The sequence below is a fragment of the Oncorhynchus gorbuscha genome, linkage group LG14, assembly GCF_021184085.1.
Source record: "Oncorhynchus gorbuscha isolate QuinsamMale2020 ecotype Even-year linkage group LG14, OgorEven_v1.0, whole genome shotgun sequence".
In the NCBI taxonomy this organism is placed as follows: Eukaryota; Metazoa; Chordata; class Actinopteri; order Salmoniformes; family Salmonidae; genus Oncorhynchus; species Oncorhynchus gorbuscha.
In genome coordinates this window covers 67,116,462-67,188,550 of record NC_060186.1, presented here as the reverse complement: position 1 = coordinate 67,188,550, position 72,089 = coordinate 67,116,462, and the positions used below count along the sequence as shown (strand labels likewise).

General features: G+C 43.6%; 1 protein-coding gene across 1 annotated transcript; it reads right to left on the bottom strand.

Moving 5' to 3' along the window:
* Positions 1-15,647: 15,647 nt before the first annotated feature.
* Positions 15,648-57,765, bottom strand: LOC123995316 (synaptosomal-associated protein 25-A-like). The gene is made up of 8 exons (XM_046298844.1): positions 57,609-57,765; positions 38,404-38,547; positions 33,827-33,868; positions 30,691-30,739; positions 27,067-27,184; positions 22,567-22,686; positions 17,758-17,902; positions 15,648-17,195 (listed from the first exon to the last, which is right to left on the bottom strand). The coding sequence occupies exons 2-8, from the start codon at positions 38,473-38,475 to the stop codon at positions 17,127-17,129; spliced, it is 615 nt and encodes a 204-aa protein (XP_046154800.1). The 5' UTR covers positions 38,476-38,547; positions 57,609-57,765; the 3' UTR covers positions 15,648-17,126.
* Positions 57,766-72,089: the final 14,324 nt, after the last annotated feature.

Below are 72,089 nucleotides of genomic sequence, written 5' to 3'. Positions count from 1 at the left end.
TGTTGTATTGTGTGGTGGCTTTGCTGGCCCCACCAAGATTTATATGCTAAAATCACCACTGTCTTGGATGACTGTCTTTCATATTCTATTCACCCAGTTCAATGTAACATTGATAGGTTTAGGCTACTACATGATTTGATACCAATCATGAGGTTGCTGCAACCTAGCCTATGAACTAAAGTTTACAACGTAGGTGCACACAGGCCGAGATAAGTTTTTTAGGTGAGAGACAGTGATACGTTCAATACCGCCTTCCACACTCTTGCCTGCATCTAGCGGATTTAGGGTGTAATAATTAGTCCAACAGTTGCAAACAAGAGTTTCTATTGGACAAATTCAGGTATGTTTGTCTTTGTTTTGTTCCATTTTAAAAGTTTTTCAACAGAATTGGCGGAATGAATACACTCCTGATCCCACAGAAACACAGTTGACTGTCATAATAGCCATAAACAAACAGCGTACAGTCATTAAACCGTTCAGCAGTTACCCACCGACGGGCCCCAGTGGCAATAAATTAGTAAACTCAAAGGCTTACCTAGTCATAGCCAGCTAGCTACAATAGCATTCCTCTGTTTGAGCCAGGTGTTTGAGTAGGCTAAACTAGCTAGCTACATTTGCTAGCTAAGCAAGTGAACGTGAATAGAAATGACTAAATATAGCTCTCTCTCTCTTGCTTTGTAACATTGTTCGTCTGTTGTATGAAGAGAGTCAGACCGAAATGCAGCGTGTAGGTTACTCATGACTTTAATGAAAATAATCGCGGTACATGAAAACACTGTATATGAAAACAACAAACGAAACGTGAAACCTATTACAGCCTATCTGGTGACTACAACACTAAGACAAGAACAAACACCCACAAATTACAACACGAAAGTCAGGCTGTATAAATACGGTTCTCAATCAGAGACAACGACAAGCACCTGACTCTGATTGAGAATCGCCCCAGGCAGCCAAGCCTAACTAGACACACCCCTAATCATACACAATCCCAATTACTACAAACCCCAATACGAAACACAACATATAAACCCATGTCACACCCTGGCTACCCAAACATATACCAAAAACACAAAATATAATGACCAAGGCGTGACATGCTTCCCCTTCATTTTTGAAGAAATATATTTGTTGAAAACTGTTTAACAATTGTCTTTCTCTCTCTTTGAGTCAACTACTCACTACATGTTATGCACTGCAGTGCTAACGAGCTGTAGCTTATGCTTTCAGTACTAGATGAATTCTTTGATCTTTTGATTGGGTAGTCAACATGTATGCTCATGCTGCAAAAGCTCTGATAGGTTGAGGACGTCCTCAAGAAGTTGTCATAATTACTGTGTAAGTCTATGAAAGGGGGTGGCAACCATGTGCCTCCTAGGTTTTGTATTGAAGTCAATGTACCCAGAGGAGGACCGAAGCTAGCTGTCCTCCGGCTACACCATGGTTCTACCCTTCAGGTTACTGTAGGCCTTCATTGCAAAACAGTGTCTTTTAATCAATTATTTGTTGACCTGAATATATTTATAGTTTTCTCTAAAAATGATAATGTTTTAAATGTCTCACTATTTTTATTTTTATTTACTGAGGAGGATGGTCCTCCCCTTCCTCCTCTGAGGAGCCTCCACTGATAGAATGTAATATGTTTATGTTACTAAAAAGTAGCACAAATATAAATGAATGGAAAGTTACAGTTATTGATCAGTATCGCTGTACCTCTCCTCCCCTGCTCCTCTCTCCTCCTCCTCCCCTGCTCCTCTCTCCTCCTCCTCCCCTGCTCCTCTCTCCTCCTCCTCCCCTGCTCCTCTCTACTCCTCCCCTGCTCCTCTCCCTTCCTCCTCTCTCCTCCTCTTCCCCTCCTCTCCCCTCTCCCCCTCTCCTTCTCTCCTCCCCCTGCTCCTCTCCTCCTTCCCTCTCCTCCTCCACTCTCTTCCTCCCCTCTCCTCTCCTCCTCCCCTTCTCCCCCACCTCTTCCCCTCCCCTCTCCTCCTCTCCTCCAGTCCCCCTCCTCTCCTCTCCCCCTCCTCTCCCCTCTTCCCCATCCCTTCTCTTCCTGTCTTCCTCTCCTCTTCTCTCACTAGATGTACTTCTGTTATGAATAATGGAGAAGCTACAGTACAGTGTATAGTGATTGCGTCGTATTGCAGCAGCACTTGTTTTCCCCAATGTTTCCTTTATCCTGATTTATCTCACTGGAAGCTCCAGAATAGATGCAGCATCATGCGCTCTGTCTCTGTAGCAGCTTGGTCTGATTCAACGGTTTGGCAGAAATATGCAGACTGCCCTCTAAGAACTGACGTTTTCTCATAAGAGATATTACACTTTTGTGTGGCATAAGACAACTCAAAATGATCGACAAGGTTGTTCTTGTGAAGAAGACAGGAATATACAGTAATTGTGTAATACATTATAAGGCACATTTATATTTTGGAATACGTTTATTTAGACAGTCACGGTAAATAATGTTGTTTTTCTTCCTTGGGATATCATACATGTAAATATAATGTTTTCTTCCTTGGGATAAATATAATGTTTTCTTCCTTGGGATATCATACATGTTATAAATATAATGTTTTCTTCCTTGGGATATCATACATGTTATAAATATAATGTTTTCTTCCTTGGGATATCATACATGTTATAAATATAATGTTTTCTTCCTGGATGCTGACTCCTGGGCTGTGTCCCAAATTATACCCTATATAGGCCCTGGTACAACGTGGTGCACTACATAGGTAATAGGGTGCAGTTTGGAACACAACCCAATTGTTACCTTTAATGAAGGTAACAATAGCTCATATTAAAAATGATTGAAGTACATGCATAACTCCATAAAGCTGGATGGTATAGTACAAGATATGTATATTGTATATTAATATCAGTCAAGTTATACAGTGCCTTCATACCATTGACTTAATACACATTTTGCTGTGTTACAGTCGGAATTCAAAATGGATTAAATATATTTCTTTTCTCACACCTCCACACACAATACCCCATAATGACAAAGTGAAAACATATTTGTAGAAATTTTAGCAAATGTATTGAACAGGAAATGCAGAAATATCTAATTTACACAAGTATTCACACCCCTTTTGAAGAAGCACGTTTGGCGGCGATTACAGTTGTGTTATATTTCAGTCTCCTGTGATGTATAGAAAGTGTAATACTGAGACGCAAGCTCAACATTGTATACGTTTCAGGTGGTACAGGTGTCTTCTTTTTTTATGCCCATAACCATGTGTGTGAGGTGTATACTTTTATTTCAAAGATTTATTTAAGACTACCAAGAAACACTCTGTGACCCTGATTTAGCCCACTGCAGGAAAAGGTCAAGTTAGATTGTGAGCCTCAATGGGATTCAAGTCTGAGCTTTGGCCGGACTACATTTACATTACATTTAAGTCATTTAGCAGACGCTCTTATCCAGAGCGACTTATAAATTGGTGCATTCACCTTATGACATCCAGTGGAACAGTCACTTTACAATAGTGCATCTAAATCTTAAAGGGGGGTGAGAGGGATTACTTATCCTATCCTAGGTATTCCTTAAAGAGGTGGGGTTTCAGGTGTCTCCGGAAGGTGGTGATTGACTCCGCTGTCCTGGCGTCGTGAGGGAGTTTGTTCCACCATTGGGGGCCAGCGCAGCGAACAGTTTTGACTGGGCTGAGCGGGAGCTGTACTTCCTCAGTGGTAGGGAGGCGAGCAGGCCAGAGGTGGATGAACGCAGTGCCCTTGTTTGGGTGTAGGGCCTGATCAGAGCCTGGAGGTACTGAGGTGCCGTTCCCCTCACAGCTCCGTAGGCAAGCACCATGGTCTTGTAGCGGATGCGAGCTTCAACTGGAAGCCAGTGGAGAGAACGGAGGAGCGGGGTGACGTGAGAGAACTTGGGAAGGTTGAACACCAGACGGGCTGCGGCGTTCTGGATGAGTTGAAGGGGTTTAATGGCACAGGTAGGGAGCCCAGCCAACAGCGAGTTGCAGTAATCCAGACGGGAGATGACAAGTGCCTGGATTAGGACCTGCGCCGCTTCCTGTGTGAGGCAGGGTCGTACTCTGCGGATGTTGTAGAGCATGAACCTACAGGAACGGGCCACCGCCTTGATGTTGGTTGAGAACGACAGGGTGTTGTCCAGGATCACGCCAAGGTTCTTGGCGCTCTGGGAGGAGGACACAATGGAGTTGTCAACCGTGATGGCGAGATCATGGAACGGGCAGTCCTTCCCGGGAGGAAGAGCAGCTCCGTCTTGCCGAGGTTCAGCTTGAGGTGGTGATCCGTCATCCACACTGATATGTCTGCCAGACATGCAGAGATGCGATTCGCCACCTGGTCGTCAGAAGGGGGAAAGGAGAAGATTAATTGTGTGTCGTCTGCATAGCAATGATAGGAGAGACCATGTGAGGTTATGACAGAGCCAAGTGACTTGGTGTATAGCGAGAATAGGAGAGGGCCAAGAACAGAGCCCTGGGGACACCAGTGGTGAGAGCGCGTGGTGAGGAGACAGATTCTCGCCATGCCACCTGGTAGGAGCGGCCTGTCAGGTAGGACGCAATCCAAGCGTGGGCCGCGCCGGAAATGCCCAACTCGGAGAGGGTGGAGAGGAGGATCTGATGGTTCACAGTATCGAAGGCAGCCGATAGATCTAGAAGGACGAGAGCAGAGGAGAGAGAGTTAGCTTTAGCAGTGCGGAGCGCCTCCGTGATACAGAGGAGAGCAGTCTCAGTTGAATGACTAGTCTTGAAACCTGACTGATTTGGATCAAGAAGGTCATTCAGAGAGAGATAGCGGGAGAGCTGGCCAAGGACGGCACGTTCAAGAGTTTTGGAGAGAAAAGAAAGAAGGGATACTGGTCTGTAATTGTTGACATCGGAGGGATCGAGTGTAGGTTTTTTCAGAAGGGGTGCAACTCTCGCTCTCTTGAAGACGGAAGGGACGTAGCCAGCGGTCAGGGATGAGTTGATGAGCGAGGTGAGGTAAGGGAGAAGGTCTCCGGAAATGGTCTGGAGAAGAGAGGAGGGGATAGGGTCAAGCGGGCAGGTTGTTGGGCGGCCGGCCGTCACAAGACGCGAGATTTCATCTGGAGAGAGAGGGGAGAAAGAGGTCAGAGCACAGGGTAGGGCAGTGTGAGCAGAACCAGCGGTGTCGTTTGACTTAGCAAACGAGGATCGGATGTCGTCGACCTTCTTTTCAAAATGGTTGACGAAGTCATCTGCAGAGAGGGAGGAGGGGGAGGGGGAGGAGGATTCAGGAGGGAGGAGAAGGTGGCAAAGAGCTTCCTAGGGTTAGAGGCAGATGCTTGGAATTTAGCGTGGTAGAAAGTGGCTTTAGCAGCAGAGACAGAGGAGGAAAATGTAGAGAGGAGGGAGTGAAAGGATGCCAGGTCCGCAGGGAGGCGAGTTTTCCTCCATTTCCGCCGGCTGCCCGGAGCCCTGTTCTGTGAGCTCGCAATGAGTCATCGAGCCACGGAGCGGGAGGGGGGACCGAGCCGGCCTGGAGGATAGGGGACATAGAGAGTCAAAGGATACAGAGAGGGAGGAGAGGAGGGTTGAGGAGGCAGAATCAGGAGATAGGTTGGAGAAGGTTTGAGCGGAGGGAAGAGATGATAGGATGGAAGAGGGAGAGAGTAGCGGGGGAGAGAGAGCGAAGGTTGGGACGGCGCGATACCATCCGAGTAGGGGCAGTGTGGGAGGTGTTGGATGAGAGCGAGAGGGAAAAGGATACAAGGTAGTGGTCGGAGACTTGGAGGGGAGTTGCAATGAGGTTAGTGGAAGAACAGCATCTAGTAAAGATGAGGTCGAGCGTATTGCCTGCCTTGTGAGTAGGGGGGAAGGTGAGAGGGTGAGGTCAAAAGAGGAGAGGAGTGGAAAGAAGGAGGCAGAGAGGAATGAGTCAAAGGTAGACGTGGGGAGGTTAAAGTCGCCCAGAACTGTGAGAGGTGAGCCGTCCTCAGGAAAGGAGCTTATCAAGGCATCAAGCTCATTGATGAACTCTCCGAGGGAACCTGGAGGGCGATAAATGATAAGGATGTTAAGCTTGAAAGGGCTGGTAACTGTGACAGCATGGAATTCAAAGGAGGCGATAGACAGATGGGTAAGGGAGAAAGAGAGAATGACCACTTGGGAGAGATGAGGATCCCGGTGCCACCACCCCGCTGACCAGAAGCTCTCGGGTGTGCGAGAACACGTGGGCGGACGAAGAGAGAGCAGTAGGAGTAGCAGTGTTGTCTGTGGTGATCCATGTTTCCGTCAGTGCCAAGAAGTCGAGGACTGGAGGGAGGCATAGGCTGAGATGAACTCTGCCTTGTTGACCGCAGATTGGCAGTTCCAGAGGCTACCGGAGACCTGGAACTCCACGTGGGTCGTGCGCGCTGGGACCACCAGAGTAGGGTGGCCGCGGCCACGCGGTGTGGAGCGTTTGTATGGTCTGTGCAGAGAGGAGAGAACAGGGATAAACAGACACATAGTTGACAGGCTACAGAAGAGGCTACGCTAATGCAAAGGAGATTGGAATGACAAGTGGACTACACGTCTCGAATGTTCAGAAAGTTAAGCTACGTAGCAAGAATCTTATTGACTAAAATGATTAAAATGATACAGTACTGCTGAAGTAGGCTAGCTGGCAGTGGCTGCGTTGTTGACTTTGTAGGCTAGCTGGCAGTGGGTGCGTTGTTGACACTACACTAATCAAGTCGTTCCGTTGAGTGTAATAGTTTCTGCAGTGTTGCTATTCGGGGGCTAGCTGGCTAGCTAGCAGTGTTGTTTACGTTACGTTGCGTTAAAAGAACGACAATGGCTGGCTAGCTAACCTAGAAAATCGCTCTAGACTACACAATTATCTTTGATACAAAGACGGCTATGTAGCTAGCTATGTAGCTAGCTACGATCAAACAAATCAAACCGTTGTACTGTAATGAAATGAAGTGAAAATGTGATACTACCTGTGAATGCGACCGGGTTGTTGAGTTCTATTCAGAAGACGTTGGCTAGCTGTTGGCTAGCTAGCAGAGTCTCCTACGTTAAGGACGACAAATAGCTGGCTAGCTAACCTCGGTAAATTAAGATAATCACTCTAAGACTACACACTCTAAACCTAAACAACACAATTATCTTGGATACGAAGATACGAAGACAGCAAAGACAGCTATGTAGCTAGCTAACACTACACTAATTAAGTCGTTCAGTTGAGTGTAATAGTTTTCCCAGTGCAGCTAATCAGTGGACGTTAGCTAGCTGGCTAGCTGGCTAGTGAAGACTACGTTAGGACGGCGAAATACGATAATTACGCAAATATCTTTGATACAAAGACGGCTATGTAGCTAGCTGAGAAGAAATTGCTAAGATTAGACAAATCAAACCGTTGTGCTATAATGAAATATAATGAAATGTAATTAAAAAGTTATACTACCCGCGGGAGCGAAGTGCCGATGCGACCACTCGCTCCAACCCGAGTGGTCGCATCGACTACTCAACGACGTTCACATTCTTGTTCCTAAGCCATTCCAACACTGTTTTGGCTCTATGCTTGGGGTCATTGTCCTGTTGGAACGTAAATCTTCGCCCCCAGTCTAAGGTCGTTTTCACTCTGAAGCAGGTTCTCATCAAGGATTTGCCTGTATTTGGCTCCATTCATTGTTCCCTCTAGCATTACCAAATCAAATCAAATGTATTTATATAGCCCTTCTTATATCAGCTGATATCTCAAAGTGCTGTACAGAAACCCCGCCTAAAACCCCAAACAGCAAGCAATGCAGGTGTAGAAGCACGGTGGCTAGGAAAAACTCCCTAGAAAGGCCAAAACCTCGGAAGAAACCTAGAGAGGAACCAGGCTATGAGGGGTGGCCAGTCCTCTTCTGGCTGTGCCTGGTGGAGATTATAACAGAACATGGCCAAGATGTTCAAATGTTCATAAATGACCAACAGGGTCAAATAATAATAATCACAGTAGTTGTTGAGGGTGCAGCAAGTCAGCACCTCAGGAGTAAATGTCAGTTGGCTTTTCATAGCCGTATCTCTTCCGCTCCTGCTGTCTCTAGAGAGTTGAAAACAGCAGGTCTGGGACAGGTAGCACGTCTGGTGAACAGGTCAGGGTTCCATAGCCGATCATTCAGAGTATCTCTACCGCTCCTGCTGTCTCTAGAGAGTTGAAAACAGCAGGTCTGGGACAGGTAGCACGTCTGGTGAACAGGTCAGGGTTCCATAGCCGATCATTCAGAGTATCTCTACCGCTCCTGCTGTCTCTAGAGAGTTGAAAACAGCAGGTCTGGGACAGGTAGCACGTCTGGTGAACAGGTCAGGGTTCCATAGCCGATCATTCAGAGTATCTCTACCGCTCCTGCTGTCTCTAGAGAGTTGAAAACAGCAGGTCTGGGACAGGTAGCACGTCCGGTGAACAGGTCAGGGTTCCATAGCCGCAGGCAGAACAGTTGAAATGCATGGTCAGTCTACCAGGTCCTTTCTGCCAAGTTGCTCAGTTTCCTCAGACAGTGAGTGGTGCAGTGGTCAAAGGCACTGCATCTCAGAGACATCACTACAGTGACTACACTTTAATCCAGGCTGTATCACATCCAGCTGTGATTGGGAGCCCCATAGGGCGGCGCACAATTGGCCCAGCGCCATCTGGGTTTGGCCGGGGTAGGCCATAATTGTAAATAAGAATTTGTTCTTAAACTGACTTGCCTAGTTAAATAAAGGTTACATTTAAAAAAATGACATTTGGCAGAGTCTGGGTAGTTCCATATTACTTTTACATTTCCCAATGATGGAGACGACTTTGCTCTTGGAAATGTTAAACACTAGAATCTCCCCAGATATATGCCTCATTACTATTCTAGTTTACTGGCAGTTCCTTGCACTTCATGGTATAGTTCCTGCTCTGATATGAACTGTCAACTGTCAAATATATATATTTCACCTTTATTCAACCAGGTAGGCCAGTTCAGAACAAGTTGTCATTTACAACTGCGACCTGGCCAAGTTAAAGCAACGCAGTGCGACACAAACAACAACAAAGAGTTACACGTGGGATACACAAACGTACAGATGTATACAGAATGGTATATAGATAGATGTGTTTCTTTCTAAATCATGTCCAAACATTAGAGTTGGTCACAGGTGGAATCCAATCAAGTTGTAGTGACATCAAGGATGATCAAAGGAAATTGGATGCTCCTGAGCTCAGTTTGGAGAGTCATATCAAAGAGGTGTGAATACTTATATCGGCAATCAAAAGTTTTGACACACCTACTCATTCAAGGGTTTTTCTTTATTTGGACTATTTTCTACATTGTTCAAAGTAGTCACCCTTTGCCTTGATGACAGCTTTGCACACTCTTGGCATTCTCTCAACCAGCTTCATGAGGTAGTCACCTGGAATGCATTTCAGTTAACAGGTGTACCTTGTTAAAAGTTCATTTGTTTATTTGTTCCCCCCCTACTTTGTGCAATTTCCACCTGAAGACATACCCAAATCTAACCGCCTGTAGCTAAGGCATATATGCATATTCTTGGTACCATTTGAAAGAACACTGAAATTTGTGTAAATGTGAATTGAATGTAGGAGAATAACACACAATAGATCTAGTTTAGATAAAACAATGATAAAAACATTTGTTTTTTATTTTTATTTTTGTATCATCTTTAAAATGAACAAGATAAAACAAACATTCAGATCGGATGATGGGGACAATTTCAGTGAAAAATATAAGAGGGTATCAGGGTTTTCCTGTGGTGAAGTAGAGGACCAAAACGCAGCGTGGTTATATTGACTCATGTTTAATAAAAACAGATAAACATGAACACTACAAAACAATAAACGTGGAAAACCAAAAACAGCCCTATCTGGTGCAAAACACAGAGACAGGAACAATCACCCACAAAACCCAACACAAAACAGGCTACCTAAATATGGTTCCCAATCAGAGACAATGACTAACACCTGCCTCTGATTGAGAACCATATCAGGCCAAACATAGAAATAGACAAACCAGACACACAACATAGAATGCCCACCCAGCTCACGTCCTGACCAACACTAAAACAAGGAAAACACATACGAACGATGGACAGAACGTGACAGAGGGCAACAGTACTTTTGCAAAGTTTCAGCATGATAACTTCCAAAATGAGTGTGCTACATGACATTTATCATGAAGTCACCCATGTGTCCCACACAAGTAGCCCAAATGTACCCAAATCAAATCAAATCATCAAATCAAATCAAATTTTATTTGTCACATACACATGGTTAGCAGATGTTAATGCAAGTGTAGCGAAATGCTTGTGCTTCTAGTTCCGACAATGCAGTGATAACCAACAAGTAATCTAACTAACAATTCCAAAAAAAAACTACTGTCTTATACACAGTGTAAGGGGATAAGGAACATGTACATAAGGATATATGAATGAGTGATGGTACAGAGCAGCATACAGTAGATGGTATCGAGTACAGTATATACATATGAGATGAGTGTGTAGACAAAGTAAACAAAGTGGCATAGTTAAAGTGGCTAGTGATACATGTGTTACATAAGGATGCAGTCGATGTTGTAGAGTACAGTATATACATATGCATATGAGATGAATAATGTAGGGTAAGTAACATTATATAAGGTAGCATTGTTTAAAGTGGCTAGTGATATATATATATATATATATATATATATATATATTTACATCATTTCCATCAATTCCCATTATTAAAATGGCTGGAGTTGGGTCAGTGTCAATGACAGTGTGTTGGCAGCAGCCACTCAATGTTAGTGGTGGCTATTTAACAGTCTGATGGCCTTGAGATAGAAGCTGTTTTTCAGTCTCTCGGTCCCAGCTTTGATGCACCTGTACTGACCTCGCCTTCTGGATGATAGCGGGGTGAACAGGCAGTGGTTCGGGTGGTTGATGTCCTTGATGATCTTTATGGCCTTTCTGTAACAACGGGTGGTGTAGGTGTCCTGGAGGGCAGGTAGTTTGCCCCCGGTGATGCGTTGTGCAGTCCTCACTACCCTCTGGAGAGCCTTACGGTTGAGGGCGGAGCAGTTGCCGTACCAGGCGGTGATACAGCCCGCCAGGATGCTCTCGATTGTGCATCTGTAGAAGTTTGTGAGTGCTTTTGGTGACAAGCCGAATTTTTCAGCCTCCTGAGGTTGAATAGGCGCTGCTGCGCCTTCTTCACGACGCTGTCAGTGTGAGTGGACCAATTCAGATTGTCTGTGATGTGTATGCCGAGGAACTTAAAACTAGCTACCCTCTCCACTACTGTTCCATCGATGTGGATAGGGGGGTGTTCCCTCTGCTGTTTCCTGAAGTCCACAATCATCTCCTTAGTTTTGTTGACGTTGAGTGTGAGGTTATTTTCCTGACACCACACTCCAAGGGCCCTCACCTCCTCCCTGTAGGCCGTCTCGTCGTTGTTGGTAATCAAGCCTACCACTGTTGTGTCGTCCGCAAACTTGATGATTGAGTTGGAGGCGTGCGTGGCCACGCAGTCGTGGGTGAACAGGGAGTACAGGAGAGGGCTCAGAACGCACCCTTGTGGGGCCCCCGTGTTGAGGATCAGCGGGGAGGAGATGTTGTTGCCTACCCTCACCACCTGGGGGCGGCCCGTCAGGAAGTCCAGTACCCAGTTGCACAGGGCGGGGTCGAGACCCAGGGTCTCGAGCTTGATGACGAGCTTGGAGGGTACTATGGTGTTGAATGCCGAGCTGTAGTCGATGAACAGCATTCTCACATAGGTATTCCTCTTGTCCAGGTGGGTTAGGGCAGTGTGCAGTGTGGTTGAGATTGCATCGTCTGTGGACCTATTTGGGCGGTAAGCAAGTGGTGGCCAAATTGGTGAAGGTATACATTTTGAAACAAATAACTATATACAACATACCAAAATGGTATTCTAACCTCCACCCCAAAAAAATGGAGAAAAAAATAAGAATTATTGATTAAAAAATATATGAAAAAAAAGATATACATTTACAAAATAACATGGGTAACTATTTACACACTTTCAATATTTGGAAGACCCTCAGTCCTCTATCAAATCAAATCAATTTATATAGCCCCAGCCTAAAACCCCAAACAGCAAGCAATGCAGGTGTAGAAGCACGATGGCTAGGAATAACTCCCTAGAAAGGCAAAAACCTAGGAAGAAACCAGGCTATGAGGGGTGGCCAGTCCTCTTCTGGCTGTGCCGGGTGGAGATCACAGTGTTTGTAGAGGGTGCAACAGGACAGCACCTCAAGAGTAAAAATGAACAGTTTAGGGTTCCATAGCCGAAGGCAGAACAGTTGAAACTGGAGCAGCGGCACGGCCAGGTGGACTGGGGACAGCAAGGAGTCATCATGCCAGGTAGTCCTGACGCATGGTCCTAGGGCTCAGGTCCTCCGAGAGAGAGAGAAAGAGAGAATTAGAGAGAGCATACTTAAATTCACACAGGACACCGGATAAGACTCCCATTCGGAGTCAGTGTCACTGTGAAAGAAAATGTTCAGTTAGAATAGTTTCACATATGAGCCCTGTATCAACAGGTATAATAAACAGATATATAGAGAGTACAGGGAACATAAGGTTGAATATATTATTATAGACCTGCTCGATCTACTGTCTCATTTATATTATGACAGACCAGCTAGATCTACTGTCTATTTTATATTATAACATTTCAGCTAGATCCACTGTCTCTATTATATTACAACAGGCCAGCTGTATTTACTGTCTCCATTTCACTTTGGCCATTGATGTGGTCCTTCCCTCCCCTCAACAGCCTCAAATAGGCTATTTCATGTGGGTAGGGGTGGGGCAGCAGACACACGCATCTTACATTTCATGACATTACATGTTTATATATTGCTTTTAATTAAAAAATAAAATCACAAATAATATTTTATATCATTAATTTCAAACAAGGGCATTAGCATGATAAGAACTAACCAGTCCAAAACGATGTCCTCTCCCGTTCAAAAAATATTCCCCCATAATCGCTAAATGAAGCGTCCTACAACAATCTCTGTCTCACCTTCCCAATAAATTTATTCTAAAATTGTGCGTTCATCTGTATATCTAGACTTAGATTTAGCTTTCCCTGACTTACTCGTCATAATGATTGATATATAAACAGCTGAATCTGCAGTGCGTAATAACACTGCAGTGCGTAATATGCGTAGCTTCTTCCGGTATGAAACTTCAATAGCGAATGACTCACTTTACGCTGAAGCTTCCTACATGGGTTGGTCTTGCAACACATAAACATGGCGTATTGCCGTTTAGCTCAGCTCATTGGCTATCTACCCAGCTAGATTTCAAGACGATCAGAACTTTTAAAGTTTCTTCAAGTGCAGTCGCAAAAACCATCAAGCTATATGATGAAACTGGCTCTCATGAGGACCCCACAGGAAAGGAAGAAATGCATTCCAGGTGACTACCTCATGAAGCTGGTTGAGAAAATGCCAAGAGTGTACAAAGCTATCATGAAGGCCAAGGGTGGCTAATCTCAAATATAAAATATATTTAGATTTGTTTAGCACTTTTTTTGTTTACGACATGATTCCATGTATTTCATAGTTTTGATGTCTTCACTCTTATTCTACATTGTAGAAAATAATACAAATAAAGAAAAACCTTGGAATGAGTAGCTGTGCCCATACTTTTGACTGGTACTGTACGTAAATGAGGTATTTCTGTATTTAATTTTCAATACATTTGCTAAAATGTCAAAAAACCTGTTTTCACTTTGCCATTATGGGGTATTGTGTGTCGATGGGTGAGAACAATATTCAGGCTGAAACAACAAAATGTCTAGGGGTCTGGATAGAGTACTGTCTGAAAGCACTGTTACTCTATACGGGGGTAATGTTCAGATTACACATAGCGTTCAATATACCTTAAATGCTCATACACATTTAGATGTATATTATGTTGCTGTTATACTGTATGTCAGTGTGGGTGAAACGATATTGATGTCTTTGTCCTGGTGAGTCTGACTAACAGACACATACAGTTGCAGTCAGAAGTTTACATACACTCAGGTTGGAGTCATTAAAACTCGTTTTTCAACCAAGTCGGTTAGGACATCTACTCTGTGCACAACACAAGTCATTTTTCCAACAATTGTTTACTGTACCACAATTCCAGTGGGTCAGAAGTCTACATACACTAAGTTGACTGTGCCTTTGAACAGCTTGGAAAACTCCAGAAAAGGATGTCATGGCTTTAGAAGCTTCTGATAGGCGAATTGACATCATTTGAGTCAATTGGAGGTGTATCTGTGGATGTATTTCAAGGCCTACCTTCAAACACAGTTCCTCTTTGCTTGACATCATGGCAAAATCTAAAGAAATCAGTCAAGACCACAAATCTGGTTCATCCTTGGGAGCAATTTCCAAACACCTGAAGGTACCACGTTCATCTGTACAAACAATAGTACCCAAGTATAAACACCATGGAACCACGCAGCTGTCATACCTCTCAGGAAGGAGACACGTTCTGTTTCCTAGAGATGAACGTACTTTGGTGCGAAAAGTGCAAATCAATCCCAGAACAACAGCAAAGGACCTTGTGAAGATGCTGGAGGAAACAGGTACACAAGTATCTATATCCACAGTAAAACTAGTCCTATATCAACATAACCTGAAAGGCTGCTCAGCAAGGAGGAAGCCACTGCTCCAAAACCGTCATATAAAAGCCAGACTACGGTTTGCAACTGCACGTGGGGACAAAGATCATACTTTTAGGATAAATGTCCTCTGGTCTGATGAAACAAAAATAGAACTGTTTGACCATTGTTATGTTTGGAGGAAAAAGGGGGAGGCTTGCAAGCCGAAGAACAACATCCCAACCTTGATGCACGGGGGTGGCAGCATCATGTTGTGGGAGTGCTTTGCTGCAGGAGGGACTGGTGCACTTCACAAAATAGATGGCATCATGAGGAAGGAAAATTATGTGGATATATTGAAACAACATCTCAAGACATCAGTCATGAAGTTAAAGCTTGATCGCAAATGGGTCTTCCAAATGGACAATGACGCCAAGCATACTTACAAAGTTGTGACAAAATGGCCCATGGACAACAAAGTCAAGGTATTGGAGTGGCCATCACAAAGACCTGACCTCAATCCTATAGAAAAGGTCTGGGCAGTACAGAAAATGCATGTGCGAGCAAGGAGGCCTACAAACCTGACTCAGTTACACCAGCTCTGTCAGGAGGAATGGGCCAAAATTCACCAAACTTATTGTGGGAGGCTTGTGGAAGGCTATCCAAAATATTTGGCCCAAGATAATGGCTTGTGTACGAAGGGCTATATATATACAGCTGATGTACGAAGGGCTATATAAATAAATTTGATTTGATTTGATTTGATAAACAATTTAAAGGCAATGCTACCATATACTTATTGAGTGTATGTAAACTTCTGACCCACTGTGAATGTGATGAAAGAAATTAAAGCTGAAAAAAATCCTTCTCTCTACAATTATTCTGACATTTCACATTATTAAAATAAAGTGGTGATCCTAACTAACCTAAGACAGGGATTTTTTACTATGGTTGAATGTCAGGAATCGTGAAAAACTGAGTTTAAATGTATTCCGACTTCAACTGTATTAGCAACTGTTTTTCTACAGAGACAAACCATTGATTGACAAGAGAAATAAAGACCAATTAACACAGAGCACAGAGAATAGGGTTTATTACTTTTAATCAATTCAGCTAGCTACAAAATGTTCCACGACTTCACAAACGGACAGGATACAGAGGGAGTTTGAATATCACATGCGTTTTGAGGACATCAATCTCACAGTTGAATCTATTGTGTCATTCAGAGAAGGTGTTTCTTCATCATATTATTCTAACTACTCAACATCTTGGTGATTTGGTGTGCATAGCTCTAAAAGTACAGAAGCAAACAAAACTTTTGTATGTCATTTTTTGTTTCAAAACAATATTATTATTATGATATTCATTTTATTAAGTTATCATTATTATTTTACCAATAACAAACCACACGGGGAGATTAAACTAACAGGATACAGTCTTCTTATAAAAGTAAGGTCTCTCAGAAATACGCGTCTTTGCTTTACATTGCAAACAATGTGTAATTTGTTCATTTTTTCAGAGCATCCAAAATCTATGATACAACACACAACCAGTACCTCACCCTTCAGCACGTATTCCATATCTTCACTGAACTGCATATTCATTTAGAAAAAAACACATCATTTTTTGCGGTTACAGCCATATCCTCATTCTTCCATCATCATCTCTTCACGTTAAGATCATTTTGCATTATTTTACAACGATGGTCACAGTCTGTAAATATATTTTGACAGGAATAGTGGCACTATTGCAAACTTGCAGGAGAGTATGGAACGTTCAACTGTGTCCTAATACTGAGCATGCTTTTGTCAACTCTGCTACTGCCATGTTATTGTTTTTATATATTTTTAAGACAGGTTTTATGTATATGACTCTAAAATCTACCATTTGTCATGCAGAACGCACAATTCACATCACTTGGAATGCAATGTCTATTACAGCAAATCTAGTTGCACATTGTCTAAACAGTAACTCATGATAATTGCGGTGAGGGAAAGGAACCAAAGACAGTGATTGTACGTAAGTGCTTTTTGAATTTACTATCGTTTGTTATCATCTTATTTTTTTCCTCTTCTTCATTCGTCATGACAACATCAAAATAAGGAGCATGACAGCAGCTGATGGAATGACACAGTTTTACTAAGACAATACTGATATACTGAAAAGGAAAAACAGCTTGTATAGCATTCCTATTATACTTGTCATCCAGCAGTGTACCTTTATACATATATATGATATATATATAATATATACATCATATATATATATATATATATATATTTGATAAAGAGAATAAAAACTTCACAAGTGAGCTAGAGCCATCGAGTCAGCACTATATACAACCTTTGGAAAGAATGATACGGAGTATAAGAAATACTTTTGTTTACGAGGACAATCATTGAAAAAGCGAGACAGACAATACACATAACAACATTTACAATGGGGGGAGGTGATATGTGCATGTGTGCAAACCTAGAAGGTAAATACCATGATAAAAGCATGTTTGCGCCTTGTGACAAACTGCGCTTGTGGGAGAAGCAACGTGCTCCGGGAGCTTAGCCACTGCCCAGCATCTTTGTGGCCCGCTGGTTGGCTTCATCAATCCTGGTCTTGTTGGAATCAGCCTGTACAAAGAAAGGGAGACAAAAGAGAGAGCGAGAGAAAGAGGAACATTAGTTATTTGTGGTTCTGTTTTGCAGATAATAACATTTTGACATGTGAGGCTTATGACTATTGTTTGTCATGTGAAGTAAAAAATATTCGGACAACTCTAAATAATAGCAGATAGACAATAGAGGACCAATAGAGGACCAATAGAGGATCAAAAGTGGACCAATAGAGGGTCAATAGAGGACCAATAGAGGATCAATAGAGGATCAATAGAGGTCCAATGGAGGACCAATAAAGGATCAATGGAGGACCAATAGAGGATCAATAGAGGATCAATAGATGACCAATAGAGGATCAATAGAGGTCCAATGGAGGACCAATAGAGGATCAATAGAGGATCAATGGAGGACCAATAGAGGATCAATAGAGGATCAATAGAGGACCAATAGAGGATCAATAGAGGTCCAATGGAGGACCAATAGAGGATCAATAGAGGACCAATAGAGGATCAATAGAGGACCAATAGAGGATCAAAAGAGGACCAATAGAGGAGCAGCAGAGGACCACCAGCAGTACCTTCTCCATGATCCTGTCGATCTGGCGATTCTGGGTGTCGATCTCGTTGCCCATATCCAGGGCCATGTGACGCAGGTTACCGATGATGCCTCCCACCTGCTCCAGGTTCTCATCCATCTCATTTTCCCTGGCATCATCTGTTACCCTGTGGAAGAAACACACACCTGGTCAAGGAACTGAATTGAAACTCATACACACACACATGCACACACACACACATGCACACACAAGCACACGCACACGCACACACACATATTGGTTTAACAATAGAGTTCATAAAGGTAGTGTCCCATCCTGTCCTGTACATAATTCACCTTTGATTTCTCCTGCTCCTGAGAACCTGAGAACCCCAGCCTCCTGCCCAAACAGCTGGCTAACAACACCCTGTTTACCCTCAACAAAATGTTCTCCACTACCCCCGTCATACCAGCAGATGGTAACTACTGCTCACAACCCCTATCGTCCTTACACACACCTTTAAAGCTTCATATGGAAATCGTTCATGACCTCCACCTCTATCTGTTTACCCCCCCTCTCCCTATCGCCATACCTGTAGACATTCTTTCTCTCATCACACTGCCCTTTCCCTACAGCTCCCCAACTCTATATATCAGCATATCCCTGGTCCCTACAGCACCCCAACTCTATATATCAGGATATCCCTGGTCCCTACAGCTCCCCAACTCTATATATCAGGATATCCCTGGACCCTACAGCACCCCAACTCTATATATCAGGATATCCCTGGTCCCTACAGCTCCCCAACTCTATATATCAGGATATCCCTGGTCCCTACAGCTCCCCAACTCTATATATCAGGATATCCCTGGTCCCTACAGCTCCTCAACTCTATATCAGGATATCCCTGGTCCCTACAGCTCCTCAACTCTATATCAGGATATCCCTGGTCCCTACAGCTCCTCAACTCTATATCAGGATATCCCTGGTCCCTACAGCTCCCCAACTCTATATCAGGATATCCCTGGTCCCTACAGCTCCCCAACTCTATATATCAGGATATCCCTGGTCCCTACAGCTCCTCAACTCTATATCAGGATATCCCTGGTCCCTACAGCTCCCCAACTCTATATATCAGGATATCCCTGGTCCCTACAGCTCCTCAACTCTATATCAGGATATCCCTGGTCCCTACAGCTCCTCAACTCTATATCAGGATATCCCTGGTCCCTACAGCTCCCCAACTCTATATATCAGGATATCCCTGGTCCCTACAGCTCCCCAACTCTATATAACAGGATATCCCTGGTCCCTACAGCTCCCACAACGCTATATAACAGGATATCACTGGTCCCTACAGCTCCTCAACTCTATATAACAGGATATCCCTGGACCCTACAGCTCCCCAACTCTATATAACAGGATATCACTGGTCCCTACAGCTCCTCAACTCTATATCAGGATATCCCTGGTCCCTACAGCTCCCCAACTCTATATAACAGGATATCCCTGGTCCCTACAGCTCCCACAACGCTATATAACAGGATATCACTGGTCCCTACAGCTCCTCAACTCTATATAACAGGATATCCCTGGTCCCTACAGCTCCCCAACTCTATATAACAGGATATCCCTGGTCCCTACAGCTCCCACAACGCTATATAACAGGAGATCACTGGTCCCTACAGCTCCTCAACTCTATATAGCAGGATATCCCTGGACCCTACAGCTCCCCAACTCTATATATCAGGATATCCCTGGTCCCTACAGCTCCCACAACGCTATATAACAAGATATCACTGGTCCCTACAGCTCCTCAACTCTATATAACAGGATATCCCTGGACCCTACAGCTCCCCAACTCTATATATCAGGATATCCCTGGTCCCTACAGCTCCCCAACTCTATATATCAGGATATCCCTGGTCGCTACAGCTCCCCAACTCTATATATCAGGATATCACTGGTCCCTACAGCTCCCCAACTCTATATATCAGGATATCCCTGGACCCTACAGCACCCCAACTCTATATATCAGGATATCCCTGGTCCCTACAGCTCCCCAACTCTATATATTAGGATATCCCTGGTCCCTACAGCACCCCAACTCTATATATCAGGATATCACTGGTCCCTACAGCTCTTCAACTCTATATCAGGATATCCCTGGTCCCTACAGCTCCCCAACTCTATATATCAGGATATCACTGGTCCCTACAGCTCCCACAATTATAAATAACTGTCACGCCTTGGTCATTGTATTTTGTGTTTTTGTTATATGTTTGGTTAGGCCAGGGTGTGACATGGGTTTATATGTTGTTTTTCGTATTGGGGTTTGTAGTATTTGGGATCACGGCTGATTAGGGGTGTTGTATGGGCTTGGCTGCCTGAGGCGATTCTCAATCAGAGTCAGGTGATTCTCATTGTCTCTGATTGGGAACCGTATTTAGGCAGCCTGAGTTTCGCTTTGTATTTCGTGGGTGATTGTTCCTGTCTTTGTGTAGTTTCACCAGATAGGCTGTAATAGGTTTCCCGTTCCGTTTGTTGTTTTTGTATTTAGTTATTTCATGTATCGTTTCGTTTTCGTTCATTAAAGATCATGAGTAACAAACACGCTGCATTTCGGTCCGACTCTCCTTCAACAGACGAACGGCGTTACAATAACAGGATATCACTGGTCCCTACAGCACCTCAACTCTATATCAGGATATCCCTGGTCCCTACAGCTCCTCAACTCTATATCAGGATATCCCTGGTCCCTACAGCTCCTCAACTCTATATCAGGATATCCCTGGTCCCTACAGCTCCCCAACTCTATATATCAGGATATCCCTGGTCCCTACAGCTCCTCAACTCTATATCAGGATATCCCTGGTCCCTACAGCTCCTCAACTCTATATCAGGATATCCCTGGTCCCTACAGCTCCTCAACTCTATATCAGGATATCCTGGTCCCTACAGCTCCTCAACTCTATATCAGGATATCCCTGGTCCCTACAGCTCCCCAACTCTATATATCAGGATATCCCTGGTCCCTACAGCTCCCCAACTCTATATAACAGGATATCCCTGGTCCCTACAGCTCCCACAACGCTATATAACAGGATATCACTGGTCCCTACAGCTCCTCAACTCTATATCAGGATATCCCTGGTCCCTACAGCTCCTCAACTCTATATCAGGATATCCCTGGTCCCTACAGCTCCCAACTCTATAAATCAGGATATCCCTGGTCCCTACAGCTCCCCAACTCTATATAACAGGATATCCTGGTCCCTACAGCTCCCACTCTCAATTATCCCTGGTCCCTAAATAACAGGATATCACTGGTCCCTACAGCTCCCACAACTCTATATAACAGGATATCCCTGGTCCCTGGACCCTAGCTCCCCAACTCTATATCAGGATATCCTGGTCCCTGCTCCCACAACTCTATATAACAGGATATCCCTGGTCCCTACAGCTCCTCAACTCTATATCAGGATATCCCTGGTCCCTACAGCTCCCCAACTCTATATAACAGGATATCCCTGGTCCCTACAGCTCCCACAACGCTATATAACAGGATATCACTGGTCCCTACAGCTCCTCAACTCTATATAACAGGATATCCCTGGACCCTACAGCTCCCCAACTCTATATAACAGGATATCACTGGTCCCTACAGCTCCCACAATTATAAATAACAGGATATCACTGGTCCCTACAGCTCCCCAACTCTATATAACAGGATATCACTGGTCCCTACAGCTCCCACAATTATAAATAACAGGATATCACTGGTCCCTACAGCTCCCACAACTCTATATAACAGGATATCACTGGTCCCTACAGCTCCCACAATTATAAATAACAGGATATCACTGGACCCTACAGCTCCCCAACTCTATATAACAGGATATCACTGGTCCCTACAGCTCCCACAATTATAAATAACAGGATATCCCTGGACCCTACAGCTCCCCAACTCTATATAACAGGATATCCCTGGTCCCTACAGCTCCCACAACGCTATATAACAGGATATCACTGGTCCCTACAGCTCCTCAACTCTATATAACAGGATATCACTGGTCCCTACAGCTCCCACAATTATAAATAACAGGATATCACTGGACCCTACAGCTCCCCAACTCTATATAACAGGATATCACTGGTCCCTATAGCTCCTCAACTCTATATAACAGGATATCACTGGTCCCTACAGCTCCTCAACGCTATATAACAGGATATCACTGGACCCTACAGCTCCCCAACTCTATATAACAGGATATCACTGGTCCCTACAGCTCCTCAACTCTATATAACAGGATATCCCTGGACCCTACAGCTCCCCAACTCTATATAACAGGATATCACTGGTCCCTACAGCTCCCACAATTATAAATAACAGGATATCACTGGTCCCTACAGCTCCCACAACTCTATATAACAGGATATCACTGGTCCCTACAGCTCCCACAATTATAAATAACAGGATATCACTGGACCCTACAGCTCCCCAACTCTATATAACAGGATATCACTGGTCCCTACAGCTCCCACAATTATAAATAACAGGATATCCCTGGACCCTACAGCTCCCCAACTCTATATAACAGGATATCACTGGTCCCTACAGCTCCCACAACTCTATATAACAGGATATCACTGGTCCCTACAGCTCCCACAATTATAAATAACAGGATATCACTGGTCCCTACAGCTCCCACAACTCTATATAACAGGATATCACTGGTCCATACAGCTCCCACAATTATAAATAACAGGATATCCCTGGTCCCTACATCAACAACCCACCGGTTCCTCCACGCCCCCCCCCCCCCCACCACCCCCCAACCCCTCCCACACCTGCGGATGAATCCTCCACTGATGGCCATCTGTTCGCGTTCGTCCACCACGCGGGCAGGCTGGCTGGCCACCACTCCATCCTGGTTGTTCCCCCAAGCCTTGCTGCCTCCACTCTTCATCCTGCGGTGGACCGAGGAAGAGGAGGGTGAGGCTTAACCACTGCTAGGTATCATCTATCAGGTGTAACTGTAGCATCATGCATCGATCCGTCACATAGAAATATGAGAAACAGGTCGAAAGACTAGAGACTAACCAAGCAAAGCAGAGAGAGCAGGCATGGGTTTGGTCATTCCATCATTCTCTAATTTTATCATCATTAGTGTGACGCGATGTTATATCTCCTAGGTATATAACATACTGTACTGTATATTAAGAAATGTTTAGTATGCTGAGACACATGCCTTTTCCCAGCTGAAAGATGTGACATTAGTATTTTCATGCATTTTGTAAACAACAGTTAGGATTACTCACTTTGTGCCACCCTCCCCCACCCGCCCCAAAGCATTCCTTCATATTGAAATGTCGTCGTCCCCCCCGCCGCCCCCCTCACAATGGTATATCCCAGGTTGCATCTGAAATGGCACCCTATCCCCTACAAACATCCAGCCCTGGGAATAGGGTGCCATCTGAGACACAGCCTCAGTGTGACTCTACGTGACACAGAACAGAGACACAAGGCTTTGGCAGACAGACAACACTGAGAAACAGGACTGCCACATCGTTGGGGACAGGTGTGAAGAACTGCAAAAGAAAACAAACTGGAGGAACGTAACAGAATGTAACACTGTAGAGTATGCTTCTTTTTCAACATCAAGTGTCTTGTTCAGGTTGTAAATCTATCTAGTAAGGAAGGAAACCACATAGACTTAAGGTTGATCAGTAAAAGTTATCCGGCTCAGTCAGAAGATGAGATCTTTGACAAAACGTAGGCTTCCTCGATTTCGGTTTCGCGACTAGGTACCAGTACCACCTGTATATAGACTCGTTATTGTTATTTTATTGTTACTCTTTAAAAAATTAAAATGTAATTTTTCTTAATTAAAACTGCTTTGTTGGTTAAGGGCTTGTAAGTAAGCATTTGACGGTAAGGTCTACTACACCTGTTGTATTCAGCGCATGTGACAAATACAATTGGATTTGATTTGATTTTGATTCAGGGAATAAATATGATTTATGTAATACCTTTTAGCACCTCGAGTGTGAGAAATGCGCTTTATAAATATATAAATTCATTATTATTCATTATTATATAGCAGTAGCTCTAACAAATACTGCGAGGTAAACAAGATGAACTGTATCTAGATTCTCTATGTACTCTGTCTGACAGAGATCTAACCATGACAACTGTCTAAGGAGGCACTGGGTGAGTCTTTGCTTCAGGCTCCGCTTAATGAGTTTATTAGTACACTGCAGTTGTTAAGATCGTAACAATAATCACAAAATATCTGTCTGTGTGAAATGTATGATATACTGTATCTAGTAGGCCATTATTTAAAATGTTCTCTGCATCATAACATTCAACATGGAGCATGAGAGAACCCTGAGCTATCGTTTTATATTTACCTGTGTTTTTCTTTTTATTTCTTTCCCTAAAACCATGTCTGTCTGTCCTCATTCTGAAACCAAATAGCTTAATTGATTTAATGCCTTTCTGTAACCTTTCAGAGTGGGGACGGTAGATATTTCCTTTCTGTAACCTTTCAGAGTGGGGACGGTAGATATTTCCTTTCTGTAACCTTTCAGAGTGGGGACGGTAGATATTTCCTTTCTGTAACATTTCAGAGTGGGGACGGTAGATATTTCCTTTCTGTAACCTTTCAGAGTGGGGACGGTAGATATTTCCTTTCTGTAACCTTTCAGAGTGGGGACGGTAGATATTTCCTTTCTGTAACCTTTCAGAGTGGGGACGGTAGATATTTCCTTTCTGTAACCTTTCAGAGTGGGGACGGTAGATATTTCCTTTCTGTAACCTTTCAGAGTGGGGACGGTAGATATTTCCTTTCTGTAACCTTTCAGAGTGGGGACGGTAGATATTTCCTTTCTGTAACCTTTCAGAGTGGGGACGGTAGATATTTCCTTTCTGTAACCTTTCAGAGTGGGGACGGTAGATATTTCCTTTCTGTAACCTTTCAGAGTGGGGACGGTAGATATTTCCTTTCTGTAACCTTTCAGAGTGGGGACGGTAGATATTTCCTTTCTGTAACATTTCTTGTTTTATCAGAGGATAGAAAAGATGGCTGATTATTAGCCCTCCCACTGAGCTAGTATTTATAGAAATGGACTGGGGCGACGGTTCTCTTGGCTCTCTGACAGCGCTGACAGACCACTGTGGTTAAACACACACAGTCAGACATACTGCCTGTTTAACTCTCCTCCTCTCCTCCTACATTCACCCGTCTCAATGATGTTATACAATTTGTGTTGTATAGGCTACAGTTCGGTTATCGCATCCTTTCCATGTGCCATGTGTAACTTTCTCGCTATATCTTTCTTTATTTCTCCTTTTATCAGCTAAAAATATGTTTTGGGTGATAAACTCCCGAGTCCCTGACGGGAGTGGACCTGTTTGGGTGACACATACTGTATAACCTCCATAAACTTTAACAGTATAACTGGACCTATTTGGATATTATGTCAATCAGACATGCAGACAGACCCTCATCAGGGTGAACGCTTTTGATCGACAGGCTGATAAAATATTAAATCCCAATAGTACTACTAGTGAAGAAGCTTCATTCCATTTGATTGGATCAATTCCATTCGATTGGACCAAATCAATTTGATTGGATCAATTCCATTTGATTGGAATAAGAAGAAAGACACCTACAATAGAGGTTAAATCCAGTGGGTTGAGATGTTTTTCTCCAGTTTAAATCTAGAGAACTAGAATGTAGCCCTGGGTTTCAGTCAACCTAATATACTAATTGTTCTAGTGGCTTCCATAATAGTGGTAAATTAATCTGAGGCCCCGGACTACAATTATATGACAAATAACAGGAGTTCATCATGAACATCATCAGCATCAGTATTTCATCATGTGTACCATTACTCTCAGTGCATTACCAGCATGCATGGCATTCAAGGGTCATGCTCTTCCTGTCATTCCAGTCAGTAGTCATTATTGGGTGAGAGAGAGAGAGAGAGAGAGAGAGAGAGAGAGAGAGAGAGAGAGAGAGAGAGTGAGAGAGAGAGTGAGAGAGAGTGAGAGAGAGAGAGAGAGAGAGAGAGAGTGAGAGAGAGAGAGAGAGAGAGAGAGAGAGAGAGAGAGAGAGAGAGAGAGAGAGAGAGAGAGAGAGAGAGAGAGAGAGAGAGAGAGAGAGAGAGAGAGAGAGAGAGAGAGAGAGAGAGAGAGAGAGAGAGAGAGAGTGAGAGAGAATGGCTCACGCATGCCATGCTGCTACTGATCTACTCTACAGATGTCAGCTTGTTTGGTTGTCTGATGGTGTGTATTTACATGCAGATGAGGAAAATGTTAAGCAGTCTTGGAATCTTACAGTGGCTATGATAGTAATAGTAACTATAGTGGCTATGATAGTAATAGTAACTATAGTGGCTATGATAGTAGTAGTGGCTATAGTGGCTTTGATAGTAGTACTGGCTATAGTGGCTTTGATAGTCTGGCAAGTGGAGAATGGTGTTGTTCTATGGACTCTTATGTAAGTGTGCAAACGAGAAGTTTGCTTGGACGAGAAGGGTACTTGGAGAATGGTGCTTGGAGAAGGGCACTGCTAATGAGTTTTGACCTGGTCTGAGTGGAGGAGAGTTTGGTTTGCGGATGGATAGAAGCTTTGGTGGTTGGATGTGTTCAGGGGTCATAGAATGTCCTGTCTAGCATTACTAGTTAGGGACAGGAAGTGTTTGGACATTTTGTGGGCAGTAGTCAGCATGGCTATTATGCTGCTGAGGGGACCTCGGATACTCTCTACACACTGTATAGGCTAACAGTGCATTGTTGTTAACAACCTCCATGCACTGTTCTGACACCCTGGTTCAGCGTTGGCTGTGACAGATGGGCCTGTGGGGAGCTCCTGAGCCGAGCCTGCGGATGGTGCAAAGGATTCTGGGATATGTCTGGAGGCCTGCCCGGAGGATCACTAGAGCGAGACCCATGAGGACCTGAGGCTCCTGTCAGTCACTGTGTGTGTGTGTGTGTGTGTGTGTGTGTGTGTGTGTGTGTGTGTGTGTGTGTGTGTGTGTGTGTGTGTGTGTGTGTGTGTGTGTGTGTGTGTGTGTGTGTGTGTGTGTGTGTGTGTGTGTACAGCATGTGTGCGAGACAACATGTCTTGTGTGGAAGTGTGTGTGTGTGTGCCTGTCTTATGCCGTCATGGCATCCTTGGTTCAGGCTAAGTTATTGAGCGTGGAGGTAAGAGGTCAGAGGTTAGAGGTTAGAGGGGAGGAGTCAGTCTGGTTAGAGCTGGAGAAGACTAGCGCACTACTGACCACTATGACGCCACTTGTACCCTGGTTTTAATGGCAGGCAGGCAGGCAGGCAGCACCTACTTGTTACAAGGACAGGAGCAAAGACCACAGAATGCTCCTAGATCGTTCAAATTCTTTTCTGCATCCTTCATGTCCTTATTGATTTGGTCCATTCCCTCCTCGATGCGCTCCATTTGCTCTGATTAAACACAAGTAATTTATCCCCCACAGAACGAAGCACGTGAGAAGAAAAGGAAACAAAAGAAAGAAAGGAGGAGAGAAGACAAAGAGAAGACAACAGATTCAGACAGTCACTGTGACGAAAGGAAAAGAACTGGACGCCACCACATAGTGAAGAACCTTTGGGCTCGTTGGGTCAGTACCTACTTGTTACAGGGACATATGAAAAGGCCACAGCATTTCCCTAAATCTTTTAAACTTTTCTCGGCCTCCTTCATGTCTTGGTTAATATGGTTCATGCCATCTTCAACACGATCCAGTTGTTCTGGTCAGGACAAAGGGATGACAGCAGTGGAATGAATTTTATTGACTATGACAGAAATATATGAGTACTGGGGACTGATTAAAGTCATGACTGAGACATTCAGTTTCCATAAATCATTTTTATATACTAATTTCTTTTTACAGAAGCCTTTTAAGTGTTGGAAATTATGTTAAATAAATATTAATGGTTTCAATTGAAAATCTGAAGATATAACCCTTCACAACGTTCGCCATGGTTGTAGCTTCATGGAAACTTAGGGCCAATGTGAAATCCTACCGATTCTACCCTAAAGTATCCTTCCCCTAGGAAATTCTGTTTGCCGTTCATGGGCAGTGGGGTCTGGACCTGGTGAAGGTAGCTGGTGGGTCCTATTGATGTGGTGTGGTGTGGGGAAGGGTTGGGTTGGGTTGGGTTGGGTTGTGGTAAATTCCATTGTCAATTCAGCAGAAAGTTCAGAATAAATGGAAAATTGACAACATTGTCTATGAGGATTTTTTTACTCATTCATTTAATTTCAGTTTTATTTAAATCAAATTGTCTTTAAATGAATGCATTTAATTCCCTGCAGTAAATTAATTGAAAATGGAGTTGACCACAGTCCTGGTGTGGGAGGTGTGCCCCCCAGGTAGGTGGGTGGATGAACAACTCCGGGGGCATGGTTAAGGAGCCTGCGTAGGAATTACGTGCAGTATGTGTTATAGTGAGATGAGGTTGTTAGGTAGAGTAGAGTACGTCAGGAATACAGTCAAGGCTAAGCCCATTGACACTGTCCACCTTTGTAAAATCCCTGGCATGCTTTTGTACTGTAGCAACAACTTAGTCATGTGACCTTTACTTAAACAGAGGAGAAGAAGAACGTAAAATGGAAATAATACATTTATTTGCTAGTGGAACATTACCCAACCCTATATTTTCCATCCAGCTTTCTTTGTTATTTCATTTTGTGATTCATTCAAACCTTGTGCACTGCATCAGCCTCAGGCTTCTCCAATACGACACCATCAATAAGCAGAGGTCAGAGGGCAGCTAGCCAGGCTTACAGACACCTCAGCAACTAGCAAGCTGTCCAAATGGGCTTTGTGGAGGCAACCCTGGAGCAGGCTGACGTTTATTGTCATGAGTCTTGTCCTTGAGGCAGAACTACGCGATTTCCGCTAGATGTGCAAGCTGCAAAGTCAAAATATTCTATATTATAAAAATGCATGATTTTTTTGTGCTTTTTGGACTTAATTTAAAGTTAGGGTTAGGCATTATGGTTAGCAGTGGGGTTAAGGTTAGGGTGATGTTTATGTTCCAGCTAGTGACTACTCTGCAGAGCTGCCTCCAGAACAAGATTCATGATTTAAAAACGCTTCCCTGTAACCCTGGACGGATGGATTGCAGAAGGGGAGAGATGAGTGGATAGAGGGATGACAAAGATATAGAGGGATGATAGAGATACAGAGTGATGACAGAGATACAGAGTGATGACAGAGATATAGCGGGATGACAGAGATGTAGAGGGATGATAAAGATATGGAGGGATGATAAAGATATGGAGGGATGATAAAGATATGGAGGGATGATAAAGATATGGAGGGATGATAAAGATATGGAGGGATGATAAAGATATGGAGGGATGATAAAGATATGGAGGGATGATAAAGATATGGAGGGATGATAAAGATATGGAGGGATGATAAAGATATGGAGGGATGATAAGGAATGAGCAGATTACAGTGAGTCTGTAATCAAGGTCCTCAGTCGTGGGCTTTCCCCATTAGGATCTGATCACAGCAGTCGAACTGGCCAATCAGAAGGCTAGATTGAGGCTAATGCCTTCCGGCAGGACAATTATGTCCTCTGGTCAATCCAAGCACAACAAACCAGTGGTAATGCCAATAACCCACTACGCACACACTGGTTGAATCTACGTTGTTTCCACCTCATTTCGATGAAATGATGTTTAACGAACGTGGAATAGATGTTGATTTGATGTCTGTGCCCAGTGGGAAGTTTCAACTGAACCAGGGTTTAGGCCATGTTATTAGTTTCTCTATATAACATTTGTTATTGGTCACTATCAGGTGTAAATCATGTCTGCATTCTTCGTCTGCTTTATAGAGTAACAAGACTTTAAGGAATATGGCTAACACAGTAGTCCTTTAGAGGAGTACAGTGTGTTAAACATGTTGACTTGTACTGTTTGTTTGTGTGGCTCATGACGTGCTATAATCCAGTGCATTCACAAACTGCATTTAACCAGGGATGATACAAAAGTGTGTTCAATTGTTAGTGTGTAAATCCGTGGAAGAATGAGAATGAATTTTGTGGTTAAATGGATCCTTGGTTTACCTCCCCAACTCTGAGACAGAACCGGTTTTATCACTGCACCTTTGACACGTTGGCCTACTGTTCGGTTGGTGGCCTTTTAGGGATAAACCCCCATGACTGGAACAATTCACCCAAATTATGGATAAGTGGGCTTCTCTAATTCAACTTTTGGCACAGAAGTATAATGGAGACTTAAATATAGTAAATAAAGGGTGGTTGTGCAGTGTTTGGCCTGAGAATGTTTTGAGGTATACTTGTTGTCTTTGGGGTACGAAAGCAGAGAAAAGCTGTTAGCGAAGCGAATGAAAAACTGTTAGCAAAACCAAAGAATATCAGTTAGTGAAACCAAGGTAATGAAGTTAGCAAACCAAAGAAAACATGTTAGCACACCAAGAAAAAGCAGTTAGCAAACAAAACCAAAAGTTAGAAAATGGAAAAAAAAGAGTTGTTAGTTTCTTCATCAGGTTTCAAAGGAATTGTTGACCTGCAGTGGAATTCCTAATAAAGCATGCATTAGGGCAGAAATTAAAATAGAGGAAATCACTGTTTCAAAGGGGTAGTTGGAGAAAACCTTAGTTATGAACTGGCATGCAATGGATATGAGCAAGTACACAGCAAACAATTCAAACATCAAGAATATCTACATTTGTTAGTTTACATTTAACGTGTAAAAGAAAAGCACATGAGGTTTTTTGTAACTTCATCCATATATCTGTCTATTTCAATGTACAAAGCACTTGAAAATAACTCAAGTTGAAATATACGGCAGGATCTGTCGTTCTAGCTAACTACTTCAAAACATGCACTGTTATGTTATTCATCGCTTAACATCAGATACAAGGCTGGGAACGTCGTCCCATTGGGTTTCCCTTCTCCAAGACACTTACCTCCTTGCTCATCCAGCATAACCAAGGTCCTGATACCAGCATCTTTACTCTAATCCCCAATAACCACAGCGAAGAGAGGTGAAGAAGGAAGGGATGAATGGAAGGAAATAAAGAGAAAGAGAGAGGTCAGATCACAAAGGTGGGTTCGGACACCTTACAGAATACAGATTAGAGTGCAAGGCAACATGATTGGAAAACAGGAGGTGACCATCAGAATAAAACCCACCTCAAGCCTTAGGCAAAGTTAGACCAAGGCCTTGCCATTTGCTCAACTTAAAATCTCTCAAGAAACAGTAACATTGTCCGAATCGTGACAGCCTGAGAATATTAGCATATTCTAAGCGTTTCTGGTGTGATTTTAAACTGGATTGGCCAACCTGTGTGTCTTTGACTTTACTGTAATTGTTAGCGCTTTGGGTTTTAATGTTGTTGGTGTTTATGTTTAAAAATGTAGATATTGAGGGAAAGTGGGGTCACCTGTTACCCTCCTGTGAGAGGAAGTGGGGTAGTATTGATCAGGTTCAGAGGTTATAAGCCAGGGAACATTAACCCTTTGTTTGGTATGACACATTGTAAACATCTGACATACAAAGACCATTGACAAAAAAATCCTAAATGAAAAGTTTGGCATCAGATTGAAAGCTGATAATTAATGCCAAAATCAGACTTTACGCCTATTTACGATTTACCATCTTCTTTCTTACAGCAGCCTGTACACTGCTATTCTATATCTGTGCCACATCATTTCACCAATCCCAGCAGTGGATTACAGTGCACTTGGAGACCTTGGGGTTCTGAAACTACATGAATAGCCAGCCCAAACCAGTCGCCGCAGGGTCGGTAGAAAACTACATGAATAGCCAGCCCAAACTACTCTCCGCAGGGTCGGTAGAAAACTACATGAATAGCCAGCCCAAACCAGTCTCCGCAGGGTCGGTAGAAAACTACATGAATAGCCAGCCCAAACTACTCTCCGCAGGGTCAGTAGAAAACTACATGAATAGCCAGCCCAAACCAGTCGCCGCAGGGTCGGTAGAAAACTACATGAATAGCCAGCCCAAACCACTCTCCGCAGGGTCGGTAGAAAACTACATGAATAGCCAGCCCAAACCAGTCTCCGCAGGGTCGGTAGAAAACTACATGAATAGCCAGCCCAAAACACTCTCCGCAGGGTCGGTAGAAAACTACATGAATAGCCAGCCCGAACCAGACTCCGCAGGGTCGGTAGAAAACTACATGAATAGCCAGCCCAAACCAGTCTCCGCAGGGTCGGTAGAAAACTACATGAATAGCCAGCCCAAACTACTCTCCGCAGGGTCGGTAGAAAACTACATGAATAGCCAGCCCAAACTACTTTCCACAGGGTCGGTAGAAAACTACATGAATAGCCAGCCCAAACCACTCTCCACAGGGTTGGTAGAAAACTACATGAATAGCCAGCCCAAAACACTCTCCGCAGGGTCGGTTTTCAGGGATACAGTATTTTCAACCTAACTTCCGTTTCCCCTGAAAAACGGGTGTGGAACTCTGTTCAGGCATAATTTTTACACCTGCTATGTTAGGTTAGCCAACACTATCCATATTAGTAATCGATTGGCTTTAGATACAGATACAGTATGGACCTCTGACTAGTGTGCAATGTGGCTAACACAACATAACCCTCCTGATATCATGGAGACTTTTACAGTTCCTGGCTGAATAATAAACATGGAAGCTGGTGTGGAGCATAGGCAGCATAAAAAGACACCCTGCCTCCCCTGCCTCTCATTCCTGCCTCCTCAGCAGTTTACGAGGAAGAGAGCATCAAAGTTTGGGGCAAGGGGGAGCAATAAGCCACAACTGCAGTGTATAAATTATTCTGTAATTTAGCATTCCACTTCCCAGAGAAATCCCAAGTTAGTTAATATGACTCCCAGGGGAGTCTTCTTGGCACAATTGAATACGATCCCCATAGTGCACTGCACTGAACCCCTCAGCTTGGCTCAGCTTGGCTCGATACTATCACCTTATGCAAACCGTATGGATGGAGATGGATAGCCCTGGATTCTATCATTATGTATTTGGAAATGCAGATCCATTTTTGTTTGTATGAAAAACATAATTTGCTCACCTAAATATTATGACGACAGAGAGAGAGATAATCACTTTAATAAAATAGAATCTGTGTTCTTGACCTGTGGGGTGATACACTCTTATCGCTAATCATCTGATTGTTCGTCGCAGTCTAACTGTCCCTCTCTTTGTCTCTTGCTCCCTCTCTCCATTATCCTCCATTTTCTCTTTTGTCAGACAGTCCCTCCCTCTATCTTCACCTACACTTGTCTGTTTGTCATGTCCGAGGTGCTGTTATCCTTCTCTCTCTCCCCTCTCCCCTCTCTCTCTTGTTCTCTCTCTCCCTCCCTCTATCTCTCCCTCTCTCCCCTCTCCATCTCTCCCCCTCTGTCCATATCTCCCTCCCCCTCTCTCCCTCGCCCCCTCCAGTGATGACAGGGAGGTGCTGTGCTGTGCTATTCGGTGAGATATATGAACTGATGATCAATATGACCTTGAGATATGCAGCACAAGGCTGTCATCAGAGACCTGTTATCTCTCTGTTCTCTGTTCTCTCCCTCCCTATGCCTCTCTCTCTCTTCTGATCTCTCTCTCTCAGTCTCTCTTCTGATCTCTCTCTCTCAGTCTCTCTTCTGATCTCTCTCTCTCTCTCTCTCTCTCTCTCTCTCTCTCTCTCTCTCTCTCTCTCTCTCTCTCTCTCTCTCTCTCTCTCTCTCTCTCTCTCTCTCTTCTGTTCTCTCTCTTCTGATCTCTCTCCCTCTCTCTCTCTTTCTCTCTCTCTCTCTCTCTCCTGATCTCTCTCTCATCTCCCCTCTTCTTACCAAGATAACATTTCAAAACTCTCAATAGTGTTATTTTAACATTGTAATAGTGGGACTCATATGTGCACTGTAAAAGTGATACATTTAACACTCTCCGAGTTAAATGTGCTCCAGTGAAATTGCTGTGCCAGGCAGATCCTGGTTCTGTACATGTAAGAACACACAGTGCATGTCTTACCCATGTCAATATCGTGCACGGCTAGGCATTGTGATCTGACTTGGCGTTGTGAACACTGTAAGTATGAATGGTGTCTTTCTCTTACCTCTTCCACCAGCTGTAGCATACGACGAGTGCTCTCCAGTGACTGTGGACAGAAAGGAGAAGAAACATGAGAACTGGAAAGCATCAGAAGACATGACAGATATGAGTGGAGGTTGAGATGCAGGTCTACTCTAGATATCACCATATGGTCTACTCTAGATATCACCACATGGTCTACTCTAGATATCACCATATGGTCTACTCTAGATATCACCATATGGTCTACTCTAGATATCACCACATGGTCTACTCTAGATATCACCACATGGTCTACTCTAGATATCACCATATGGTCTACTCTAGATATCACCACATGGTCTACTCTAGATATCACCATATGGTCTACTCTAGATATCACCACATGGTCTACTCTAGATATCACCACATGGTCTACTCTAGATATCACCACATGGTCTACTCTAGATATCACCACATGGTCTATGATATCACCATATGGTCTACTCTAGATATCACCACATGGTCTACTCTAGATATCACCATATGGTCTACTCTAGATATCACCACATGGTCTACTCTAGATATCACCACATGGTCTACTCTAGATATCACCATATGGTCTACTCCAGATATCACCACATGGTCTACTCTAGATATCACCACATGGTCTAGTCTAGATATCACCATATGGTCTACTCTAGATATCACCATATGGTCTACTCCAGATATCACCACATGGTCTACTCTAGATATCACCACATGGTCTACTCACCATATGGTCTATATCACCACATGGTCTACTCTAGATATCACCACATGGTCTACTCTAGATATCACCATATGGTCTACTCTAGATATCACCACATGGTCTACTCTAGATATCACCATATGGTCTACTCCAGATATCACCATATGGTCTACTCTAGATATCACCATATGGTCTACTCTAGATATCACCACATGGTCTACTCTAGATATCACCATATGGTCTACTCCAGATATCACCATATGGTCTACTCTAGATATCACCATATGGTCTACTCCAGATATCACCACATGGTCTACTCTAGATATCCCCATATGGTCTACTCCAGATATCACCATATGGTCTACTCTAGATATCACCATATGGTCTACTCTAGATATCACCATATGGTCTACTCTAGATATCACCATATGGTCTACTCTAGATATCACCATATGGTCTACTCTAGATATCACCACATGGTCTACTCTAGATATCACCATATAGTCTACTCTAGATATCACCATATGGTCTACTCTAGATATCACCACATGGTCTACTCTAGATATCACCATATGGTCTACTCCAGATATCACCATATGGTCTACTCTAGATATCACCACATGGTCTACTCTAGATATCACCATATGGTCTACTCTAGATATCACCACATGGTCTACTCTAGATATCACCATATGGTCTACTCCAGATATCACCATATGGTCTACTCTAGATATCACCATATGGTCTACTCTAGATATCACCACATGGTCTACTCCAGATATCACCATATGGTCTACTCCAGATATCACCATATGGTCTACTCTAGATATCACCACATGGTCTACTCTAGATATCACCATATGGTCTACTCCAGATATCACCATATGGTCTACTCTAGATATCACCACATGGTCTACTCTAGATATCACCATATGGTCTACTCTAGATATCACCACATGGTCTACTCTAGATATCACCATATGGTCTACTCCAGATATCACCATATGGTCTACTCTAGATATCACCATATGGTCTACTCTAGATATCACCACATGGTCTACTCCAGATATCACCATATGGTCTACTCCAGATATCACCATATGGTCTACTCTAGATATCCCCATATGGTCTACTCCAGATATCACCACATGGTCTACTCCAGATATCACCATATGGTCTACTCTAGATATCCCCATATGGTCTACTCCAGATATCACCACATGGTCTACTCTAGATATCACCACATGGTCTACTCTAGATATCACCATATGGTCTACTCCAGATATCACCATATGGTCTACTCTAGATATCACCATATGGTCTACTCTAGATATCACCATATGATCTACTCTAGATATCACCATATGGTCTACTCTAGATATCACCATATGGTCTACTCCAGATATCACCATATGGTCTACTCTAGATATCACCATATGGTCTACTCTAGATATCACCATATGGTCTACTCTAGATATCACCACATGGTCTACTCCAGATATCACCATATGGTCTACTCCAGATATCACCATATGGTCTACTCCAGATATCACCATATGGTCTACTCCAGATATCACCATATGGTCTACTCCAGATATCACCATATGGTCTACTCTAGATATCACCATATGGTCTACTCTAGATATCACCACATGGTCTACTCCAGATATCACCATATGGTCTACTCCAGATATCACCATATGGTCTACTCTAGATATCCCCATATGGTCTACTCCAGATATCACCACATGGTCTACTCCAGATATCACCATATGGTCTACTCTAGATATCCCCATATGGTCTACTCCAGATATCACCACATGGTCTACTCTAGATATCACCACATGGTCTACTCTAGATATCACCATATGGTCTACTCCAGATATCACCATATGGTCTACTCTAGATATCACCATATGGTCTACTCTAGATATCACCATATGATCTACTCTAGATATCACCATATGGTCTACTCTAGATATCACCATATGGTCTACTCCAGATATCACCATATGGTCTACTCTAGAAGCACCACGTTTGTTTGTGAAATAATTAAGATACTTAAGTACTTGAGGTACTTAACTGTTACCCATAAATGATTGATATTGAGATATTGCATTGGACCTTTAAGGTTAAAATAAAAATATAATGTTGTGTATCAGTAGGTTGAATTGTTACAATGACCATCATGGAAATGACAGAACTCTGATGTAGCTACAGTGAGTCAGTTATAAGATTTGTTTCTTTAGAGGCACAAAAAAAAACACAAAATCACAATTATGCACAATCATGACAATACTGTGCAAACAATATATTTAAAAGGTTTGGAAGCATTACTGAACTTGTATTTTAAATACATTTGTATTTAAATCAGATTAAAACAGTGCTTATATTTATCAGTATCATTCAAACTGTTGTAAACCATGTTGTAAAATAACTGCATATACTCTACACTGAATGCTTGGGATCAATTTCCCAACCCCCTTTTCAACCTCTTCTACTGTTGGCCAGCTAGCAAGCTAGCGAGCGATAGCGGCATGCTCCAATTTTCTCTCTAAATAGAGATGATTAGGCATGTGGCTGTGAGGCTCTGGCTGTACTGGGGTTGCAGGGTTTCTGTGGGAGCTGTGATATCTTATCCCTTTTGCATGGCTTCAGCTCGGATCCGTTCTGTGAGGCAGCTCACTGCACTGCTGAGCCCCCGGGGATGGGGGAGGGGGTGGGGAGAGGGAGGAGACACAGCCCGGGCTCACAGGCTGAGCCTCAACGCTGTAACGTTTACAGTCAGCCTCTCGTCTACAGTCAGCTTCTCCCCCACTCCCCCACACCCATCAGAAACCAAATGACCACCACTATACTCTGAATCTCAGAGATACAGCTTCAAGATGGCCGTTGTGTAAGAAACATCTCAAGGTGAGATGTTGTTTAGCATTAGCGACGTGATTGGACACAGAGAGAGAGGAAACTGTGATTGGAACCACCATTTTATGTCCTGGTTGTGTGTGTGTGTGTGTGTGTGTGTGTGTGTGTGTGTGTGTGTGTGTGTGTGTGTGTGTGTGTGTGTGTGTGTGTGTGTGTGTGTGTGTGTGTGTGTGTGTGTGTGTGTGTGTGTGTGTGTGTGTGTGTGTTTTTAATATTCTGCTCAGCTGTGAAAGTGTGAGTCATCGGAGAGGCAGGAGAAATGTGGGCTAGGCTGCTGCAGGCTAGTACGGAGGCTGCTGGCAACACACACACACACACACACACACACACACACACACACACACACACACACACACACACACACACACACACACACACACACACACACACACACACACACACACACACACACACACACACACACACACACACACACACACACACACACACACACACGTACAAACTAACACACACACACGTACAAACTAACACACACACATTTCACCGTTACATAAAACTGGATGCAGTTGGACCGTCCCTCCACCTGACACACAGACCCTGGCATCGAGCAGCGAATGAGGCCAACAGCACATTACCCTTCTCTATAGGAGCTGGCTGCTCTCAGGATGAGGTCATCTAGCGGGCCATCTTATGGTAATGTGTGACACTGTAACGTGTACAGTCATTTGAGGTGGAAGATGTATTTAACTGGATCTGTGGATTTTATGTCAAGTGGAGAGTGAGGAATGAGTTTATCATCAATTCTACAGTTAAAGCATACACCTTTTTTTCCAAGCTCATCTTTTCACATTTGTTTTACGTGTAGTGGTTGCATATGCCTATTTCTGAATGATTTTCTGTGTACTCCCTGAAGGCTTGAGTGTCTCTCACGTGTCTATAAATCTGTTGAAGTGGTAAACGGTAGAATGGGTAGGGGTTGTGTTGCTCACCTCATCTCCAAGCTGGTCGGCGCGTTGCTGCATATCCGACAGCTCATTGCGCATGTCCAAGTCTTCAGCCATGGCTACTGGCTGTATGGGGTGGAGTTGGTCTCCAACGGGAAAGAATAGATCCTACTGGGAGGCCGGGGAAGACTAGCGGAGGAAAGGAGACACAAAACAACACATGTTAGCATGCTAAGCTAAATAACGTCTTTTAGCACGCTAAGCTAGACATTTTATTTAGTCTGCTAAGCTAAACGGCAGCCTTTAGCATGTTAAGCTAAACAAGTATGTTCCCAGAGCTAAGGTTACGTTCCAATTTACATACTAGAATAGCACTTAGAATGCGTGCCAAATACATTGCTTCACTGCTAGTGTAGATATTTGTGTCTTTTTAGGAAGCGTGCTACATCATGTAATTTTCTGAGATGTGTTTTGCCCAATGCCACAGTAATTAACCTACACATCAAAGGTGAATCTACCCCCCCCCTCTATTTTCTTGGATCTCAGGCGAATGAACGGCAGGCGCTTTCCATCTGCAGTCCCTGGCGCAGTTAGAACCCAGTATAGTAGAGGATTAGTGACTGCAGCAGCATTTGTTCCACTGAATGATAAGTGCGCAAGTCATTGATGTTTGCAGAATGATGGCAGTCTTAGAGAGTCAAGTCGAAGGGATATTGTGGGTTAGCTAGCTCGAACACTGGACACTGTAAGCCTGTGCTGTGTTTCCCTGTAGGCCAGAATCATTAGAGGTTCAGTCATACAGTAGACAGCAGTGGAGGCTACTGAGGGGAGGACGGCTCAATGGAATGGTATCAACCACATGGAAACCATGTTTTTGATGTGTTTTGATACCATTCCATTGACTCCATTCCGGCCATTATTATGAGCCGTCCTCCCCTCAGCAGCCTCCACTGCCAGAGAGGGGTTGGATCTCTCCTCAGTAGCACCCACTCACATTCACTGAGGGATTGACGATAGTCATTGTTTACCTTGCTAAATATAATAGTGGGGCAATCGTATAGGGATGCACATCACAGAATATATGTACCCTTCACAGTAAGGCTCCGCTGATTACTATAATAAATCATGTTTACAAGGGTACCCTAACAACCAAACAACATCGAAATCACCATCGTTAAAGTTATGTGTAGTAGTGTAAAATATTATTTGTCAGAGAGTGTATCATCGTTCGTGACAAGGCAATCCAGATTCTATTCCATATTCTGCCCTCCAGATCGTTCTGTTCCCTTGCAGTTGGAGCCGACATGTGTCTTGGGAATCTCACGACATCTGCGGTTGTAACAAACGCCACATCTTTACGACAGTAATCTTAAAGATGTATTACAGTAATGAGTCATCTTTAGTACAGTATCATAAAGCCATCTTCCTCTTGGTAACTGACTAGGCCATATACTGTAATATATGACTCCTACATACAGATATACATATTCTCATGCGGAAGAGACCATATTATCATGTTAACAAAATACAGTATCACTCATAACCTTTTTTACAGCCACTGGAGAGCTATCCCACTGGGTACAGATGTCAGTTCAATGTCTAGGTTGAATTTACATTTGGTTGAGTTGTCAATTAACGTGAATTCAATGTGAAATCAACAAAAAAATGTCACTGTCTTGTCATTGGATTTAGATTAAAAGTTGGGTGAAAAGAAGATTAAATTCCCTGACGTTGATGACTATTTTCAAATCCAATCAGTTTTCCACCTTGATTCAACATCATCACATTGAATTGTTTTGTTGAAATGACGTGGAAACAATGTTGATTCAACCCATTTTTGTCCCATGGGATCTTTGTACACAAAGCACACAGTATGTTCGCTTTCCTCTCTCCATAGCTTTTCTTTAGACGTTTCCTTCTCCTGCATGGCTAAACATGACCAGCAGCCATCTTGGATTACAGAGATCTCTTACCAACCGGGCAGCAGCAGAAGCAGTGCCTTTTAAATCAAATTAGATTGAAAAACAGGGCATCAACATTTGTTACGCGAGAAAGAAAGGCTTTAATCTCAAACACAAACAGGCTGGATTCTCTCTCTGGAGCCCCTCAAGGCTGCCTGTTATCCCCTCTGCAGTTTACCGCTGAAACTAGCACATCAACCAGTCCTAAACTGAGGGGTGCAGAGGGCAACTGGAAACATGCCATCAATTAATAGATTTTTAATAAACCAATTAATTAATTATTTAATCAACCTATTGAGTCATATTATTTAATCCGGCTATTAATTGAACGTTTTCACAATGGACTAGAGATATGTGTCTGTGAACCATTTAGCATCTGATCTAAAGATTCCATTAAGCTTCTGATCTAAAGATTCCATTTAGATTCTGAGATTGAGATCTGATGAGACCGTTGTCATTATGAGTGTGAACTACAAGCCCGGGGTTTATCACCTCTCTTGGACATTGTGAAGACGTGATTCATGCTGAGGGAGCATCCACTAGGGTTGTTATCACAGAAACATGGATAACCCTTGGAGACGTATGTCATAACTAGTTGAGACTTTAAACACAGCTAGGACATAACCTGGCCTACATACTGTATATGCTACAATACATACAGTGCCTTGCGAAAGTATTCGGCCCCCAAGAACTTTGCGACCTTTTGCCACATTTCAGGCTTCAAACATAAAGATATAAAACTGTATTTTTTGTGACGAATCAACAACAAGTGGGACACAATCATGAAGTGGAACGACATTTATTGGATATTTCAAACTTTTTTAACAAATCAAAAACTGAAAAATTGGGCGTGCAAAATTATTCAGCCCCCTTAAGTTAATACTTTGTAGCGCCACCTTTTGCTGCGATTACAGCTGTAAGTCGCTTGGGGTATGTCTCTATCAGTTTTGCACATCGAGAGACTGAATTTTTCTCCCATTCCTCCTTGCAAAATAGCTCGAGCTCAGTGAGGTTGGATGGAGAGCATTTGTGAACAGCAGTTTTCAGTTCTTTCCACAGATTCTCGATTGGATTCAGGTCTGGACTTTGACTTGGCCATTCTAACACCTGGATATGTTTATTTTTGAACCATTCCATTGTAGATTTTGCTTTATGTTTTGGATCATTGTCTTGTTGGAAGACAAATCTCCGTCCCAGTCTCAGGTCATTTGCAGACTCCATCAGGTTTTCTTCCAGAATGGTCCTGTATTTGGCTCCATCCATCTTCCCATCAATTTTAACCATCTTCCCTGTCCCTGCTTAAGAAAAGCAGGCCCAACCCATGATGCTGCCACCACCATGTTTGACAGTGGGGATGGTGTGTTCAGGGTGATGAGCTGTGTTGCTATTACGCCAAACATAACGTTTTGCATTGTTGCCAAAAAGTTCAATTTTGGTTTCATCTGACCAGAGCTGTCATGTTTTGTCATTTATTATCATGTCTTGTCCCTGTGCTTCCCCTTCTATTCGTTTCCCTCTGCTGGTCTTATTAGGTTCTTTCCCTCTTTCTATCCCTCTCTCTCCCCCTCCCTCTCTCACTCTCTCGCTCTCTCTTCTCTCTATCGTTCCGTTCCTGCTCCCAGCTGTTCCTATTCCCCTAATCAATCATTTAGTCTTCCCACACCTGTTCCCGATCCTTTTCCCTGATTAGAGTCCCTATTTCTCTCCTTGTTTTCCGTACCTGCCCTGTCGGATCCTTGTCTATATTCACCGTGCTGTGTCTATGTTTTGCCCTGTCGTGTCGTGTTTCCCTCAGATGCTGCGTGGTGAGCAGGTGTCTGAGTCTGCTAGGTTCAAGTGCCTTCCCGAGGCAACCTGCAGTTCTTGATCAAGTCTCCAGTCTGTTCTCGTCTTTACGAGTAGTATTATGCCTTTTGTTTTGTTAAGTATCTTACTGGATTAAAAACTCTGTTTTCGCCAAGTCGCTTTTGGGTCCTCATTCACCTGCATAACAAGAGCACCTTCTTCCACATGTTTGGTGTGTCTCCCAGGTGGCTTGTGGCAAACTTAAACGATACTTTTTATGGATATCTTTAAGAAATGGCTTTCTTCTTGCCACTCTTCCATAAAGGCCAGATTTGTGCAATATACGACTGATTGTTGTCCTATGGACAGAGTCTCCCACCTCAGCTGTAGATCTCTGCAGTTCATCCGAGAGTGATCATGGGCCTCTTGGCCTCATCTCTGATCAGTCTTCTCCTTGTATGAGCTGAAAGTTTAGAGGGACGGCCAGGTCTTGGTAGATTTGCAGTGGTCTGATACTCCTTCCATTTCAATATTATCGCTTGCACAGTGCTCCTTGGGATGTTTAAAGCTTGGGAAATATTTTTGTATCCAAATACGGCTTTAAACTTCTTCACAACAGTATCTCGGACCTGCCTGGTGTGTTCCTTGTTCTTCATGATGCTCTCTGCGCTTTTAACAGACCTCTGAGACTATCACAGTGCAGGTGCATTTGTTCGGAGACTTGATTACACACAGGTGGATTGTATTTATCATCATTAGTCATTTAGGTCAACATTGGATCATTCAGAGATCCTCACTGAACTTCTGGAGAGAGTTTGCTGCACTGAAAGTAAAGGGGCTGAATAATTTTGCACGCCCAATTTTTCCGTTTTTGATTTGTTAAAAAAGTTTTAAATATCCAATAAATGTCGTTCCACTTCATGATTGTGTCCCACTTGTTGTTGATTCTTCACATAAAAATACAGTTTTATATCTTTATGTTTGAAGCCTGAAATGTGGCAAAAGGTCGCAAAGTTCAAGGGAGCCGAATACTTTCGCAAGGCACTGTACACTCATCGTTACTATGTAGAGAGCTTGAAAGCACTTGGAAAAACCCTATATAAAAAAGCACTATATAAATCCAATCCTCTGACTTCAAATATATGTATAACACAAGAGAACAATATCTAAGGTATCATGTGAAAATCTATTCAACTGAATTACTTATTTGCAGTGCAAATAGATGGGAATCTAAGTGGGAATCAGCAGGTAATATTCAGATAACACAAGGAACTCTATTCAATCTGTAAAGCGTTACAGATAGCATGCTAGAAATGTAAAGGTAATTTCCTATTGAGCCGACATCTGCAGAGTTTACCGTGAATCCAGTTTCCTCCAACACAGGAATATTACATTTTTATCATGCTGCAACACGATACGGATTGAATAGAGCCCAAGGTAAACATGCTGCTATACAATCAACCTACAAATCTGGACCACAGAATCAACACAATCAATGTGTGAGGTTGAACGGTCCACGTCCATCTCCACTGACAGATAAACAGGAAGCTTTATGTTACTCTCAGATCCAGCAGAGAGAGAATGGGTTTCTGTCATGTTAACAAGGTCAGACACATTTACTGATTGGCTCAGCTAATTTACTATGATTTACTCTCTTCTGTTTCCCTCTGACAGCTGCCAGACATCTGCTTCTGAGACAGACACGCTGCCTTATTCTTTACCTTCCTCAACCTCCTTCCCCTCCCTCCCCTCCTCAAGCCCATCCACTATCTAATCTATCCATCTACCTCCCTCTTTCCCTCCAAACCTCATCCTCTACCTCCCTCTTTCTATCTAAACCTCATCCTCTACCTCCCTCTTTCTATCCAAACCTCATGCTATACCTCCCTCTTTCTCTCCAAACTTTGTCCACTACCTCTCTCTTTCTCTCCAAACCTTATCCTCTACCTCCCCCCTCTTCCTTTCAAAATCCAAAATGCTGGTCAATGTTTCATTTGGGATTCGTAGGAAGCACCAAATATCTGCAAAGGAAGCATAATATCATAAAAAAATGTCTGTGGAGATGTTTTCCAGTGTCATCCTCTTATTGATGATTCTAACACACATCAGGTCCTCCACCACTGCTCCATGCAAGCCACTGCTAGGCCTAACTGACTATCTGTCCTGATACAAGCTAAGACAAACTCTCTCTCTCTCTCTCTCTCTCTCTCTCTCTCTCTCTCTCTCTCTCTCTCTCTCTCTCTCTCTCTCACACACACACACACACACACACACACACACACACACACACACACACACACACACACACACACACACACACACACACACACACACACACACACACACACACACACACACACACACACACACACACACACACACACACACACACACACACACACACACACACACACACACACACACACACACACACACTATAGGGAGTGTTTAACTGAGCTTTGCTGAGTATAGCATAATTTCATTATGGCAGCAGACAATATGTTGTTAAATGTTTTATATGACAGCTCTTACATTTCCCAAGGTAATAAACACTGTGTTCAATTCTAGTTGACTAAAGACTTATTAATGAGATGTTAAAAAAAGAATGAATAAGATATTAAAAAGCAGTTAACCAGTTAATGCATCTGTTACTTTTACAATTTCCACATTTTAAAATGTAACTGTCAAAGATACTGTATTATATAAGAGGCACCCTTCATAGACGATATGGCTGGGCTACAGTCAGGCAGCTATAGTCACTGCAGGTCCAGTAATGAAAAATATTGAGATGGCTTCATTCGAATTCCCCACACGTTCCCTTATCTTATGAGGCGGCCATATTTCATGCCTTGTCCAGTCACAGAGTACTTACAGAACACTCTCTCCACCCCCACCCCTGTCGGCTGGCTCTCCCTCGTGTGCCTGCAAATGATCTCGCCTGGAAAACTTAAAATGACTGTACACGTATTCATCAAATAAAGACCCTGCCTGGTACAGAACCACAAACACATTACCGTGCTGTCTGAAATCAAAATGAACGAGGGAATGAGAATTTCAAGGAGGTGCTTTAAATTCCTCAGGGATGCGTTCCATGCCCTGATCGAAACTTCAGCTAAAGGTAACTGCCTTCGTCATTCATTCAGTGGGCAGCAGCTATGTGGTTGACTCATGCACCCAGACCAAACAAATGTTCAGTTAGACTGGCATTTCCTAACCTTACAGACAAACCGACACATGGTCTGTTCTGACAATAGACGGAATCATTGTTCTGGTCCAACACTTAAACAGAGAATAGCTCTTTGTTTCTGTGTGTGTGTTTGCGTGCATGTTGGCATGCTCACAGTGACCCGTTGTTTTGCAACGGCTGCCATTTTCTCTTCTTCCTCTGGTTAATCTCAGTCTTTGCTCCAGCTAATACCACACACAGTATCCACCACAACAACACCATTTACACATCAATATGTGGTCTGTGGTGTATGTTTAATCTGTGAGATATTAGCCTATGGAATAAGAATGAGTCCTCTTTACATCGTCGTAAACTAAAGAAGCGTATTGTGAGGACGTTTTTGAAATAGGGTCATCTCTCTTCTAAAGCCCGTTAACATTGGGATATAAGGTAGCTGACCCTGCTGTTAACACTGGGATATAAGGTAGCTGACCCTGCTGTTAACACTGGGATATAAGGTAGCTGACCCTGCTGTTTACACTGGGATATAAGGTAGCTGACCCTGCTGTTTACACTGAGATATAAGGTAGCTGACCCTGCTGTTTACACTGAGATATAAGGTAGCTGACCCTGCTGTTAACACTGAGATGTAAGGTAGCTGACCCTGCTGTTAACACTGGGATATAAGGTAGCTGACCCTGCTGTTAACACTGGGATATAAGGTAACTGACCCTGCTGTTAACACTGGGATATAAGGTAGCTGACCCTGCTGTTTACACTGAGATATAAGGTAGCTGACCCTTCTGTTAACATGTGGATATAAGGTAGCTGACCCTGCTGTTTACACTGGGATATAAGGTAGCTGACCCTGCTGTTAACACTGGGATACAATGTAGCTGACCCTGCTGTTTACACTGAGATATAAGGTAACTGACCCTGCTGTTAACACTGGAATATACGGTAGCTGACCCTGCTGTTTACACTGGGATAAAAGGTAGCTGACCCTGCTGTTTACACTGGGATATAAGGTAGCTGACCCTGCTATTTACACTGGGATATAGGGTAGCTGATCCTGCTGTTAACACTGGGATATAAGGTAGCTGACCCTGCTGTTTACACTGGGATATAAGGTAGCTGACCCTGCTATTTACACTGGGATATAAGGTAGCTGACCCTGCTATTTACACTGGGATATAGGGTAGCTGATCCTGCTGTTAACACTGGGATATAAGGTAGCTGACCCTGCTGTTAACACTGGGATATAAGGTAGCTGACCCTGCTGTTTACACTGAGATATAAGGTAGCTGACCCTGCTGTTAACACTGGGATATAAGGTAGCTGACCCTGCTGTTTACACTGAGATATAAGGTAGCTGACCCTTCTGTTAACATGTGGATATAAGGTAGCTGACCCTGCTGTTTACACTGGGATATAAGGTAGCTGACCCTGCTGTTTACACTGAGATATAAGGTAGCTGACCCTTCTGTTAACATGTGGATATAAGGTAGCTGACCCTGCTGTTTACACTGGGATATAAGGTAGCTGACCCTGCTGTTAACACTGGGATACAATGTAGCTGACCCTGCTGTTTACACTGAGATATAAGGTAACTGACCCTGCTGTTAACACTGGAATATACGGTAGCTGACCCTGCTGTTTACACTGGGATAAAAGGTAGCTGACCCTGCTATTTACACTGGGATATAGGGTAGCTGATCCTGCTGTTAACACTGGGATATAAGGTAGCTGACCCTGCTGTTTACACTGGGATATAAGGTAGCTGACCCTGCTATTTACACTGGGATATAAGGTAGCTGACCCTGCTATTTACACTGGGATATAGGGTAGCTGATCCTGCTGTTAACACTGGGATATAAGGTAGCTGACCCTGCTGTTAACACTGGGATATAAGGTAGCTGACCCTGCTGTTTACACTGAGATATAAGGTAGCTGACCCTTCTGTTAACATGTGGATATAAGGTAGCTGAACCTGCTGTTTACACTGGGATATAAGGTATCTGACCCTGCTGTTAACACTGGGATACAATGTAGCTGACCCTGCTGTTTACACTGAGATATAAGGTAACTGACCCTGCTGTTAACACTGGAATATACGGTAGCTGACCCTGCTGTTTATACTGGGATAAAAGGTAGCTGACCCTGCTGTTTACACTGGGATATAAGGTAGCTGACCCTGCTATTTACACTGGGATATAGGGTAGCTGATCCTGCTGTTAACACTGGGATATAAGGTAGCTGACCCTGCTGTTTACACTTGGATACAAGGTAGCTGACCCTGCTGTTTACACTGATATATAAGGTAGCTGACCCTGCTGTTTACAGTGGGATATAAGGTAGCTGACCCTGCTGTTTACACTGAGATATAAGGTAGCTGACCCTGCTGTTAACACTGGGATATAAGGTAGCTGACCCTGCTGTTTACACTGGGATATAAGGTAAATGACCCTGCTGTTTACACTGGGATATAAGGTAGCTGGCCCTGCTGTTTACACTGGGATATAAGGTAGCTGACCCTGCTGTTTACACTGAGATATAAGGTAGCTGACCCTGCTGTTTACACTGAGATATAAGGTAGCTGACCCTGCTGTTTACACTGGGATATAAGGTAGCTGACCCTGCTGTTAACACTGGGATGTAAGGTAGCTGACCCTGCTGTTAACACTGGGTTATAAGGTAGCTGACCCTGCTGTTAACACTGGGATATAAGGTAGCTGACCCTGCTGTTAACACTGGGATATAAGGTAGCTGACCCTGCTGTTTACACTGGGATATAAGGTAGCGGACCCTGCTGTTAACACTGGGATACAAGGTAGCTGACCCTGCTGTTTACACTGGGATATAGGGTAGCTGACCCTGCTGTTAACACTGGGATATAAGGTAGCTGACCCGGCTGTTTACACTGGGATATAAGGTAGCTGACCCTGCTGTTTACACTGGGATATAGGGTAGCTGACCCTGCTGTTAACACTGGGATATAAGGTAGCTGACCCTGCTGTTTACACTGGGATATAAGGTAACTGACCCTGCTGTTTACACTGGGATATAAGGTAGCTGACCCTGCTGTTTACACTGGGCTATAAGGTAACTGACCCTGCTGTTAACACTGAGATATAAGGTAGCTGACCCTGCTGTTTACACTGGGATATAGGGTAGCTGACCCTGCTGTATACACTGAGATATAAGGTAGCTGACCCTGCTGTTTACACTGAGATATAAGGTAGCTGACCCTGCTGTTAACACTGGGATATAAGGTAGCTGACCCTGCTGTTAACACTGGGATATAAGGTAACTGACCCTGCTGTTTACGCTGGGATATAAGGTAGCTGACCCTGCTGTTTACACTGGAATATAAGGTAGCTGACCCTGCTGTTTACACTGGGATACAAGGTAGCTGACCCTGCTGTTTACACTGGGATACAAGGTAGCTGACCCTGCTGTTTACACTGGGATATAAGGTTGCTGACCCTGCTGTTTACACTGGGATATAGGGTAGCTGACCCTGCTGTTAACACTGGGATATAAGGTAGCTGATCCTGCTGTTTACACTGGGATATAAGGTAGCTGACCCTGCTGTTAACACTGGGATACAAGGTAGCTGACCCTGCTGTTTACACTGGGATATAGGGTAGCTGACCCTGCTGTTAACACTGGGATATAAGGTAGCTGACCCTGCTGTTTACACTGGGATATAAGGTAGCTGACCCTGCTGTTTACACTGGGATATAGGGTAGCTGACCCTGCTGTTAACACTGGGATATAAGGTAGCTGACCCTGCTGTTTACACTGGGATATAAGGTAACTGACCCTGCTGTTTACACTGGGATATAAGTTAGCTGACCCTGCTGTTTACACGGGGCTATAAGGTAACTGACCCTGCTGTTAACACTGAGATATAAGGTAGCTGACCCTGCTGTTTACACTGGGATATAGGGTAGCTGACCCTGCTGTATACACTGAGATATAAGGTAGCTGACCCTGCTGTTTACACTGAGATATAAGGTAGCTGACCCTGCTGTTTACACTGAGATATAAGGTAGCTGACCCTCCTGTTTACACTGAGATATAAGGTAGCTGACCCTGCTGTTTACACTGGGATACAGGGTAGCTGACCCTGCTGTTTACACTGGGATACAGGGTAGCTGACCCTGCTGTTTACACTGGAATATAGGGTAACTGACCCTGCAGTTTACACTGGGATATAGGGTAGCTGACCCTGCTGTTTGCATTCATGACCTTCTCACACCACTCAGGCCGTTTCAAAAAGCTGATTGTCCTCTCAACATCACCTCTCTACAGTTGATTGTCCTCCTCCAATCCTCAATACAAAACACACACAAAAATGTGTACCTGCTTCTCATCCATCAATCAGCCAAATCAAACAAAAACAAATACTATCTCCCCATGTACTGCAGAGCAGAAGCCCTATATCCCCATGTACTTCAGAGCAGAAGCCCTATATCCCCATGTACTGCAGAGCAGAAGCCCTATATCCCCATGTACTGCAGAGCAGAAGCCCTATATCCCCATGTACTGCAGAGCAGAAGCCCTATATCCCCATGTACTGCAGAGCAGAAGCCCTATCTCCTCATGTACTGCAGAGCAGAAGCCCTATATCCCCATGTACTGCAGAGCAGGAGCTCTATCTCCCCATGTACTGCAGAGCAGAAGCCCTATATCCCCATGTACTGCAGAGCAGAAGCCCTATATCCCCATGTACTGCAGAGCAGGAGCTCTATCTCCCCATGTACTGCAGAGCAGAAGCCCTATATCCCCATGTACTGTACTGCAGAGCAGAAGCCCTATATCCCCATGTACTGCAGAGCAGGAGCTCTATCTCCCCATGTACTGCAGAGCAGGAGCCTTATCTCCCCATGTACTGCAGAGCAGGAGCCCTATCTCCCCATGTACTGCAGAGCAGAAGCCCTATCTCCCCATGTGCTGCAGAGCAGGAGCCCTATCTCCCCTCTGACGGTGGCAGACAGTCACCTCTGCGGTCTCCTTGTGTAGTGTTACGGTTAGGGCCAGGGAGGCACCCAGCTGGGCTGGTCAAAACTAGCTCATTCCCTTCCTCTTGGGAACATTAACTAACAGCAGACTGCCCCGGAGTGCCTGGGAAATATGACAAATATGACGAACACAACAAAGAGCGGCCGCCGCAGAGGTCGGCAAGGGACAGGGGAAGAGAGGAGAGAGGTGGGATGGGGGAGAGAGGGGAGAGGGGTGGGAGGGGGTAGAGAGGTGAGATAGGTGAGATGGATTAGGAGAGGGGTGGGGTGAGGTGGGGAAAATAGTGAGAGAGGAGAGAAGGGAGAGAATGGGAATGAGAGGTTATGGGAGAGGCAGGAGGAGACAACCCGTTACGAAACAATAGATCTATAGAGAAAGCCTGAACCTACTGTACCAGACACTAGAGCTGGGATAAGATCTGAACCTACTGTACCAGACACTAGAGCTGGGATATGATCTGAACCTACTGTACCAGACACTAGAGCTGGGATAAGATCTGAACCTACTGTACCAGACACTAGAGCTGGGATAAGATCTGAACCTACTGTACCAGACACTAGACTGGATAAGATCTAGAGCTGGGATAAGATCTGAACCTACTGTACCAGACACTAGAGCTGGGATAAGATCTGAACCTACTGTACCAGACACTAGAGCTGGGATAAGATCTGAACCTACTGTACCAGACACTAGAGCTGGGATAAGATCTGAACCTACTGTACCAGACACTAGAGCTGGGATAAGATCTGAACCTACTGTACCAGACACTAGAGCTGGGATAAGATCTGAACCTACTGTACCAGACACTAGAGCTGGGCGATATGGAGAAAAATACATTAAAGAGATAAATTGACTTAATCAACCTCATAATGATAAATAGGTTATAACAATGTCCACCAGTTTTTTATATTACCCTTCAAACTACTACTGCTAGTTTGAATATGAAGCAGCTATCAATTGTCCCAACAATCACCCATATTAGCAAACTTCATTTTAAACTTCACATTTCTCTAGTATAGCCTACTTATCATAATGAACGATATTAGCTAAATGTCCACAATAAGTGGTCGGTTTGGTCGGTGTCGATCATTTTCAGTTTATTGTTCCAGCTCTACGAGACGGGTCGGGAGCCTGTTTTGAATTAAAAGCATGACCTTCCAGTTTTTAATGGACTGAGACGATAAAACTGTGTCGAGATGCACAGGCACGCCAAACCTGCAGCAGAAGCTTTTTAATGTTGTGATATTTGATGGAATTGAATGGCAAGGGGCATATTGAAGCACCCAATCCCCATCCCTGCAAGGAACATGCAGATACAATTACAGATGGTTTACTGATGCTGTGGTAATAGATCATCAAAGTGTTTTGTCTTAATCAATATTGATTTGTTTTATTATCCCCGTAATCATTTTTTGTCTCTGGAATGTGTTTGTACTGTAATACAGCCTATTCAGAGTCCTATCCCACAATGTTCCAATTCCGTGAACACATTCATGGCTTATATTTGACTGATTTATGGCAATTTTCCCCACCTAATTTATCTGTGATCCAAATGGATGCCATCTGGGACACATTGAATTATGTGGGGAAAATTGCCATGAATCAGTCAAATAAGCCCCAAAATGTAATTTCTCAGTTGTCCAGCGACAGCAGCCCCGGTAGCCAAGATGTGGCAGCATTAGAGGCTATTAAATATTTGAGGAGTCATAAAGACAAAGACATTAAAAAGCAATTAGTGGGCCCCCGGGCCAAGAAACACATTCTGACAAGACCCTCACTCACAATATCTAATAGTAATAGCTATGTCTGAATGACATCATATTATTCCCTAGTGGACTCATTGAATTACATACAGGATCTCTGCTATTCTTCTTCTCTTCCTCTTCTTCTGTCAAATCCCTCATGATTATCTTTACATTTGGTTAACTATTAACATGAATAGGTGTTAATACATGTAATAAGCATGTTCTAACCTACTATTTAGTACATGTTACTAGTAGCAAGCAAAAGAGAGAGATGTGCATAATCCACTATGAAAAAGACTTCAGACAGAGAGAAGAATAACTCATTATGAGTCTAAATCCAGTCAAGACAAATATGCATTGATCTGATTGGCCAGGCAGGAAATTGAAGCATGTTACCTACAATTGTCCCGAAATTGATATTCTCCATATTCCCATGAAGCTTTAGCTCAGTGAACCAACATCTGCATCATTATCATATTACGGCTATACGAAGAACACACACACACAGATTAGATCAAATCAAAATCTCTCAGGCAAATCAAATATGTGTGTGCACGCGCATGCATGCATGCCGGCGAGAGAAAGAGAAAGAGAGAAAGAGAGAGAGAGAGGAGAAAGATCCAATCCCAGGCAGTGATATGACAATAAAGCAAATGTATTGCATACAGACAGAGTGTCATTCATTACTCATTCACTATGAATTCTGATCAGGCAGTTCTAGGTGCAGTATGTGCAAGCCAGAATAAAGTAAGTAGCCTTGGCTCACAACAGCAGGAGCCAATCTCTTGTTTCTATAGTGTGATGTACAAGCAACCCCTGGACAGGATACTAGTCTATCACAGGGCCTTACCCCCAATCTATCTCCTTAACGCTGAGTGCCAAGCAGAAACACATAGGGTCCCATAATTGTTTCTTTTTTACTGTCTTTTATATGACTTGCCTGGGGATTGAACCCCCAACCTTCCAATCTTAGGGCAGACAGTCTAACAACAACTGAGTTGTCTACAAGCCAGAAAAACCCGGGCATAATCTACCAGAACCCCCACTGCCTTCACTGCAGCATCATAAATTACCCAGCCTCAGATTGACAAAGGTAGAGCAACAATATCACCACAGAGACTCGCTTCATTGGCTTCTGAATAAGATACAGTAATGGTGTTGAATGCAGCCCAGAGTCAACACAATACTAATGTGTATCTAGCCTATTGTCAGGCACCTGAGCTCCCTATTGGAGCACCATGTAATGGTAAACGGCCCAAGCACATTCATGTTGACGAGACCAGATGACTTGGTTAATAACGTGGCTCACTGAAGAAGGGATACGATGGCGATGTCCGTGCTTCAGTCCAGACCAGCGAGGTTTCAACCAATCATATGCCTCGTAACTCAACACAGAGGAATCCTTCGACCATACAACTGACTGGGAAGATGCTTTCTGTGGTCACAGCAACTTGCAGCACTAGACTTACTACTGTTGCAGTCTGCGTCATACCCTGTTACTGGCAGGCCTGCTCACACCATATGTCTTGTCATCACTGACCAATGTAATGTTCTAAAAACAGAGATAGTTGATGAGGTCTATGAAAACCAACAAATATTCTTTACAAAAGCTTTGATGATATATGTGCTGTATGATTTGGAGAAGGTCCAACAACAAGAAGACAAACAATATTTACCAAAGATAACTCACCCTAATCACATTTGGGCATCTCTACTCGAAAGTAAACATTTAGTAGATGTACTACTGTACCTGCAGTGGATTAAATGTTTTGATGCATTGTCATTTCAGTATAGAAGATTAAAGGTACAATCTCTCTTACTCGTCTCTATCTCTCTATTTCTCTCTCTCCCTCTCTCTCTCTCTTTATCTCTCTCTTTCTCTCTCTCTTTCTCTCACTAATCCTTTCATTCGCCATTATCTTCTCTTTTCCATAATTCTGAGGAACATCAGCCCCTCTTCTGATTGGTGGGTGGTGGGAAGAGAGGATCATGGGAAAAACCCCAGTAGCACCAGAGAAGAAGAGCTCAGATGGTAACAGCCCGCAGAGTGACACTCCAGCATCTCTCACTATTATTACCAGTGAATAATTGTTAGCGACATGCTCTGTGGGGGTCCATGGGTTAGGTTTCTGGCTATATAAACACAATTTGATTGATTGAATAGCTGAATAGTGCAATGCAGCTCAGTAAAGTACATTGAAAACCAACAACCATGTTGATGACTGACATTTGCAGGAAATATAACTATATGACTGTCAGTCAAATGGAATCATTAGTTGGAGCCAACATAACATTATACAACTATCTCAAAGACTGCAGCGCAAGGTGACATCATAGCTTCTCTGTTTCATCTTCACTATAAAGACGAGGGGGCTTTGGGTATAGAAGAATTCTACAACATCTTCTACCAAAATTGTACAACTCCTTTGTCCCAGGGCTGATGCAGACTTGCTATCGAGAGATTCTCCCATCGATGTGTCCCAGCCATGTGTCATAGGCAGTGACGGAGGGAACGCGCCAAAGTCCTCAATCTTCGGACATCGCCATAGCTTCCTCTGCTCTACAGCAGCAGCCATTTTGTCTTATTGTTTACTACCTGATTGTCTCAGGGAAAATGAGACTAACTCCCTTGTGGTAAAGAGTAGATGCCAAATCCTCTCCCCTCCTCCTCCTGTTCCACTACTGTCATCAGGTCAAAGGCAAGGTTAACTCTCTTGGTGAAACTGATGCTACTGGAGTAGGCCTTTGTTATGTAGTGAAACAGAATACGCTGTACCTGATAGAAGCCTATACATACTCTGAAAAGCTTAAACATAGTGTTGGATTGAATCTTATCATGCCACTTTCTTTAATGTTTCCCCATATGTGTTAGATCTTATAGGTTTCTGAATTGATAATAGCCTACACAAAAATGGCCAGATTATGATATCAATACAGTCAATCCCCACACATATTTTGCAAACGGCATCATATTCCCTACAAAGTGCACTACTTTTGACGTGAGCCCTATGGGCCCAGGCCAAAAGCAGTGCACTAAATATGGAATAGGGTGCCCTTTGGGATGCAAAATACAGTACTTCCTGACTGAAAACCCAATCTACAGTCCTTTTCCAGGGCCATGAACCTAGAATAGCGTCCACTAGTCTACGTTGGTCAGAACAGCACATTACTCAACATCAATACAGACCTCATTATAGAGATACCATCACACACAGTCCCCCTGACATCGAGCAAAATGCACGATTCTTCAGCTTCCTCAAGGCATACAGTACATCACAAATGCATGTCGAATTACAGTAGAATCCCATCGTTCTTTTAGTTGACAAGCATCATTATCAATCAGTAACAGTGAGGAATTTATTCGTTGGTATGTTTGGCAAAAAAAGGTGAAATTATGAATCCAAGGCTGCAATCATATAGATTGTGATATAAGTTAAATGTTCTGAAATCGATTCACTCCCAATGGACTTCTTGGCCAAATGTCCATTTCATTATAGCTTTTTTAGGGGGACATTTGGTAATTGTCGGCAGTCATTTACTGATATCTGGAGAGTATATGCTCAGAAAAAAATAGGGATAGCCGCATGCACCAATACGCACAATGCACAGTTCAGCAAATCTATAGATTTCAGCTCGGTATACCAGACACACACATAGAGAGAGAGCGAGAGAGAGAGAGAGCAGCTATATAAACGAACAATAGGCTGTTCCGAAAAACAATCAACCGCTACCGCTGGGTGATGGTACATGAGTCACCATTTACTCGTGGAAAAAGCCCTATAGTGCCGCCCACGCTCTGCAGTCAAACCGATGGAAGCCGCATGATGCGATATGGTAGGCTATAGCAGCCATGTCAACCGAAAGCATGCGTTTCATTTTCTTTTATTTGTCAGCTCAACATGGGCCCTCTCAACACTCCATTCAATGCTGGATTCCTTTCATATCTAACGGCCTGTTACTAGCTTCTCCATTTTGATATTATCTCTCTATCTCTGTCTCTTTCTTTCTGTCCCTGTCTCTCTGTCTCTCTCTCTGATGTTATGGCACAAGAGACTGAAAACTCTCAGGTAGAGCAATGGGGAGATGCGACGGTGGTCCAACATCACGTGGTGCTGAAATCTAAAAACAGCATTTCCAGGTGCGACCTGCGAAGAGCACGTAGAGGAGCACGTGACCTACATAACTAATTTGCCGCAAACCTTAAAGGTCTGGTCAGCAATCAACCAACGTTCCATTGAGCCATGATGGAGAGAAGACCATTGAAATGTACATACATCATAACAGATTTGGTGTCAATTTCACCACATGCTTCGTGCTTGACAAGTCGATGATCTAAGGATCTCATCTGTGGTTTGATGTAGTCGAGGTTCAGTGCATATAAGTATAGGATGGCGTGGATGGATGGGGGCTATAGGATGTCATAGTGCGGGTTTCACCGTCCTCCCCCGCTCTTCTCGCCTCGAGCCCCCGCCCATCCCCTAGCACCGGGAAGACACAGACGTAATTACCGATGCTTCGTCACCTAAATGGCATGGCAGGGATGTGGCCATTTTGACGCAACAAACTGAGTAGGCTACAGCCAGCGAGCACGGACGGGCGTACATATATAGTGGCATATTCATGAAGAATGTCGGTCGTGTCTCCCCTGCCCCCCCCCCCTCCTCCCGACACACTCTGGCGCAGTTTACTATAATGACATTCCCTAAATCAATTGAGGACCCCTTCTTTCACCCCTTTGGGATGTTTCTCCCCAACTGCATTTTTAACGCACATTAGGCTCCAAATCTGCACTAAATCACCCCTACTTTTGATTTGATAGACTTACTATCATTCACGATTCCCCTGCGGCATCAGCAGTGGGCTGTTGCCTACCCACATTTGAGAAGCGGTCGTAAAAGACCATCCTCTTAAGCATCACTCGCGGGAGTGATAAACCAGCTCTGCGCAAAATCCCCAAAAGCTTCTAAATATACACACGTTTCAAAGCATGCTGGTGCAAAACACAACAAGTCATATCTAATACGGTTTGAATATCTAATAAAGCCGTGTCTTTGTTTAATGTATTGTGCGTGTTCGTCTGCATATTTTCTGAGCGAGTTTGAGAGCAAGAGAGACAACAGCGCAGCCGAGCCCCAGCTGTCATTGTCCAAGGTGCTGAAACGCAGAAAACGCCCACACCTTACGCATTAGCACATACAGCATCCTTCAATTTCAGAAAATCGACTGCTCGTGGAGATTTACACGCACAGCACAAGGTTCATGTAATTAGAAAGAGGCAAACGCCGGCATGGCTTTCTCTAATAACAATACACATAGCCTATCATTGATATATATTTCAAAATCAGGCATGCGAATTAAACAAAAAGGCAACGAATAAACCTTTATTAATCAAGTGGATCGTCATGCAGGGTTTATCAAAACATATCCTCCGATGCTCTCAATCGAAAACGGCTTCACAATTCAAAACCGAGTACTTCAATTGTACTGAAAATATTTTGGTAAAAACCCCCGAAAATAAAACATTTGCGTTATAATAGAAAATATACATCTAAAGTGTTCTCTTACCTGTACCGTGGTCGGTGGCTTGCAGTCAGCAGGAGGAATTGTCTGCGTATTTCAACAACTAACAGATATCACTCCCGTTCTGTGTGGACTGGATTGCTGCAAAGGCACTGCGCGTGGTTGATACCTCCTCAGTTCTTCAATGGAACGCAGCAGCTCTGCCCTAGTCAAAGATGGCAGTCGCTTTTGACGTCAGCAGCTTTTAATAGATAGGCCTATCTGTCAAAAAGAGAGGCACTTCTGTAAGCTTGGTAGTGGGCAGCTGCATGCGCACCGGTAACTGCTCAACGGAAATCGCCATGTATTTTTTTGGGCAAACAACAACCTGTGAATGTGTTTACATGTGTCGTGTCATGGTATCACATTTCAGCCATCGATTATAAACAGTTTCTCCCCTAAAACAGATATTTATGTAGAATTATTTTTGTCGCTTTATGATGAGAAATAGGTAGCATAATAGAATAGATAGGCCTACACATGCTCGGTATGACGATATTATTGAGGATCTACTACTAACGTGTGATTTAGTCCTATTGAAACAAACAGCACCCGCACAACAACATAACCATATTGGATGCTCTGAAACAGAATTGTGAATAGTCTATAGCGTTATACTAATGGGTGGTCGTTACATTCTCTTACAGCAATGACGCATTTCTTTTTTATCTCTTGACATTTTACAGTCATTATTTTCCTGACTCACCCACATTTTAACCTAACAATGCACACTGCATTTCAGTTACTGTGAATCCCAAACAAAACAGAAAGAAAACAAAGTAAAGGTTTGAATCCCTATTCTAACTTCTGTAAGTTAGGGGAGGACGGGTTGGTTGTCCCATGGGTTGGTTGTCACAGTGCTAATTACTCCCAATCTAAATGGAGTTGTGTAATCATTTTAAAGTTAAAATGTGTGAATTAGTTTAAAACTTCTTCAGGATTGGTGGGTCCCCTGTTGGACGTTGAGCTAACGTAGGCTAATGTGATTAGCATGAGGTTGTAAGTTACACAAACATTTCTCAGTACATAGACATATCTGATATTGGCAGAAAGCTTAAATTCTTGTTAATCTAGCTGCACTGTCCAATTTACAGTAGCTATTACAGTGAAAGAAAAACAAACTATTGTTTGAGGAGAGTGCACAGTTTTGAACATAAAAAGTTATGAATAAAGCAATTTAGCACATTTGGGCAGTCATGACACAACATTTTGAACAGAAATGCAATGGTTCATTGGATCAGTCTAAAACATTGCACATACACTGCTGCCATCTAGTGGCCAAAATCTAAATTGCAGCTGGGCTGGAATAATATATGATGGCCTTTCTCTTGCATTTCAAAGATGATGGTACAAAAAATATAATAGAATGGTTGGTTTTGTCTTCGTATTAACTTTTACCAGATCTATTGTGTTATATTCTCCTACATTCCTTTCACATTTCCACAAACTCCAAAGTGTTTCCTTTCAAATGGTACCGAGAATATGCATATCCTTGCTTCAGGGCCTGAGTTACAGGCAGTTAGATTTGATATATCATTGTAGGCAAAAGTTGAAAAAAAGGGGTGGATCCTCTTAAGGCCACTGAGACGCTAGCGTCTCACCCTAGCCACTAGCCCAGGGAAATGCGTAGCGCCAAATCATATAGTACTCGTTAAAACTCAAACATTCATTAAATCACACATGCAGGGTACTCAATTAAAGCTACACTCGTTGTGAATCGAGCCAATATGTCAGATTTTTAAAATGCTTTTCGGCGAAAGCATGAGAAGCTATTATCTGATAGCTGGTTGGTTGTCACATGGAATGTGGGGTTGGTTGTCACATGGAATATGGGGTTGGTTGTCACATGGAATGTGGGGTTGGTTGTCACATGGAATGTGGGGTTGGTTGTCACATGGAATATGGGGTTGGTTGTCACATGGAATGTGGGGTTGGTTGTCACATGGAATGTGGGGTTGGTTGTCACTTTCAACATTGCCAATGCCTGTTTACAATAAATCCCAAGATCTTACAGTATGTGCTAGGAAGAGATCCCTTCATTGCTTCTCTCTTATACCATTTTTTTCTGTCACACACCCACACATTCATACACAAACACATTTACTCAACATGTTGTTCTCAAGACACAAAATGCTGAATTTTTTTAGTAAATATAATTTGATCAAAGAAAGGCTCTGTATGCCATGTTGCTTCATTTCCTGTTACAAAATAAGTTACATTGTGACCTCCAACCCCATTCTGTGTGACATCCAACCCCATTCTGTGTGACATCCAACCCCATACTGTGTGACATCCAACCCCATTCTGTGTGACATCCAACCCCATTCTGTGTGACATCCAACCCCATACTGTGTGACATCCAACCCCATACTGTGTGACATCCAACCCCATACTGTGTGACATCCAACCCCATACTGTGTGACATCCAACCCCATTCTGTGTGACATCAACCCCATACTGTGTGACATCCAACCCCATACTGTGTGACATACAACCCCATTCTGTGTGACATCCAACCCCATTCTGTGTGATATCCAACGCCATACTGTGTGACATCCAACCCCATACTGTGTGACATCCAACCCCATTAAGTGTGACATCCAACCCCATTCTGTGTGACATTCAACCCCATACTGTGTGACATCCAACCCCATTCTGTGTGACATCCAACCCCATACTGTGTGACATCCAACCCCATACTGTGTGACATCCAACCCCATTCTGTGTGACATCCAACCCCATACTGTGTGACATCCAACCCCATACTGTGTGACATCCAACCCCATTCTGTGTGACATCCAACCCCATACTGTGTGACATCCAACCCCATACTGTGTGACATCCAACCCCAAACTGTGTGACATCCAACCCCATTCTGTGTGACATCCAACCCCATACTGTGTGACATCCAACCCCATTCCGTGTGACATCCAACCCCATACTGTGTGACATCCAACCCCATTCTGTGTGACATCCAACCCCATTCTGTGTGACATCCAACCCCATTCTGTGTGATATCCAACCCCATACTGTGTGACATCCAACCCCATACTGTGTGATATCCAAACCCATACTGTGTGACATCCAACCCCATTCTGTGTGACATCCAACCCCATACTGTGTGATATCCAACCCCATACTGTGTGACATCCAACCCCATTCTGTGTGACATCCAACCCCATTCTGTGTGATATCCAACCCCATACTGTGTGACATCCAACCCCATTCTGTGTGACATCCAACCCCATTCTGTGTGATATCCAACCCCATACTGTGTGACATCCAACCCCATACTGTGTGATATCCAACCCCATACTGTGTGACATCCAAACCCATACTGTGTGACATCCAACCCCATTCCGTGTGACATCCAACCCCATACTGTGTGACATCCAACCCCATACTGTGTGACATCCAACCCCATACTGTGTGACATCCAACCCCAAACTGTGTGACATCCAACCCCATTCTGTGTGACATCCAACACCATTTTGTGTGATATCCAACCCCATACTGTGTGACATCCAACCCCATACTGTGTGACATCCAACCCCAAACTGTGTGACATCCAACCCCATTCTGTGTGACATCCAACCCCATTTTGTGTGATATCCAACCCCATTCCGTGTGACATCCAACCCCATACTGTGTGACATCCAACCCCATTCTGTGTGACATCCAACCCCATTCTGTGTGATATCCAACCCCATACTGTGTGACATCCAACCCCATACTGTGTGACATCCAACCCAATACTGTGTGACATCCAACCCCAAACTGTGTGACATCCAACCCCATTCTTTGTGACATCCAACCCCATTCTGTGTGAAATCCAACCCCATTCTGTGTGACATCCAACCCCATTCTGTGTGACATCCAACCCCATACTGTGTGACATCCAACCCCACACTGTGTGACATCCAACCCCATACTGTGTGACATCCAACCCCATACTGTGTGACATCCAACCCCATTCTGTGTGACATCCAACCCCATACTGTGTGACATCCAACCCCACACTGTGTGACATCCAACCCCATTTCGTGTGACATCCAACCCCATACTGTGTGACATCCAACCCCATACTGTGTGACATCCAACCCCATACTGTGTGACATCCAACCCCATTCTGTGTGACATCCAACCCCATACTGTGTGACATCCAACCCTGCGATGGGGCTGGTGGGACTGGTGGATAGAGTGTGTTTGATGGCTTATTACTCCATATTGGAATACGATATGATGATATAAAAGGTCTCCATTTTAACCTTTCTCCTAATATTGAAAAGTGTCGTGTAAGATATACAGGTCCTGAGAAATAAACATAAGAGTAAAAAGTGTGACAACAAACCCCGGTCTCCCCTACTCATGCGGAATACTTTTTTCAGGAGAAAGCAATGATAGAGCCAGTTCTAGTGGGACCAGTGCTAACAGTAGAATTAGCAGAGGTAATGAAGCACAAACGCACGCACGCACGCACGCACGCACGCACGCACGCACGCACGCACGCACGCACACACACACACACACACACACACACACACACACACACACACACACACACACACACACACACACACACACACACACACACACACACACACACACACACACACACACACACACACACACACACACACACACACACACACACACACACACACACGTACACACACACACACGTACACACACACACACGTACACACACACACACACACACACACACACACACACACACACACACACACACACACACACACACACACACACACACACACACACACACACACACACACACACACACACACACACACACACACACACACACACACACACACACACACACACACATGCTTCCACGCACAAGTATATACTATTTATTCAACTGCACAACCAGAAGACACTACCCACTTTACATTTGTAAACACAGTCCCACTTGACAGCACATTCATAATCTATTATTCTATTGTGTACATACCAGGCTCTTACTATGCATACTAGTTCTACTATTCCTTGATTTGACTCCAATAATTATATTGATTATTGTACTGTTATGTTGAGGTTGCTAAGCACACAAGCATTTCACTGCACCCTTTATACCTGCTGTAAACTGTGTACATGACTAATACAATTAGATTAGATTTGATTGGAAAGTACAAGCCAATTCTCGCTGGCTTGTTCGGGGGAAATTGCAAGCCTGACCTCTTACAGCCTATCTTTTGGTGGCTTAGCTTTCACTAGAAACCATGATTGCTTCTTCCAACCTATGTCTTCAGCCTATGCCAGCAACACCTAACCCTTGTCTTACAGTACATGTATTCAAGACAAGGAAATTCACAGTCATGTATGAGGGATTTATCAATATAATCATAAACACATGGATGATAAACACAGGCTTTAATTTCAGATCAATCAAAGGAAATGAACACCGGGAAATTAGTAGTTGATATTTCCTAAGGAGCAGTGTAGACTTCTCCAGGCAGCGTGGGAATGTTCCCCTCTCCTCTCTACCTCTGTTTGGCAGTCGTATACATGTATCTTCTATGGCTCTGAAGCCTTCCTGTCTCCTAAATTAATGATAATGATAAAACTGAATGAAAAATCCATTTAGAGAAGAGAAGGAGAGAAAGAAATAGATGGGGAAAGAGAGATGGTGAGGGAGAGAGCGAGAGAGCGAGAGAGGGGGAGAGAGCGAGAGAGAGGGTGGGGGAGAGAGGGGGGAGGAGAGAACGAGAGAGGGGGAAAGAAGATTATTGCAGGCCATTCCATTCATGAAACCAATTGATAGTAACTGCATGTATTTATAGATAGCCAGCTATTTTGCAGTTCCATACTACCAGTACCATGAAATGTTGTATATTTGTAATACAGAACATAGTAGATATAAAGAGTTTATTCCAAAACACATGTATTGTTTAAAGAAATTATGAAAAGATTGGTATGTTTTTTCACTATCTAATCATGGTATGGGGTTATTCACTATCTAATCATGGTATGGGGTTATTCACTATCTAATCATGGCATGAGGTTATCCACTATCTAATCATGGGGTTGTTCACTATCTAATCATGGCATGAGGTTATTCACTATGTAACGGTTCTCTAGGTGTGGTGAAGAGGAGCCTATACTTGTCAACTAACACAGCGACAGGAACAAAAACACTAAGGAAAATCACCCACGACAAACTCAAAGAATATGGCTGCCTAAATATGGTTCCCAATCAGAGACAACAATAAACACCTGCCTCTGATTGAGAACAACTCCAGACAGCCATAGACTTTGCTAGATAACCCACTAAGCTACAATCCCAATACCACCACCAAAACCCCAAGACAAACACACCACAATACAAAAACCCCATTCCACACCCTGGCCTGACCCAATACATGAAGATAAATACAAAATTCTTCGACCAGGGCGTGACACACTATCTAATCATGGTATGGGGTTATTCACTATCTAATCATGGCATGAGGTTATTTACTATCTAATCATGGGGTTGTTCACTATCTAATCATGGAATGAGGTTATTCACTATCTAAACATGGGGTTATTCACTATCTAATCATGGCATGGGGTTATTCACTATCTAATCATGGCATGGGGTTATTCACTATCTAAACATGGGGTTATTCACTATCTAATCATGGCATGGGGTTATTCACTATCTAAACATGGGGTTATTCACCTTCTAATCATGGCATGGGGTTATTCACTATCTAATCATGGCATGGGGTTATTCACTATCTAATCATGGCATGGGTCATTCACTAGTTAAACTTAGCATTGGGGTTGTTCACTATCTAATCATGGCATGGGGTTATTCACTATCTAAACATGGCATGGGGTTATTCACTATCTAATCATGGCATGGGGTTATTCACTATCTAATCATGGCATGGGTCATTCACTAGTTAAACTTAGCATTGGGGTTGTTCACTATCTAATCATGGCATGGGGTTATTCACTATCTAAACATGGCATGGGGTTATTCACTATCTAAACATGGCATGGGGTTGTTCACTATCTAATCATGGCATGGGGTTATTCACTATCTAAACATGGCATGGGGTTATTCACTATCTAATCATGGCATGGGGTTATTCACTATCTAAACATGGCATGGGGTTATTCACTATCTAAACATGGCATGGGGTTGTTCACTATCTAATCATGGCATGGGGTTATTCACTATCTAATCATGGCATGGGGTCATTCACTATCTAAACATGGGGTTATTCACTATCTAAACATGGCATGAGGTTATTCACTATCTAATCATGGCATGGGGTTATTCACTATCTAATCATGGCATGGGGTTATTCACTATCTAATCATGGCATGGGGTTATTCACTATCTAAACATGGCATGAGGTTATTCACTATCTAATCATGGCATGGGGTTATTCACTATCTAATCATGGCATGGGGTTATTCACTATCTAACTATCATAAGGGAGGTTTCTGAGTCAAAGGTGAACAAGGTGATTAGCTCACTAAAGAACTCTAAAGCCAAAGATGTGTTTGGGATGGACTCTACCTTTCTTAAAAACTACAAAGGGTCACTCATTGGCCCCATTACTAAGGTCACCAACACATCTATTGGTCTCGGTGTGTTTCCAAGGGTATGGAAGTCGGCCATAATAACGGCCATCTTTAAATCAGGCGACCCTGCTGATGTGAGTAACTACAGGCCCATTAGTATACTACCTGTGGTGTCAAAGGTTGTTGAAAAGTGTGTAGCAGAACAACTGATTGCCCACCTCAACAACAGCCCCTTCACATTACACTCCATGCAGTTTGGCTTCAGAGCGAAACACTCCACAGAAACGGCCAACTGCTTTCTTCTGGAAAATGTGAAGTCCAAGATGGACAAAGGGGGTGCTGTTGGGGCTGTGTTTCTGGACCTAAGGAAGGCTTTTGATACTGTTAACCATGAGATTCTCATCACAAAATTGTCCAAGTTCAACTTTTCCCCTGATGCCTTGAGATGGATGAAATCATACCTTGAAGGCAGAACTCTGTGTGTCAGAGTGAGCAATGAGCTGTCGCCCACTCGTAGCTATGATGTGGGCGTGCCCCAAGGGTCAATACTGGGGCCCCTCCTGTTCAGCTTGTACATTAATGATCTGCCTTCTGTCTGTACTGGGTCTGAAGTTCAAATGTATGCAGATGATACAGTGATATATGTGCATGCAAAGAGCAAACAACAAGCTGCACAAGAACTCACTACTGTAATGGTCCAGGTTACAAAGTGGCTCAGTGACTCGTGTTTGCATCTCAATGTGAAAAAAACTGTTTGCATGTTCTTCACAAAGAGGGCAACAGATGCTACTGAGCCAGATGTCTATGTGTCAGGGGAGAAGCTCCAGGTGGTATCCGATTTTAAGTACCTTGGCATCATACTTGATTCCAACCTCTCTTTTAAAAAGCATGTGAAAAAGGTAATCCAAATAACCAAATTCAACCTAGCTAATTTCAGATTTATACGAAATTGTTTGACTACAGAGGTAGCAAAACTGTACTTCAATTCTATGATACTCCCCCACTTAACATACTGCTTGACTAGTTGGGCCCAAGCTTGCTGTACAACATTAAAACCTATTCAGTCTGTCTACAAACAGGCTCTCAAAGTGCTTGATAGGAAGCCCAATAGCCATCATCATTGTCACATCCTTAGAAAGCATGAGCTCTTTAGTTGGGAAAATCTTGTGCAATACACCGACGCATGTCTTGTATTCAAGATCCTAAATGGCCTGGCTCCCCCTCCACTCAATATTTTTGTTAAACAGAAAACCCAGACATATGGCAGCAGATCCACAAGGTCTGCCATGAGAGGTGACTGTATAGTTCCCCTAAGGAAAAGCACCTTTAGTAAATCTGCATTCTCTGTGAGAGCTTCCCATGTCTGGAATACACTGCCACCAGACACACATAACTGCACCACATATCACACTTTCACAAAATGCTTGAAGACCTGGCTAAAGGTCAATCAGATTTGTGAACATGGTCCCTAGCTGTGTGTTGCCGCTTTCCATGTTGTCTGTTGTCTGTAGCTTGTGAGGTGTGGAAACACTTTGTTGCTTTTATGAATTTTGTTTTGCTGCATTTTCTTCTATGTTGTTCTGTCTGTATGCTATGTCTTGCTTGTCCTATGTTGCTATGTCTTGCTTGTTCTATGGTGCTATTGTCTATATTGTAATTGTTTTTAATAACCTGCCCAGGGAATGCGGTTGAAAATTAGCCCGCTGGCTAAAACCGGCACTTTTACTGAAACGTTGATTAATGTGCACTGTCCCTGTAAAAATAAACTAAACTAAACTAAACCATGGCATGGGGTTATTCACTATCTAATCATGGGGTTATTCACTATCTAATCATGGGGTTATTCACTATCTAATCATGGCATGGGGTTATTCACTATCTAATCATGGCATGGGGTTATTCACTATCTAATCCTCCTCTCCACCCTCTCCGAGTTGGGCATCTCCGGCGCGGCCCACGCTTGGATTGCGTCCTACCTGACAGGTCGCTCCTACCAGGTGGCGTGGCGAGAATCTGTCTCCTCACCACGCGCTCTCACCACTGGTGTCCCCCAGGGCTCTGTTCTAGGCCCTCTCCTATTCTCGCTATACACCAAGTCACTTGGCTCTGTCATAACCTCACATGGTCTCTCCTATCATTGCTATGCAGACGACACACAATTAATCTTCTCCTTTCCCCCTTCTGATGACCAGGTGGCGAATCGCATCTCGGCATGTCTGGCAGACATATCAGTGTGGATGATGGATCACCACCTCAAGCTGAACCTCGGCAAGACGGAGCTGCTCTTCCTCCCGGGGAAGGACTGCCCATTCCATGATCTCGCCATCACGGTTGACAACTCCATTGTGTCCTCCTCCCAGAGCGCTAAGAACCTTGGCGTGATCCTGGACAACACCCTGTCGTTCTTAACTAACATCAAGGCGGTGGCCCGTTCCTGTAGGTTCATGCTCTACAACATCCGCAGAGTACGACCCTGCCTCACACAGGAAGCGGCGCAGGTCCTAATCCAGGCACTTGTCATCTCCCGTCTGGATTACTGCAACTCGCTGTTGGCTGGGCTCCCTGCCTGTGCCATTAAACCCCTACAACTCATCCAGAACGCCGCAGCCCGTCTGGTGTTCAACCTACAACAGTGCTCTCACGTCACCCCGCTCCTCCGCTCTCTCCACTGGCTTCCAGTTGAAGCTCGCATCCGCTACAAGACCATGGTGCTTGCCTACGGAGCTGTGAGGAGAACGGCACCTGAGTACCTCCAGGCTCTGATCAGGCTCTACACCCAAACAAGGGCACTGCGTTCATCCACCTCTGGCCTGCTCGCCTCCCTACCACTGAGGAAGTACAGTTCCCGCTCAGCCCAGTCAAAACTGTTCGCTGCTCTGGCCCCCCAATGTTGGAACAAACTCCCTCACGACGCCAGGACAGCGGAGTCAATCACCACCTTCCGGAGACACCTGAAACCCCACCTCTTTAAGGAATACCTAGGATAGGATAAGTAATCCTTCTCACCCCCCCCCTTTAAGATTTAGATGCACTATTGTAAAGTGACTATTCCACTGGATGTCATAAGGTGAATGCACCAATTTGTAAGTCGCTCTGGATAAGAGCGTCTGCTAAATGACTTAAATGTAAATGTAAATGTAAATGCATCATGGGGTTGTTCACTATCTAATCATGGGGTTATTCACTATCTAATCATGGGGTTATTCAATATCTAATCATGGCATGGGGTTATTCACTATCTAATCATGGTATGGGGTTATTCACTATCTAATCATGGGGTTATTCACTATCTAATCATGGGGTTATTCACTATCTAATCACGGCATGGGGTTATTCACTATCTAATCATGGCATGGGGTTATTCGCTATCTAATCATGGCATGAGGTTATTCACTATCTACTTATGGCATGGGGTTATTCACTATCTAATCATGGGGTTATTCACTATCTAATTATGGCATAGGGTTATTCACTATCTAAACATGGGGTTATTCACTATCTAATCATGGCATGGGGTTATTCACTATCTAATCATGGCATGGGGTTATTCACTTTCTAATCATGGCATGGGGTTATTCACTATCTCATCATGGCATGGGGTTATTCACTATGTAATCATGGCATGGGGTTATTCACTATCTAATTATGGCATGGGGTTATTCACTATCTAACCATGGGGTTATTCACTATCTAATCATGGGGTTATTCACTATCTAATCATTGAATGGGGTTATTCACTATCTAATCATGGGGTTATTCACTATGTAATCATGGCATCATGGGGTTGTTCACTATCTAATCATGGGGTTATTCAATATCTAATCATGGGGTTATTCACTATCTAATCATGGCATCATGGGGTTGTTCACTATCTAATCATGGGGTTATTCATGGCATGGGGTTATTCACTATCTAATCATGGCATGGGGTTATTCACTATCTAAACATGGGGTTATTCACTATCTAATCATGGGGTTATTCACTATCTAATCATGGGGTTATTCACTATCTAATCATGGCATCATGGGGTTGTTCACTATCTAATCATGGGGTTATTCACTATCTAATCATGGGGTTATTCACTATCTAATCATGGGGTTATTCACTATCTAATCATGGGGTTATTCACTATCTAATCATGGCATCATGGGGTTGTTCACTATCTACTACATCCCTACTTCCGGGTTGGAGCGAGCGGTCGCATCCGCATTTCGCTCCGCAGGTAGTATAACTTTTTAATTACATTTCATTACATTTCATTATAGTACAACAGTTTGATTTGTCTAATCTTAGCAATTTCTTCTTAGCTAGCTACATAGCCGTCTTTGTATCAAAGATAATTGCGTAATTATCGTATTTCGTCGTCCTAACAAAGTCTTCACTGCTCAGCCCAGCAGCTAGCCAGCTAGCAAACGTCCACCGATTAGCAGCACTGTAGAAACTATTACACTCAACTGAACGACTTGATTAGTGTAGTGTTAGCTAGCTACATAGCTGTCTTTGCTTTCTTCGTATCCAAGATAATTGTGTAGTTTAGAGTGTGTAGTCTTAGAGTGATTATCTTAATTTACCGAGGTTAGCTAGCCAGCTATTTGTCGTCCTTAACGTAGGAGACACTGCTAGCTAGCCAACAGCTAGCCAACGTCTTCCGAATAGAACTCAACAACCCGGTCGCATTCCGCTTCGCTCCACAGGTAGTATCACATTTTCATTTCATTTCATTACAGTACAACGGTTTGATTTGTTTGATCGTAGCTAGCTACATAGCTAGCTACATAGCCGTCTTTGTATCAAAGATAATTGTGTAGTCTAGAGCGATTTTCTAGGTTAGCTAGCCAGCTATTGTCGTTCTTTTAACGCAACGTAACGTAATCAACACTGCTAGCTAGCCAGCTAGCCCCCGAATAGCAGCACTGTAGAAACTATTACACTCAACGGAACGACTTGATTAGTGTAGTGTCAACAACGCAGCCACTGCCAGCTAGCCTACAAAGTCAACAATGCAGCCACTGCCAGCTAGCCTACTTCAGCAGTACTGTATCATTTTAATCATTTTAGTCAATAAGATTCTTGCTACGTAAGCTTAACTTTCTGAACAGTCCACTTGTCATTCCAATCTCCTTTGCATTAGCGTAGCCTCTTCTGTAGCCTGTCAACTATGTGTCTGTCTATCCCTGTTCTCTCCTCTCTCTCACCCTAATCTGGTGGTCCCAGCGCGCACGACCCACGTGGAGTTCCAGGTCTCCGGTAGCCTCTGGAACTGCCGATCTGCGGCCAACAAGGCAGAGTTCATCTCAGCCTATGCCTCCCTCCAGTCCCTCAATCTTGGCACTGATGGAAACATGGATCACCACAGATAACACTGCCACTCCTACTGCTCTCTCTTCGTCCGCCCACGTGTTCTCGCACACCCCGAGAGCTTCTGGTCAGCGGGGTGGTGGCACCGGGATCCTCATCTCTCCCAAGTGGTCATTCTCTCTTTCTCCCCTTACCCATCTGTCTATCGCCTCCTTTGAATTCCATGCTGTCACAGTTACCAGCCATTTCAAGCTTAACATCCTTATCATTTATCGCCCTCCAGGTTCCCTCGGAGAGTTCATCAATGAGCTTGATGCCTTGATAAGCTCCTTTCCTGAGGACGGCTCACCTCTCACAGTTCTGGGCGACTTTAACCTCCCCACGTCTACCTTTGACTCATTCCTCTCTGCCTCCTTCTTTCCACTCCTCTCCTCTTTTGACCTCACCCTCTCACCTTCCCCCCTACTCACAAGGCAGGCAATACGCTCAACCTCATCTTTACTAGATGCTGTTCTTCCACTAACCTCATTGCAACTCCCCTCCAAGTCTCCGACCACTACCTTGTATCCTTTTCCCTCTCACTCTCATCCAACACTTCCCACACTGCCCCTACCCGGATGGTATCGCGCCGTCCCAACCTTCGCTCTCTCTCCCCCACTACTCTCTCCTCTTCCATCCTATCATCTCTTCCCTCTGCTCAAACCTTCTCCAACCTATCTCCTGATTCTGCCTCCTCAGCCGAGCGGAAATGGAGGAAAACTCGCCTCCCTGCGGACCTGGCATCCTTTCGCTCCCTCCTCTCTACATTTTCCTCTTCTGTCTCTGCTGCTAAAGCCACTTTCTACCACTCTAAATTCCAAGCTTCTGCCTCTAACCCTAGGAAGCTCTTTGCCACCTTCTCCTCCCTCCTGAATCCCCCCCCTCCTCCCTCTCTGCAGATGACTTCGTCAACCATTTTGAAAAGAAGGTCGACGACATCCGATCCTCGTTTGCTAAGTCAAACGACACCGCAGGTTCTGCTCACACTGCCCTACCCTGTGCTCTGACCTCTTTCTCCCCTCTCTCTCCAGATGAAATCTTGCGTCTTGTGACGGCCGGCCGCCCAACAACCTGCCCGCTTGACCCTATCCCCTCCTCTCTTCTCCAGACAATTTCCGGAGACCTTCTCCCTTACCTCACCTCGCTCGAGGTGGCATCATGGGGTTGTTCACTATCTAATCATGGGGTTATTCACTATCTAATCATGGAGTTATTCATTATCTAATCATGGCATCATGGGGGTATTCACTATCTAATCATGGCATGGGGTTATTCACTATCTAATCATGGCATGGGGTTATTCACTATCTAATCATGGGGTTATTCACTATCTAATCATGGGGTTATTCACTATCTAATCATCTAATCATGGCATCATGGGGTTGTTCACTATCTAATCATGGGGTTATTCACTATCTAATCATGGGGTTATTCACTATCTAATCATGGGGTTATTCACTATCTAATCATGGCATCATGGGGGTATTCTCTATCTAATCATGGCATGGTGTTATTCACTATCTAATCATGGCATGGGGTTATTCACTATCTAATCATGGAGTTATTCACTATCTAATCATGGCATTCGGTTATTCACTATCTAAT

Excerpts from the sequence above, each read along its gene's own strand:
- LOC123995316 (XM_046298844.1), bottom strand. The coding sequence starts at position 38,475 with ATGGCTGAAGACTTGGACATGCGCAATGAGCTGTCGGATATGCAGCAA. Across the intron at positions 30,740-33,826 it reads TGCTACAGCTGGTGGAAGAG|AGTAAAGATGCTGGTATCAG; the intron begins GTAAGAGAAAGA and ends ATTGGGGATTAG. Across the intron at positions 17,903-22,566 it reads AGTGGAGGATTCATCCGCAG|GGTAACAGATGATGCCAGGG; the intron begins GTGTGGGAGGGG and ends TTTCTTCCACAG.